Source organism: Mesoplodon bidens (genome assembly GCF_964165515.1).
Source record: "Mesoplodon bidens genome assembly, contig: HAP1_SCAFFOLD_581, whole genome shotgun sequence".
Lineage (NCBI taxonomy): Eukaryota > Metazoa > Chordata > Mammalia > Artiodactyla > Ziphiidae > Mesoplodon > Mesoplodon bidens.
The window spans coordinates 1,370-73,458 of record NW_027672426.1 but is presented as its reverse complement, the minus strand read 5'-3'; positions in this window follow the sequence as shown (position 1 = coordinate 73,458).

The following is a 72,089-nucleotide window of genomic DNA, read 5'->3' as shown; positions in this document are numbered from 1 at the left end:
AGTCCTTTAATGGAGGTTGCTGTTAATCAAGTATAAAATATCATACAACAGAAGACATGATAAATGCAGTAGCTGGCATTGTGGATGCTGGGGAAAGAGTGATCTGGGAAGAATCAAGAGACAGTGGCAATTTAGCAGAAGCTCAAAAGAGGCAGGATGGGTCATGGGTCTGTGTCATTGAAACAGAGCATGCATTATAGTGTTTACCATTTTTTAGATCGACCCTTCCCTTCTGATGAGGCTCCCCTTAGCTAGAAAGCCAAAGCTCTGTTTTCATTTCCTTCCTCTTGTCCTTTGCCTTCCTTCATCCCCCAAAGAGGATGGCCCAACACCAGCTCAGCCCACACTTACTAACCTCCCACATCCATACACACCACCCCATGTCCTCATCGAGAAGAAAGCCCCTGAGTAATTCCTGAGCCGCATCACCAGTGTCCTGACAGTTACTCTGTGTCCCTCCAGCTCTCCCTGAGGTTGCGGTGGATGACCTGCACCGTGATAGGACAGAAGAAAAGCCCCCGTGGATCCCCAAGGCAAGCTGGATTTTTTCTGGTCTGAGATAGAAATATTGCTTTATTTCTCTTTCAATAGAATTAAGTTATGTATATTTGAGGGTATTCCTTCCAGATACATACAATTCCCTTGGTTGGGAGAATGTGGAGTGAGAGTCTATTACCAACTCATGGTGCCTGATTCCACAGGACATTACAATTGGCAGCATCCATTACAGCCTGTAGAGTATGGAGCTCTCTCTCCTGCATCGATTTTTCTTCTAGGAAAAGAATGGCTGTAATTTCCAACCTAAATGGACTTGGAAGTTCCATCCTCCCAGCAAAGTTCTTGCCTTTCAGCCTGAGTAGGTTTGCTCTGATAACCCTTGCTGGGTTCCCTGGACCACTGTTTCTTACCAGGTTTTCTACTGTCAGCAAATGAACAAAAGACCTGAGCATCACTGTGATCTTATCCTCATAGTGTTTTCTCTTCTGTAATTGCAGGTGGCCTTCCCAGAACGTGAAAACGGTATGTATTGTGGAATCAGTCACTTGGGGAGGAAGAACTTTGAAGATGAGAAAGTGGGACATTCTTGCTGGGTTCAGTGTAGAGGGCAAACTGATTCCAAATTTGTGCTGGGAATGAGAGTAGGGGTCCTGGTGATAGAAAGTGATTTACAAGTAATGTGACCAATTACTATAGTCCCAGGAAGAAGCTGTATTACGGTTAGGTGGTGTAGGTTTGTGTGCATGAGACTGGGTGTGTCTGTATGTGAAATGAGTGGGATGATTCTGTGTGTGTATGTGAACTTTTTGTGTTGTGTTTCCCTTGATTTATGTTCCCCTAAACATCACTGTTACTGGTGCCAACTTTCTAGAAAATATTCCCGTCACCACTGCATCATGAATGGGTATGGATATAAAAGTAAATAAACTGTACACTTTCAGTGTGTGCATTGATTTTATACCAGGTGAGCCTCATTTAACCTGGAAAACAAATCCTATCACCACCCAGGCAAATGTTTACTGGATGATGATGATGATTGTTATTTTTTGGCTGTGTTGGCTCTTCGTTGCAGTGCGCGGGCTTCTCATTTCGGTGGCTTCTGTTGTTCCAGAGCATGGGCTCTAGGTGCATGGGCTTCAGTAGTTGTGGCACGTGGGCTCAGTAGTTGTGACTTGCGGGCTCTAGAGCACAGGCTTAGTAGTTGTGGTGCACGGACTTAGTTGCTCCATGGCTGGATTCTTAATGAACAAAGCTGGGTTTCAGCATCCCTACTACTGGGTCAATTACAACTTCATTTAATAAGAAATCTCATCTCTTAGTAGGTCTCATAGCATTCTGAATGGTTATGATACATCTCTCTGCCACTTCCCTCATTCTAACTGTTTCCTATTAGAGCCTCGGGATGAGTCCTCCCCCCTTACCTGAAGCACCTAGTGCTAGGCAGGCCTCCTTCCTTTTGCAGGGAGCCCATGCTTGTACCCACATGCCACACCCAGTTCTGGAGGAGTCCGAGAAAGAAGGAGCCTCCAGGAGTAGATGGAGGAAAGTCACTCCACCTTTCTCCTTTGAGGCTAATATTCACTATCGGATTCTGTGCTAAGGAAACGAAATGTCCTTCTCCTGTGGAAAGTCTGTCTTCCATCACTTGTGCCGGCCCTGTTTCTGTGTGCTGGGCAAGAAACACTGCATACAGTGAAGACAGAACCAAGAGATCTACCCCAGGGATTGAGCTCAGGGTAGGCACTGGCTCTGTCTGTCCTGTCCGTGATCCATCATTCATCATGGTGGTGACTCTTGGACAGTCACTTATCTCTCTAAATTTCCACACCCTCCACCATAACATATGGGTTACAGCCCCCACTTTGCCCTCCCCTTCACCCCCAAGAGGGCTGGGTGTCAGACATGATAATGGATATTCTCCATGAGCTGTAAAGCATTGTTCCCATGAAAAAGCTGAAGAGTAAGCTTGAATCCCCCTTTACTTGGAGCCGTCAAATCCCTTCTCTCCTTTCAACAGCTACGAAATATCCAGCTTCTTCTTGCCATCATTCAGGATTGAACACGTATAGAGCTTTTTGAAGCACCGGTTCTTTATTTTTCAAACATTTTACCTATATTCAATCATTTTTGGCCCCATGACATAATGCTAAAAGTAGGCCATATTAGCATTCCTACATCTCAGAACAGGGAACTGAGGCAAAGAGGGATCTATATATCTTTCCGAAGTACATGCTTCTTCTAAATGGGATTTGAATCCAGTCCATCAGTCATGGTCCCAATGGTTTGCTGAGTTTGTAGACATTCTCAGTTAAATAAAGATATTTGCCCACAAAACCTGTCTGTTGGGTGTTTTCACTGCATACCAAACTGCAAGATCTTCCTAAGTCCAACTTTGATTCAGGAGGCTCTGCTGGGCCGCTGGTGAGGAAAGGGACCAGAGGATTGAACTGTGAATAAATTATTGCTAATTTCCCCATGGTCTTCTGCCAGCAAGATGTCAATAGTTGTCTCTATTGTAATGCATTTCCCAGGATGCTGCTCCCAGAATGCGAGAAGAAGAAACACTCATCAGAGGTCAAGAATATCAACCCCAGGCTGGCTGAAAAAGATCCGCATCCGGCCACATTTTAGGATGCACCCTATAAATGACCCAGCTGAAGGTACTGTGGAAAATGTCTCATTCGGTTCACTCAAGAATAATTATTCTAGTTGATTCCGTGCCTCATATTGAAGAAAAAGCTATGAAATATTAAGCAGTATTCTTCTTTTATTCCATGTGTTCAAATTGAAACTTAACTAAGCCAGCTGGTACTGTTTTAACCATGGAAGTAAACATGCATTTAAAATTCAACATTTGGTTCATGTTTAAGAGGGAAGATGGTCTCTAGTTATGGTTTAGACATTAGCTGATTTTTGAACGTCAGCAACAACACATCCCGCCCTGAAACCATGTTTTGAGATTTCTTTAAATTATTAGACATTATTTAGAACAGGATTATATTGACATAAAAGTTGTACATGCAATACAGAAAATTCCTGTATCCTGTCACTCCAGTTTCAGCTATTAATAATATATAGCATAGGTGAAGTACATTTGTTACAATTAGTGAAACAATGTAAGTATATTTTTACTAATGAAAAGTCCATAGTTCACCTCAGAGTCACACCTTGTGTTGTTATATTCAATGATATTTGAAATATGTACAATATTATTTGTCACCATTATGGTGCCATACAGAAATGTGTACACTAATGTTCATAGTCGCATTATTCTTAGTAGCCCAAAGATAGAAACAATCCAAAGTCCATGAGGTGATGAATGGATAAATAAAATGTGATATATACACAGAATGGAATAATTTTCAACCATAAAAAGGAATTAAAGATTGACTTATGCTACAAAATGAATGATCCAAATAATATAAAAAATATATTATTGTTAGTGAAATAAGGCAGGCGCAGAAAGACAAATATTATATGATTCCACTTGTATGAGGTACCTAGTGTAGGCAAACTCACAGACACCGGAAGTAGAAATGACCAAGGTCAGGAGGCAGGAGTAAGGTGGATTATGATTTAATGGGTACAGAGGTTACGTTGAAATGATGAAAAAGATTAAGATGTAGATTGTGTTGATGGGTACACAGCATTGTGAAAGTAAGAAATGCTAGTGAACTGTATACTTCAAAATTATGAAAATTATGTAAATATACATATATAAATATGTATATTTCATCACAATAAAATAAGTCAACAATCCAACAGAATGGACGATGAATGAAGGAGCAACATATTTGATTAGAAGGAAGCTGAAAGAGTCTTGTAACATTTCAAGAAGAAGGGGGATTTGGAGGGACTTTCAAATGGGCAGAGGGGCCGTGGGACTCTATACTGAAACATAGTGCAATGTTAGTGTTCAAGCTTTTTCAGACTGACACTTTCAAATTGATTAGGTTCCCTACAGCTAGAAAGCTAAAGGTTCTCTTCCTCATTTCTGAAATGTTCCTCCCCTTTGCCTTCCTCCACCCACCAGGGAGGTTTGTCCAACAGCACCTCAGTCCACACTCAGTAACCACCTGCATCCATACACTCCCACCCTGTGTCCACATTAACGAGGCTCTCTGAGTAATTCCTGAGCAGCATCACCAGTGTCCTGACACTTACTCTGTGTCCTCCTAGAGCCCCCTGAGGACCTGTTGGAGAAACTGCCCCATGTGAGGACAATTAAAGTGGCTCCTGCTACCTCCAGGGTAAGCTCCCCTTATTTATCAGAGATTAAAAGTTTGCTTCATTTCTTTCTTTTCCAATTGATTTCAGATATGAAGATCTACAATGTTCAAGACAGCTGATGTATACAATTTTGCTTGGTTGGATGGATGCTGATTGAAGGTCTTTCCCAACAGATAACTCATTCAAAAGGCCATTTAAAAAATGGCAACATCAGTTAGAAACTGTAGAGTCAGACACACTTTCCTCAGCAGAAAATTTCCCTCCTTGAAATAGACTTTTGTATTTGCTCCTGAAAGTGGACCTGAGAGATCTTCCAGGCAAAGCTCCAGCCTTTCCCACAGCTGTCTTCTCTGGTTTCTTTTGGGGCCATTGGCTCAACAACAGTTTCCCATTTGGTTTTCTGAGGACAAAAAAAGAGATGAAATACCTGTGTCCACAGAGCACAGGATGCTGAGATCCTTACACTGTTTTCTCTTCTCTAATCACAGGTGGATTGGACAGCAAACAAAAACGGTATGTATTCAGAGTTCACCCCTGTGCTGAGGAACAATCTAGATGATGAAGAAGGTGGGACTCTCTTGCTGGCTTTGCTTGGAGAGACACCCTGATTCAGGGTCCCTACAGGGATGAGGGCTGGGGGTGTAGAGCTAGAGAGTGATTTCCCAGTAAAGAGCCATGCCCAAGTTCTATGGCCCTGGAAGTAGCTGCATCATTTAGATGATGTGGGTTTGTGTGTATCAGGGTTGGGGTGGGGTCCATGTGTGAGCCTATGTGGTGTGATTGTGAACCTGCATGCGTGAGCGTGTGTGTGTTTCCTCAGGAGATATTTCCCTCTTACACAGCACAATTCACCTGTCAACAAAGCTCGTCACCACTGCACACTGTCTGTACACTACCTTGTTCTTCCCTCAACACAGCTGTTGCCCAGATTTGGTTAATATTCCTTTTCCTCAGAAGGAGATGGTGCAGAGATAAATGTTCTCAGCTCTTGACCTCCTAAGTGGAAAAGCCAAACTGAGAACCCAGGGGTGGGTCCCAATGTGGGTGCTCTGGATCCCTGACCTGCACTTACCACTCAGCCAAGGGATCCTCAGTCATGGAGCAAGGGAGTCCCTGCATCCGTATCCTTGGCTGGAAGTCCTAGCATCTCCAAAGGTCCAGACCTTGCCCATCAGGTGGCCTTAGTGGTCACAGAATCCAGGGCAGCTATGGGTGGACTTATCAGTTGACTTTGGCACAGTCATTAATGTGAAATTCACCTCAGGACCTGCATTCTCCTGGTCAGCTCCCAGATTCTGAGAGGTGTGAGACCCCATGTATACAGTACAGGTCATATCTGTCAGTGCTGGTGTCATTGCTTAAACAAGGCCAAAAGCAGATAAGAATCAGGGAGCTATTTTATTGTATTGGATAACATTACCATAAGCCTTAGAATTGGTCAATTCCTGTAGCCCACACCCAAGGACTCAAAGTGGAACCTGACTGTTAGCCTGTACACTTCTCCTGCGCAGCTGGGTTAGAGACAGGCTGTGCTCAGTCCGGGCTCCCTCTTCATAACGAAGTGTCCCACTTATGGAACAGCTCCCTAGAGTATGGAGAGCCCCTGACTCAGTGGGCATACGTACATTGTATAGAAAACAAAGACTGGGAGAAAAATATGATACGATTGATAGTGGCTGTATCTAAATGGTAGGATTTCAGTTTTGTCAAATCTTGTGTATTTGATTTTCTTTAAGACAAGTGATTAGTGAATAAATATAGCATATTTTGTCTAGGATTGAATTCAGTCCTTTAATGGAGGTTGCTGTTAATCAAGTATAAAATATCATACAACAGAAGACATGATAAATGCAGTAGCTGGCATTGTGGATGCTGGGGAAAGAGTGATCTGGGAAGAATCAAGAGACAGTGGCAATTTAGCAGAAGCTCAAAAGAGGCAGGATGGGTCATGGGTCTGTGTCATTGAAACAGAGCATGCATTATAGTGTTTACCATTTTTTAGATCGACCCTTCCCTTCTGATGAGGCTCCCCTTAGCTAGAAAGCCAAAGCTCTGTTTTCATTTCCTTCCTCTTGTCCTTTGCCTTCCTTCATCCCCCAAAGAGGATGGCCCAACACCAGCTCAGCCCACACTTACTAACCTCCCACATCCATACACACCACCCCATGTCCTCATCGAGAAGAAAGCCCCTGAGTAATTCCTGAGCCGCATCACCAGTGTCCTGACAGTTACTCTGTGTCCCTCCAGCTCTCCCTGAGGTTGCGGTGGATGACCTGCACCGTGATAGGACAGAAGAAAAGCCCCCGTGGATCCCCAAGGCAAGCTGGATTTTTTCTGGTCTGAGATAGAAATATTGCTTTATTTCTCTTTCAATAGAATTAAGTTATGTATATTTGAGGGTATTCCTTCCAGATACATACAATTCCCTTGGTTGGGAGAATGTGGAGTGAGAGTCTATTACCAACTCATGGTGCCTGATTCCACAGGACATTACAATTGGCAGCATCCATTACAGCCTGTAGAGTATGGAGCTCTCTCTCCTGCATCGATTTTTCTTCTAGGAAAAGAATGGCTGTAATTTCCAACCTAAATGGACTTGGAAGTTCCATCCTCCCAGCAAAGTTCTTGCCTTTCAGCCTGAGTAGGTTTGCTCTGATGACCCTTGCTGGGTTCCCTGGACCACTGTTTCTTATGAGGTTTTCTACTGTCAGCAAATGAACAAAAGACCTGAGCATCACTGTGATCTTATCCTCATAGTGTTTTCTCTTCTGTAATTGCAGGTGGCCTTCCCAGAACGTGAAAACGGTATGTATTGTGGAATCAGTCACTTGGGGAGGAAGAACTTTGAAGATGAGAAAGTGGGACATTCTTGCTGGTTTTAGTGTAGAGGGCAAACTGATTCCAAATTTGTGCTGGGAATGAGAGTAGGGGTCCTGGTGATAGAAAGTGATTTACAAGTAATGTGACCAATTACTATAGTCCCAGGAAGAAGCTGTATTACGGTTAGGTGGTGTAGGTTTGTGTGCATGAGACTGGGTGTGTCTGTATGTGAAATGAGTGGGATGATTCTGTGTGTGTATGTGAACTTTTTGTGTTGTGTTTCCCTTGATTTATGTTCCCCTAAACATCACTGTTACTGGTGCCAACTTTCTAGAAAATATTCCCATCACCACTGCATCATGAATGGGTATGGATATAAAAGTAAATAAACTGTACACTTTCAGTGTGTGCATTGATTTTATACCAGGTGAGCCTCATTTAACCTGGAAAACAAATCCTATCACCACCCAGGCAAATGTTTACTGGATGATGATGATGATTGTTATTTTTTGGCTGTGTTGGCTCTTCGTTGCAGTGCGCGGGCTTCTCATTTCGGTGGCTTCTGTTGTTCCAGAGCATGGGCTCTAGGTGCATGGGCTTCAGTAGTTGTGGCACGTGGGCTCAGTAGTTGTGACTTGCGGGCTCTAGAGCACAGGCTTAGTAGTTGTGGTGCACGGACTTAGTTGCTCCATGGCTGGATTCTTAATGAACAAAGCTGGGTTTCAGCATCCCTACTACTGGGTCAATTACAACTTCATTTAATAAGAAATCTCATCTCTTAGTAGGTCTCATAGCATTCTGAATGGTTATGATACATCTCTCTGCCACTTCCCTCATTCTAACTGTTTCCTATTAGAGCCTCGGGATGAGTCCTCCCCCCTTACCTGAAGCACCTAGTGCTAGGCAGGCCTCCTTCCTTTTGCAGGGAGCCCATGCTTGTACCCACATGCCACACCCAGTTCTGGAGGAGTCCGAGAAAGAAGGAGCCTCCAGGAGTAGATGGAGGAAAGTCACTCCACCTTTCTCCTTTGAGGCTAATATTCACTATCGGATTCTGTGCTAAGGAAACGAAATGTCCTTCTCCTGTGGAAAGTCTGTCTTCCATCACTTGTGCCGGCCCTGTTTCTGTGTGCTGGGCAAGAAACACTGCATACAGTGAAGACAGAACCAAGAGATCTACCCCAGGGATTGAGCTCAGGGTAGGCACTGGCTCTGTCTGTCCTGTCCGTGATCCATCATTCATCATGGTGGTGACTCTTGGACAGTCACTTATCTCTCTAAATTTCCACACCCTCCACCATAACATATGGGTTACAGCCCCCACTTTGCCCTCCCCTTCACCCCCAAGAGGGCTGGGTGTCAGACATGATAATGGATATTCTCCATGAGCTGTAAAGCATTGTTCCCATGAAAAAGCTGAAGAGTAAGCTTGAATCCCCCTTTACTTGGAGCCGTCAAATCCCTTCTCTCCTTTCAACAGCTACGAAATATCCAGCTTCTTCTTGCCATCATTCAGGATTGAACACTTATAGAGCTTTTTGAAGCACCGGTCCTTTATTTTTCAAACATTTTACCTATATTCAATCATTTTTGGCCCCATGACATAATGCTAAAAGTAGGCCATATTAACATTCCTACATCTCAGAACAGGGAACTGAGGCAAAGAGGGATCTATATATCTTTCCGAAGTACATGCTTCTTCTAAATGGGATTTGAATCCAGTCCATCAGTCATGGTCCCAATGGTTTGCTGAGTTTCTAGACATTCTCAGTTAAATAAAGATATTTGCCCACAAAACCTGTCTGTTGGGTGTTTTCACTGCATACCAAACTGCAAGATCTTCCTAAGTCCAACTTTGATTCAGGAGGCTCTGCTGGGCCGCTGGTGAGGAAAGGGACCAAAGGATTGAACTGTGAATAAATTATTGCTAATTTCCCCATGGTCTTCTGCCAGCAAGATGTCAATAGTTGTCTCTATTGTAATGCATTTCCCAGGATGCTGCTCCCAGAATGCGAGAAGAAGAAACACTCATCAGAGGTCAAGAATATCAACCCCAGGCTGGCTGAAAAAGATCCGCATCCGGCCACATTTTAGGATGCACCCTATAAATGACCCAGCTGAAGGTACTGTGGAAAATGTCTCATTCGGTTCACTCAAGAATAATTATTCTAGTTGATTCCGTGCCTCATATTGAAGAAAAAGCTATGAAATATTAAGCAGTATTCTTCTTTTATTCCATGTGTTCAAATTGAAACTTAACTAAGCCAGCTGGTACTGTTTTAACCATGGAAGTAAACATGCATTTAAAATTCAACATTTGGTTCATGTTTAAGAGGGAAGATGGTCTCTAGTTATGGTTTAGACATTAGCTGATTTTTGAACGTCAGCAACAACACATCCCACCCTGAAACCATGTTTTGAGATTTCTTTAAATTATTAGACATTATTTAGAACAGGATTATATTGACATAAAAGTTGTACATGCAATACAGAAAATTCCTGTATCCTGTCACTCCAGTTTCAGCTATTAATAATATATAGCATAGGTGAAGTACATTTGTTACAATTAGTGAAACAATGTAAGTATATTTTTACTAATGAAAAGTCCATAGTTCACCTCAGAGTCACACCTTGTGTTGTTATATTCAATGATATTTGAAATATGTACAATATTATTTGTCACCATTATGGTGCCATACAGAAATGTGTACACTAATGTTCATAGTCGCATTATTCTTAGTAGCCCAAAGATAGAAACAATCCAAAGTCCATGAGGTGATGAATGGATAAATAAAATGTGATATATACACAGAATGGAATAATTTTCAACCATAAAAAGGAATTAAAGATTGACTTATGCTACAAAATGAATGATCCAAATAATATAAAAAATATATTATTGTTAGTGAAATAAGGCAGGCGCAGAAAGACAAATATTATATGATTCCACTTGTATGAGGTACCTAGTGTAGGCAAACTCACAGACACCGGAAGTAGAAATGACCAAGGTCAGGAGGCAGGAGTAAGGTGGATTATGATTTAATGGGTACAGAGGTTACGTTGAAATGATGAAAAAGATTAAGATGTAGATTGTGTTGATGGGTACACAGCATTGTGAAAGTAAGAAATGCTAGTGAACTGTATACTTCAAAATTATGAAAATTATGTAAATATACATATATAAATATGTATATTTCATCACAATAAAATAAGTCAACAATCCAACAGAATGGACGATGAATGAAGGAGCAACATATTTGATTAGAAGGAAGCTGAAAGAGTCTTGTAACATTTCAAGAAGAAGGGGGATTTGGAGGGACTTTCAAATGGGCAGAGGGGCCGTGGGACTCTATACTGAAACATAGTGCAATGTTAGTGTTCAAGCTTTTTCAGACTGACACTTTCAAATTGATTAGGTTCCCTACAGCTAGAAAGCTAAAGGTTCTCTTCCTCATTTCTGAAATGTTCCTCCCCTTTGCCTTCCTCCACCCACCAGGGAGGTTTGTCCAACAGCACCTCAGTCCACACTCAGTAACCACCTGCATCCATACACTCCCACCCTGTGTCCACATTAACGAGGCTCTCTGAGTAATTCCTGAGCAGCATCACCAGTGTCCTGACACTTACTCTGTGTCCTCCTAGAGCCCCCTGAGGACCTGTTGGAGAAACTGCCCCATGTGAGGACAATTAAAGTGGCTCCTGCTACCTCCAGGGTAAGCTCCCCTTATTTATCAGAGATTAAAAGTTTGCTTCATTTCTTTCTTTTCCAATTGATTTCAGATCTGAAGATCTACAATGTTCAAGACAGCTGATGTATACAATTTTGCTTGGTTGGATGGATGCTGATTGAAGGTCTTTCCCAACAGATAACTCATTCAAAAGGCCATTTAAAAAATGGCAACATCAGTTAGAAACTGTAGAGTCAGACACACTTTCCTCAGCAGAAAATTTCCCTCCTTGAAATAGACTTTTGTATTTGCTCCTGAAAGTGGACCTGAGAGATCTTCCAGGCAAAGCTCCAGCCTTTCCCACAGCTGTCTTCTCTGGTTTCTTTTGGGGCCATTGGCTCAACAACAGTTTCCCATTTGGTTTTCTGAGGACAAAAAAAGAGATGAAATACCTGTGTCCACAGAGCACAGGATGCTGAGATCCTTACACTGTTTTCTCTTCTCTAATCACAGGTGGATTGGACAGCAAACAAAAACGGTATGTATTCAGAGTTCACCCCTGTGCTGAGGAACAATCTAGATGATGAAGAAGGTGGGACTCTCTTGCTGGCTTTGCTTGGAGAGACACCCTGATTCAGGGTCCCTACAGGGATGAGGGCTGGGGGTGTAGAGCTAGAGAGTGATTTCCCAGTAAAGAGCCATGCCCAAGTTCTATGGCCCTGGAAGTAGCTGCATCATTTAGATGATGTGGGTTTGTGTGTATCAGGGTTGGGGTGGGGTCCATGTGTGAGCCTATGTGGTGTGATTGTGAACCTGCATGCGTGAGCGTGTGTGTGTTTCCTCAGGAGATATTTCCCTCTTACACAGCACAATTCACCTGTCAACAAAGCTCGTCACCACTGCACACTGTCTGTACACTACCTTGTTCTTCCCTCAACACAGCTGTTGCCCAGATTTGGTTAATATTCCTTTTCCTCAGAAGGAGATGGTGCAGAGATAAATGTTCTCAGCTCTTGACCTCCTAAGTGGAAAAGCCAAACTGAGAACCCAGGGGTGGGTCCCAATGTGGGTGCTCTGGATCCCTGACCTGCACTTACCACTCAGCCAAGGGATCCTCAGTCATGGAGCAAGGGAGTCCCTGCATCCGTATCCTTGGCTGGAAGTCCTAGCATCTCCAAAGGTCCAGACCTTGCCCATCAGGTGGCCTTAGTGGTCACAGAATCCAGGGCAGCTATGGGTGGACTTATCAGTTGACTTTGGCACAGTCATTAATGTGAAATTCACCTCAGGACCTGCATTCTCCTGGTCAGCTCCCAGATTCTGAGAGGTGTGAGACCCCATGTATACAGTACAGGTCATATCTGTCAGTGCTGGTGTCATTGCTTAAACAAGGCCAAAAGCAGATAAGAATCAGGGAGCTATTTTATTGTATTGGATAACATTACCATAAGCCTTAGAATTGGTCAATTCCTGTAGCCCACACCCAAGGACTCAAAGTGGAACCTGACTGTTAGCCTGTACACTTCTCCTGCGCAGCTGGGTTAGAGACAGGCTGTGCTCAGTCCGGGCTCCCTCTTCATAACGAAGTGTCCCACTTATGGAACAGCTCCCTAGAGTATGGAGAGCCCCTGACTCAGTGGGCATACGTACATTGTATAGAAAACAAAGACTGGGAGAAAAATATGATACGATTGATAGTGGCTGTATCTAAATGGTAGGATTTCAGTTTTGTCAAATCTTGTGTATTTGATTTTCTTTAAGACAAGTGATTAGTGAATAAATATAGCATATTTTGTCTAGGATTGAATTCAGTCCTTTAATGGAGGTTGCTGTTAATCAAGTATAAAATATCATACAACAGAAGACATGATAAATGCAGTAGCTGGCATTGTGGATGCTGGGGAAAGAGTGATCTGGGAAGAATCAAGAGACAGTGGCAATTTAGCAGAAGCTCAAAAGAGGCAGGATGGGTCATGGGTCTGTGTCATTGAAACAGAGCATGCATTATAGTGTTTACCATTTTTTAGATCGACCCTTCCCTTCTGATGAGGCTCCCCTTAGCTAGAAAGCCAAAGCTCTGTTTTCATTTCCTTCCTCTTGTCCTTTGCCTTCCTTCATCCCCCAAAGAGGATGGCCCAACACCAGCTCAGCCCACACTTACTAACCTCCCACATCCATACACACCACCCCATGTCCTCATCGAGAAGAAAGCCCCTGAGTAATTCCTGAGCCGCATCACCAGTGTCCTGACAGTTACTCTGTGTCCCTCCAGCTCTCCCTGAGGTTGCGGTGGATGACCTGCACCGTGATAGGACAGAAGAAAAGCCCCCGTGGATCCCCAAGGCAAGCTGGATTTTTTCTGGTCTGAGATAGAAATATTGCTTTATTTCTCTTTCAATAGAATTAAGTTATGTATATTTGAGGGTATTCCTTCCAGATACATACAATTCCCTTGGTTGGGAGAATGTGGAGTGAGAGTCTATTACCAACTCATGGTGCCTGATTCCACAGGACATTACAATTGGCAGCATCCATTACAGCCTGTAGAGTATGGAGCTCTCTCTCCTGCATCGATTTTTCTTCTAGGAAAAGAATGGCTGTAATTTCCAACCTAAATGGACTTGGAAGTTCCATCCTCCCAGCAAAGTTCTTGCCTTTCAGCCTGAGTAGGTTTGCTCTGATGACCCTTGCTGGGTTCCCTGGACCACTGTTTCTTATGAGGTTTTCTACTGTCAGCAAATGAACAAAAGACCTGAGCATCACTGTGATCTTATCCTCATAGTGTTTTCTCTTCTGTAATTGCAGGTGGCCTTCCCAGAACGTGAAAACGGTATGTATTGTGGAATCAGTCACTTGGGGAGGAAGAACTTTGAAGATGAGAAAGTGGGACATTCTTGCTGGTTTTAGTGTAGAGGGCAAACTGATTCCAAATTTGTGCTGGGAATGAGAGTAGGGGTCCTGGTGATAGAAAGTGATTTACAAGTAATGTGACCAATTACTATAGTCCCAGGAAGAAGCTGTATTACGGTTAGGTGGTGTAGGTTTGTGTGCATGAGACTGGGTGTGTCTGTATGTGAAATGAGTGGGATGATTCTGTGTGTGTATGTGAACTTTTTGTGTTGTGTTTCCCTTGATTTATGTTCCCCTAAACATCACTGTTACTGGTGCCAACTTTCTAGAAAATATTCCCATCACCACTGCATCATGAATGGGTATGGATATAAAAGTAAATAAACTGTACACTTTCAGTGTGTGCATTGATTTTATACCAGGTGAGCCTCATTTAACCTGGAAAACAAATCCTATCACCACCCAGGCAAATGTTTACTGGATGATGATGATGATTGTTATTTTTTGGCTGTGTTGGCTCTTCGTTGCAGTGCGCGGGCTTCTCATTTCGGTGGCTTCTGTTGTTCCAGAGCATGGGCTCTAGGTGCATGGGCTTCAGTAGTTGTGGCACGTGGGCTCAGTAGTTGTGACTTGCGGGCTCTAGAGCACAGGCTTAGTAGTTGTGGTGCACGGACTTAGTTGCTCCATGGCTGGATTCTTAATGAACAAAGCTGGGTTTCAGCATCCCTACTACTGGGTCAATTACAACTTCATTTAATAAGAAATCTCATCTCTTAGTAGGTCTCATAGCATTCTGAATGGTTATGATACATCTCTCTGCCACTTCCCTCATTCTAACTGTTTCCTATTAGAGCCTCGGGATGAGTCCTCCCCCCTTACCTGAAGCACCTAGTGCTAGGCAGGCCTCCTTCCTTTTGCAGGGAGCCCATGCTTGTACCCACATGCCACACCCAGTTCTGGAGGAGTCCGAGAAAGAAGGAGCCTCCAGGAGTAGATGGAGGAAAGTCACTCCACCTTTCTCCTTTGAGGCTAATATTCACTATCGGATTCTGTGCTAAGGAAACGAAATGTCCTTCTCCTGTGGAAAGTCTGTCTTCCATCACTTGTGCCGGCCCTGTTTCTGTGTGCTGGGCAAGAAACACTGCATACAGTGAAGACAGAACCAAGAGATCTACCCCAGGGATTGAGCTCAGGGTAGGCACTGGCTCTGTCTGTCCTGTCCGTGATCCATCATTCATCATGGTGGTGACTCTTGGACAGTCACTTATCTCTCTAAATTTCCACACCCTCCACCATAACATATGGGTTACAGCCCCCACTTTGCCCTCCCCTTCACCCCCAAGAGGGCTGGGTGTCAGACATGATAATGGATATTCTCCATGAGCTGTAAAGCATTGTTCCCATGAAAAAGCTGAAGAGTAAGCTTGAATCCCCCTTTACTTGGAGCCGTCAAATCCCTTCTCTCCTTTCAACAGCTACGAAATATCCAGCTTCTTCTTGCCATCATTCAGGATTGAACACTTATAGAGCTTTTTGAAGCACCGGTCCTTTATTTTTCAAACATTTTACCTATATTCAATCATTTTTGGCCCCATGACATAATGCTAAAAGTAGGCCATATTAACATTCCTACATCTCAGAACAGGGAACTGAGGCAAAGAGGGATCTATATATCTTTCCGAAGTACATGCTTCTTCTAAATGGGATTTGAATCCAGTCCATCAGTCATGGTCCCAATGGTTTGCTGAGTTTCTAGACATTCTCAGTTAAATAAAGATATTTGCCCACAAAACCTGTCTGTTGGGTGTTTTCACTGCATACCAAACTGCAAGATCTTCCTAAGTCCAACTTTGATTCAGGAGGCTCTGCTGGGCCGCTGGTGAGGAAAGGGACCAAAGGATTGAACTGTGAATAAATTATTGCTAATTTCCCCATGGTCTTCTGCCAGCAAGATGTCAATAGTTGTCTCTATTGTAATGCATTTCCCAGGATGCTGCTCCCAGAATGCGAGAAGAAGAAACACTCATCAGAGGTCAAGAATATCAACCCCAGGCTGGCTGAAAAAGATCCGCATCCGGCCACATTTTAGGATGCACCCTATAAATGACCCAGCTGAAGGTACTGTGGAAAATGTCTCATTCGGTTCACTCAAGAATAATTATTCTAGTTGATTCCGTGCCTCATATTGAAGAAAAAGCTATGAAATATTAAGCAGTATTCTTCTTTTATTCCATGTGTTCAAATTGAAACTTAACTAAGCCAGCTGGTACTGTTTTAACCATGGAAGTAAACATGCATTTAAAATTCAACATTTGGTTCATGTTTAAGAGGGAAGATGGTCTCTAGTTATGGTTTAGACATTAGCTGATTTTTGAACGTCAGCAACAACACATCCCGCCCTGAAACCATGTTTTGAGATTTCTTTAAATTATTAGACATTATTTAGAACAGGATTATATTGACATAAAAGTTGTACATGCAATACAGAAAATTCCTGTATCCTGTCACTCCAGTTTCAGCTATTAATAATATATAGCATAGGTGAAGTACATTTGTTACAATTAGTGAAACAATGTAAGTATATTTTTACTAATGAAAAGTCCATAGTTCACCTCAGAGTCACACCTTGTGTTGTTATATTCAATGATATTTGAAATATGTACAATATTATTTGTCACCATTATGGTGCCATACAGAAATGTGTACACTAATGTTCATAGTCGCATTATTCTTAGTAGCCCAAAGATAGAAACAATCCAAAGTCCATGAGGTGATGAATGGATAAATAAAATGTGATATATACACAGAATGGAATAATTTTCAACCATAAAAAGGAATTAAAGATTGACTTATGCTACAAAATGAATGATCCAAATAATATAAAAAATATATTATTGTTAGTGAAATAAGGCAGGCGCAGAAAGACAAATATTATATGATTCCACTTGTATGAGGTACCTAGTGTAGGCAAACTCACAGACACCGGAAGTAGAAATGACCAAGGTCAGGAGGCAGGAGTAAGGTGGATTATGATTTAATGGGTACAGAGGTTACGTTGAAATGATGAAAAAGATTAAGATGTAGATTGTGTTGATGGGTACACAGCATTGTGAAAGTAAGAAATGCTAGTGAACTGTATACTTCAAAATTATGAAAATTATGTAAATATACATATATAAATATGTATATTTCATCACAATAAAATAAGTCAACAATCCAACAGAATGGACGATGAATGAAGGAGCAACATATTTGATTAGAAGGAAGCTGAAAGAGTCTTGTAACATTTCAAGAAGAAGGGGGATTTGGAGGGACTTTCAAATGGGCAGAGGGGCCGTGGGACTCTATACTGAAACATAGTGCAATGTTAGTGTTCAAGCTTTTTCAGACTGACACTTTCAAATTGATTAGGTTCCCTACAGCTAGAAAGCTAAAGGTTCTCTTCCTCATTTCTGAAATGTTCCTCCCCTTTGCCTTCCTCCACCCACCAGGGAGGTTTGTCCAACAGCACCTCAGTCCACACTCAGTAACCACCTGCATCCATACACTCCCACCCTGTGTCCACATTAACGAGGCTCTCTGAGTAATTCCTGAGCAGCATCACCAGTGTCCTGACACTTACTCTGTGTCCTCCTAGAGCCCCCTGAGGACCTGTTGGAGAAACTGCCCCATGTGAGGACAATTAAAGTGGCTCCTGCTACCTCCAGGGTAAGCTCCCCTTATTTATCAGAGATTAAAAGTTTGCTTCATTTCTTTCTTTTCCAATTGATTTCAGATCTGAAGATCTACAATGTTCAAGACAGCTGATGTATACAATTTTGCTTGGTTGGATGGATGCTGATTGAAGGTCTTTCCCAACAGATAACTCATTCAAAAGGCCATTTAAAAAATGGCAACATCAGTTAGAAACTGTAGAGTCAGACACACTTTCCTCAGCAGAAAATTTCCCTCCTTGAAATAGACTTTTGTATTTGCTCCTGAAAGTGGACCTGAGAGATCTTCCAGGCAAAGCTCCAGCCTTTCCCACAGCTGTCTTCTCTGGTTTCTTTTGGGGCCATTGGCTCAACAACAGTTTCCCATTTGGTTTTCTGAGGACAAAAAAAGAGATGAAATACCTGTGTCCACAGAGCACAGGATGCTGAGATCCTTACACTGTTTTCTCTTCTCTAATCACAGGTGGATTGGACAGCAAACAAAAACGGTATGTATTCAGAGTTCACCCCTGTGCTGAGGAACAATCTAGATGATGAAGAAGGTGGGACTCTCTTGCTGGCTTTGCTTGGAGAGACACCCTGATTCAGGGTCCCTACAGGGATGAGGGCTGGGGGTGTAGAGCTAGAGAGTGATTTCCCAGTAAAGAGCCATGCCCAAGTTCTATGGCCCTGGAAGTAGCTGCATCATTTAGATGATGTGGGTTTGTGTGTATCAGGGTTGGGGTGGGGTCCATGTGTGAGCCTATGTGGTGTGATTGTGAACCTGCATGCGTGAGCGTGTGTGTGTTTCCTCAGGAGATATTTCCCTCTTACACAGCACAATTCACCTGTCAACAAAGCTCGTCACCACTGCACACTGTCTGTACACTACCTTGTTCTTCCCTCAACACAGCTGTTGCCCAGATTTGGTTAATATTCCTTTTCCTCAGAAGGAGATGGTGCAGAGATAAATGTTCTCAGCTCTTGACCTCCTAAGTGGAAAAGCCAAACTGAGAACCCAGGGGTGGGTCCCAATGTGGGTGCTCTGGATCCCTGACCTGCACTTACCACTCAGCCAAGGGATCCTCAGTCATGGAGCAAGGGAGTCCCTGCATCCGTATCCTTGGCTGGAAGTCCTAGCATCTCCAAAGGTCCAGACCTTGCCCATCAGGTGGCCTTAGTGGTCACAGAATCCAGGGCAGCTATGGGTGGACTTATCAGTTGACTTTGGCACAGTCATTAATGTGAAATTCACCTCAGGACCTGCATTCTCCTGGTCAGCTCCCAGATTCTGAGAGGTGTGAGACCCCATGTATACAGTACAGGTCATATCTGTCAGTGCTGGTGTCATTGCTTAAACAAGGCCAAAAGCAGATAAGAATCAGGGAGCTATTTTATTGTATTGGATAACATTACCATAAGCCTTAGAATTGGTCAATTCCTGTAGCCCACACCCAAGGACTCAAAGTGGAACCTGACTGTTAGCCTGTACACTTCTCCTGCGCAGCTGGGTTAGAGACAGGCTGTGCTCAGTCCGGGCTCCCTCTTCATAACGAAGTGTCCCACTTATGGAACAGCTCCCTAGAGTATGGAGAGCCCCTGACTCAGTGGGCATACGTACATTGTATAGAAAACAAAGACTGGGAGAAAAATATGATACGATTGATAGTGGCTGTATCTAAATGGTAGGATTTCAGTTTTGTCAAATCTTGTGTATTTGATTTTCTTTAAGACAAGTGATTAGTGAATAAATATAGCATATTTTGTCTAGGATTGAATTCAGTCCTTTAATGGAGGTTGCTGTTAATCAAGTATAAAATATCATACAACAGAAGACATGATAAATGCAGTAGCTGGCATTGTGGATGCTGGGGAAAGAGTGATCTGGGAAGAATCAAGAGACAGTGGCAATTTAGCAGAAGCTCAAAAGAGGCAGGATGGGTCATGGGTCTGTGTCATTGAAACAGAGCATGCATTATAGTGTTTACCATTTTTTAGATCGACCCTTCCCTTCTGATGAGGCTCCCCTTAGCTAGAAAGCCAAAGCTCTGTTTTCATTTCCTTCCTCTTGTCCTTTGCCTTCCTTCATCCCCCAAAGAGGATGGCCCAACACCAGCTCAGCCCACACTTACTAACCTCCCACATCCATACACACCACCCCATGTCCTCATCGAGAAGAAAGCCCCTGAGTAATTCCTGAGCCGCATCACCAGTGTCCTGACAGTTACTCTGTGTCCCTCCAGCTCTCCCTGAGGTTGCGGTGGATGACCTGCACCGTGATAGGACAGAAGAAAAGCCCCCGTGGATCCCCAAGGCAAGCTGGATTTTTTCTGGTCTGAGATAGAAATATTGCTTTATTTCTCTTTCAATAGAATTAAGTTATGTATATTTGAGGGTATTCCTTCCAGATACATACAATTCCCTTGGTTGGGAGAATGTGGAGTGAGAGTCTATTACCAACTCATGGTGCCTGATTCCACAGGACATTACAATTGGCAGCATCCATTACAGCCTGTAGAGTATGGAGCTCTCTCTCCTGCATCGATTTTTCTTCTAGGAAAAGAATGGCTGTAATTTCCAACCTAAATGGACTTGGAAGTTCCATCCTCCCAGCAAAGTTCTTGCCTTTCAGCCTGAGTAGGTTTGCTCTGATAACCCTTGCTGGGTTCCCTGGACCACTGTTTCTTATGAGGTTTTCTACTGTCAGCAAATGAACAAAAGACCTGAGCATCACTGTGATCTTATCCTCATAGTGTTTTCTCTTCTGTAATTGCAGGTGGCCTTCCCAGAACGTGAAAACGGTATGTATTGTGGAATCAGTCACTTGGGGAGGAAGAACTTTGAAGATGAGAAAGTGGGACATTCTTGCTGGGTTTAGTGTAGAGGGCAAACTGATTCCAAATTTGTGCTGGGAATGAGAGTAGGGGTCCTGGTGATAGAAAGTGATTTACAAGTAATGTGACCAATTACTATAGTCCCAGGAAGAAGCTGTATTACGGTTAGGTGGTGTAGGTTTGTGTGCATGAGACTGGGTGTGTCTGTATGTGAAATGAGTGGGATGATTCTGTGTGTGTATGTGAACTTTTTGTGTTGTGTTTCCCTTGATTTATGTTCCCCTAAACATCACTGTTACTGGTGCCAACTTTCTAGAAAATATTCCCATCACCACTGCATCATGAATGGGTATGGATATAAAAGTAAATAAACTGTACACTTTCAGTGTGTGCATTGATTTTATACCAGGTGAGCCTCATTTAACCTGGAAAACAAATCCTATCACCACCCAGGCAAATGTTTACTGGATGATGATGATGATTGTTATTTTTTGGCTGTGTTGGCTCTTCGTTGCAGTGCGCGGGCTTCTCATTTCGGTGGCTTCTGTTGTTCCAGAGCATGGGCTCTAGGTGCATGGGCTTCAGTAGTTGTGGCACGTGGGCTCAGTAGTTGTGACTTGCGGGCTCTAGAGCACAGGCTTAGTAGTTGTGGTGCACGGACTTAGTTGCTCCATGGCTGGATTCTTAATGAACAAAGCTGGGTTTCAGCATCCCTACTACTGGGTCAATTACAACTTCATTTAATAAGAAATCTCATCTCTTAGTAGGTCTCATAGCATTCTGAATGGTTATGATACATCTCTCTGCCACTTCCCTCATTCTAACTGTTTCCTATTAGAGCCTCGGGATGAGTCCTCCCCCCTTACCTGAAGCACCTAGTGCTAGGCAGGCCTCCTTCCTTTTGCAGGGAGCCCATGCTTGTACCCACATGCCACACCCAGTTCTGGAGGAGTCCGAGAAAGAAGGAGCCTCCAGGAGTAGATGGAGGAAAGTCACTCCACCTTTCTCCTTTGAGGCTAATATTCACTATCGGATTCTGTGCTAAGGAAACGAAATGTCCTTCTCCTGTGGAAAGTCTGTCTTCCATCACTTGTGCCGGCCCTGTTTCTGTGTGCTGGGCAAGAAACACTGCATACAGTGAAGACAGAACCAAGAGATCTACCCCAGGGATTGAGCTCAGGGTAGGCACTGGCTCTGTCTGTCCTGTCCGTGATCCATCATTCATCATGGTGGTGACTCTTGGACAGTCACTTATCTCTCTAAATTTCCACACCCTCCACCATAACATATGGGTTACAGCCCCCACTTTGCCCTCCCCTTCACCCCCAAGAGGGCTGGGTGTCAGACATGATAATGGATATTCTCCATGAGCTGTAAAGCATTGTTCCCATGAAAAAGCTGAAGAGTAAGCTTGAATCCCCCTTTACTTGGAGCCGTCAAATCCCTTCTCTCCTTTCAACAGCTACGAAATATCCAGCTTCTTCTTGCCATCATTCAGGATTGAACACGTATAGAGCTTTTTGAAGCACCGGTTCTTTATTTTTCAAACATTTTACCTATATTCAATCATTTTTGGCCCCATGACATAATGCTAAAAGTAGGCCATATTAGCATTCCTACATCTCAGAACAGGGAACTGAGGCAAAGAGGGATCTATATATCTTTCCGAAGTACATGCTTCTTCTAAATGGGATTTGAATCCAGTCCATCAGTCATGGTCCCAATGGTTTGCTGAGTTTCTAGACATTCTCAGTTAAATAAAGATATTTGCCCACAAAACCTGTCTGTTGGGTGTTTTCACTGCATACCAAACTGCAAGATCTTCCTAAGTCCAACTTTGATTCAGGAGGCTCTGCTGGGCCGCTGGTGAGGAAAGGGACCAGAGGATTGAACTGTGAATAAATTATTGCTAATTTCCCCATGGTCTTCTGCCAGCAAGATGTCAATAGTTGTCTCTATTGTAATGCATTTCCCAGGATGCTGCTCCCAGAATGCGAGAAGAAGAAACACTCATCAGAGGTCAAGAATATCAACCCCAGGCTGGCTGAAAAAGATCCGCATCCGGCCACATTTTAGGATGCACCCTATAAATGACCCAGCTGAAGGTACTGTGGAAAATGTCTCATTCGGTTCACTCAAGAATAATTATTCTAGTTGATTCCGTGCCTCATATTGAAGAAAAAGCTATGAAATATTAAGCAGTATTCTTCTTTTATTCCATGTGTTCAAATTGAAACTTAACTAAGCCAGCTGGTACTGTTTTAACCATGGAAGTAAACATGCATTTAAAATTCAACATTTGGTTCATGTTTAAGAGGGAAGATGGTCTCTAGTTATGGTTTAGACATTAGCTGATTTTTGAACGTCAGCAACAACACATCCCGCCCTGAAACCATGTTTTGAGATTTCTTTAAATTATTAGACATTATTTAGAACAGGATTATATTGACATAAAAGTTGTACATGCAATACAGAAAATTCCTGTATCCTGTCACTCCAGTTTCAGCTATTAATAATATATAGCATAGGTGAAGTACATTTGTTACAATTAGTGAAACAATGTAAGTATATTTTTACTAATGAAAAGTCCATAGTTCACCTCAGAGTCACACCTTGTGTTGTTATATTCAATGATATTTGAAATATGTACAATATTATTTGTCACCATTATGGTGCCATACAGAAATGTGTACACTAATGTTCATAGTCGCATTATTCTTAGTAGCCCAAAGATAGAAACAATCCAAAGTCCATGAGGTGATGAATGGATAAATAAAATGTGATATATACACAGAATGGAATAATTTTCAACCATAAAAAGGAATTAAAGATTGACTTATGCTACAAAATGAATGATCCAAATAATATAAAAAATATATTATTGTTAGTGAAATAAGGCAGGCGCAGAAAGACAAATATTATATGATTCCACTTGTATGAGGTACCTAGTGTAGGCAAACTCACAGACACCGGAAGTAGAAATGACCAAGGTCAGGAGGCAGGAGTAAGGTGGATTATGATTTAATGGGTACAGAGGTTACGTTGAAATGATGAAAAAGATTAAGATGTAGATTGTGTTGATGGGTACACAGCATTGTGAAAGTAAGAAATGCTAGTGAACTGTATACTTCAAAATTATGAAAATTACGTAAATATACATATATAAATATGTATATTTCATCACAATAAAATAAGTCAACAATCCAACAGAATGGACGATGAAGGAGCAACATATTTGATTAGAAGGAAGCTGAAAGAGTCTTGTAACATTTCAAGAAGAAGGGGGATTTGGAGGGACTTTCAAATGGGCAGAGGGGCCGTGGGACTCTATACTGAAACATAGTGCAATGTTAGTGTTCAAGCTTTTTCAGACTGACACTTTCAAATTGATTAGGTTCCCTACAGCTAGAAAGCTAAAGGTTCTCTTCCTCATTTCTGAAATGTTCCTCCCCTTTGCCTTCCTCCACCCACCAGGGAGGTTTGTCCAACAGCACCTCAGTCCACACTCAGTAACCACCTGCATCCATACACTCCCACCCTGTGTCCACATTAACGAGGCTCTCTGAGTAATTCCTGAGCAGCATCACCAGTGTCCTGACACTTACTCTGTGTCCTCCTAGAGCCCCCTGAGGACCTGTTGGAGAAACTGCCCCATGTGAGGACAATTAAAGTGGCTCCTGCTACCTCCAGGGTAAGCTCCCCTTATTTATCAGAGATTAAAAGTTTGCTTCATTTCTTTCTTTTCCAATTGATTTCAGATCTGAAGATCTACAATGTTCAAGACAGCTGATGTATACAATTTTGCTTGGTTGGATGGATGCTGATTGAAGGTCTTTCCCAACAGATAACTCATTCAAAAGGCCATTTAAAAAATGGCAACATCAGTTAGAAACTGTAGAGTCAGACACACTTTCCTCAGCAGAAAATTTCCCTCCTTGAAATAGACTTTTGTATTTGCTCCTGAAAGTGGACCTGAGAGATCTTCCAGGCAAAGCTCCAGCCTTTCCCACAGCTGTCTTCTCTGGTTTCTTTTGGGGCCATTGGCTCAACAACAGTTTCCCATTTGGTTTTCTGAGGACAAAAAAAGAGATGAAATACCTGTGTCCACAGAGCACAGGATGCTGAGATCCTTACACTGTTTTCTCTTCTCTAATCACAGGTGGATTGGACAGCAAACAAAAACGGTATGTATTCAGAGTTCACCCCTGTGCTGAGGAACAATCTAGATGATGAAGAAGGTGGGACTCTCTTGCTGGCTTTGCTTGGAGAGACACCCTGATTCAGGGTCCCTACAGGGATGAGGGCTGGGGGTGTAGAGCTAGAGAGTGATTTCCCAGTAAAGAGCCATGCCCAAGTTCTATGGCCCTGGAAGTAGCTGCATCATTTAGATGATGTGGGTTTGTGTGTATCAGGGTTGGGGTGGGGTCCATGTGTGAGCCTATGTGGTGTGATTGTGAACCTGCATGCGTGAGCGTGTGTGTGTTTCCTCAGGAGATATTTCCCTCTTACACAGCACAATTCACCTGTCAACAAAGCTCGTCACCACTGCACACTGTCTGTACACTACCTTGTTCTTCCCTCAACACAGCTGTTGCCCAGATTTGGTTAATATTCCTTTTCCTCAGAAGGAGATGGTGCAGAGATAAATGTTCTCAGCTCTTGACCTCCTAAGTGGAAAAGCCAAACTGAGAACCCAGGGGTGGGTCCCAATGTGGGTGCTCTGGATCCCTGACCTGCACTTACCACTCAGCCAAGGGATCCTCAGTCATGGAGCAAGGGAGTCCCTGCATCCGTATCCTTGGCTGGAAGTCCTAGCATCTCCAAAGGTCCAGACCTTGCCCATCAGGTGGCCTTAGTGGTCACAGAATCCAGGGCAGCTATGGGTGGACTTATCAGTTGACTTTGGCACAGTCATTAATGTGAAATTCACCTCAGGACCTGCATTCTCCTGGTCAGCTCCCAGATTCTGAGAGGTGTGAGACCCCATGTATACAGTACAGGTCATATCTGTCAGTGCTGGTGTCATTGCTTAAACAAGGCCAAAAGCAGATAAGAATCAGGGAGCTATTTTATTGTATTGGATAACATTATCATAAGCCTTAGAATTGGTCAATTCCTGTAGCCCACACCCAAGGACTCAAAGTGGAACCTGATTGTTAGGCTGTACACTTCTCCTGCACAGCTGGGTTAGAGACAGGCTGTGCTCAGTCTGGGCTCCCTTTTCATAACGAAGCGTCCCACTTATGGAACAGCTCCGTAGAGTATGGACAGCCCCTGACTCAATGGGCATACGTACATTGTATACAAAACAAAGACTGGGAGAAAAATATGATACGATTGATAGTGGCTGTATCTAACTGGTAGGACTTCAGTTTTGTCAAATCTTGTGTATTTGATTTTCTTTAAGACAAGTGATTAGTGAAAAAATGTAGTATTTTTTGTCTCGGATTGAATTCAGTCCTTTAATTGAGGTTGCTATTAATCAAGTATAAAATATCATACAACAGAAGACATGATAAATGCCGTAGCTGGCATTGTGGATGCTGGGGAAAGAGTGATCTGGGAAAAATCAAGCGACAGTGGCAATTTAGCAGAAGCTCAAAACAGGCAGGTTGGGTCATGGGTCTGTGTCATTGAAACAGAGCATGCATTTTAGTGTTTACCATTTTTTAGATCGACCCTTCACTTTTGATTAGGCTCCCCTTAGCTAGAAAGCCAAAGCTCTGTTTTCATTTCCTTCCTCTTGTCCTTTGCCTTCCTTCATCCCCCAAAGAGGATGGCCCAACACCAGCTCAGCCCACACTTACTAACCTCCCACATCCATACACACCACCCCATGTCCTCATCGAGAAGAAAGCCCCTGAGTAATTCCTGAGCCACAGCACCAGTGTCCTGACAGTTACCCTGTGTCCCTCCAGCTCTCCCTGAGGATGTGGCGGATGACTTGCAGCGTCATAGGACAGAAGAAAAGCGTCCGTGGATCATCAGGGTAAGCTGGATTTTTTCTGGTCTGAGATAGAAATATTGCTTTATTTCCCTTTCAATAAAATTAAGTTATGAATATTTGAGGGTATTCCTTCCAGATACATACAATTCCCTTGGTTGGCAGAATGTGGAGTGAGAGTCTATTACCATCTCATGGTGCCTGATTCCACAGGACATTAAAATTGACAGCATCCATTACAGCCTGTAGAGTACGGAGCTCTCTGTCCTGCAGCGATTTTTCCTCTAGGAAAAGAATTCTGTAATTTCCAACCTAAAAGGACTTGGAGGTTCCACCCTCCCAGCAAAGTTCTTGCCTTTCAGCCTGAGTAGCTTTGCTCTGATAACCCTTGCTGGGTTCCCTGGACCACTGTTTCTTATCAGGTTTTCTACTGTCAGCAAATGAACAAAAGACCTGAGCATCACTGTGATTTTATCCTCATAGTGTTTTCTCTTCTGTAATTGCAGGTGGCCTTCCCAGAACGTGAAAACGGTATGTATTGTGGAATCAGTCACTTGGGGAGGAAGAACTTTGAAGATGAGAAAGTGGGACATTCTTGCTGGTTTTAGTGTAGAGGGCAAACTGATTCCAAATTTATGCTGGGAATGAGAGTAGGTGTCCTGGTGACAGAAAGTGATTTACAAGTAATGTGACCAATTACTATAGTCCCAGGAAGAAGCTGTATTACGGTTAGGTGGTGTAGGTTTGTGTGCATGAAACTGGGTGTGTCTGTATGTGAAATGAGTGGTATGATTCTGTGTGTGTATGTGAACTTTTTGTGTTGTGTTTCCCTTGATTTATGTTCCCCTAAAGTTTTGAAATGTCCAGGCAGTCCTGTTGACTACATGCACCTTGTTGTACAGCAAGTGTCTAGAACTTTTCCATTTTGCAAATAACACATTCTAATCTTGAACAGAGACTTCCCATGTCAACCTCCTGCCAGCTCTTGGAACCACCCTTCCACTCTCTGATTCTCAGAGTTTTCTTTCAGTTTTTGACCTTCTGTGACTGGTTTATTTCACTCTTACAAATGTCCTCCAAGTTCTTTCGTGTTGCTGCAAATGGCAGGATTTCCTTCTTTTTCAACGACTGAATGACATTCCACTGTATGTTTACACCACATTTTCTTTATTAATTCATCTTCCCATGGACACTAGGCAGTTTTCCTATGTTGTGTATTGTGTATAATGCTGCAATGGACATGAGATTGTAGATATCTCTTGGACATTCTTGTTTTATCTCCTTTGTATATAAACCTAAATGAGTGACTGGTGGATTTTATGATAGTTCTCTTAATAATTTTTGGGGGACCTCCATTCTGTTTTCCATAATGGCTACACCATTTTACATTACTATAGGGTACAAAACAGGGTACGGAAGATCCACTTCTTCACATCTTTGCCAGCATCCATTAATTTTCTTTCTTTTACTTTTTTTTTTTTGCAGTACACGGGCCTCTGATTGTTGTGGGCTCTCCCGTTGCGGAGCACAGGCTCCAAACACACAGGCTCAGCGGCCATGGCTCATGGGCCCAGCCGCTCAGTGGCATGTGGGATCCTCACAGTCCGGGGCACGAACACGTGTCCCCTGCTTCGGCAGGCGGACTCTCAACCACTGTGCCACCAGGGAAGCCCTAATTGTCTTTTTATAATACACATCCTAACAGTTGTGAGTGATATCTCCTTGTGGCTTGATTTCTATTTCCGTGATGCTTAGCGATGTTGAGCAAATTTTCATATGTAGATTGACCACTTGTATGTCTTTATGGAGAAATGTCTAGTGAAGCTTTTTACCCATTTTTAAACTCAGTTATTTGCCCACTGTTTTTCTGAAATTGACTTGTAGTAGTTTCTTATATATTCTGGATATTGGTCCCTTATTCAGATACAAGGTTTACACATATTTCCTCCCATCCTATAGGTTGCCTTTTCATTCTGTTGATTGTTGAAGAGACTATCCTTTCTTCACTTGGTAATCTTAGAACTTTGGCCAAGATCAGTTGGCCATATATACGTGCATTTATTTGAGGTCTCTCTATTATATTTCATTGGTCTATCTCACTGTCTTGATGCCAGTAGCAGACTGTTTTGACTACTGTGGCATTGTTATGTGTTTTGAGTTCAGGAAGTGTTAATCTCCATCATTGCTCTTTGCTCTCAAGATTGTTTTATCTACTTGGTGCGGTTCCATATGTATTTTAGGATTCTGTCTACTTCTATAATAATGACATGGAATTTTGTAGGTTGTTGCGATATATGTGTACATCACTTTATGTAGTATAGAAATGCCAACAGTATTTAATAATCCAGTCTATGAACATGGTGTGTCATTCCAATTACTTGTCTCTTCTTTAATTTCTTTCCGCAATGTCCTGTAGTTTTCAGTACACAAATTTTTCACCTCCTACGGGGCCTTTTCCACTGCCTTCCTCAGGTCTTCTAGAGTCAGGGTTGAGAAAGATGGACTCATGGAGAGAGTGAAATCCCTCCCTCCCCTCTGCACCTACTCTCTGATTATGTCAAATACAGGTGTACTTGGCCATGCCCTTCACCTCTGTCTACAAGTGGGCCCCTTGCTGGGTATTCCTATTGGATCTGAGTGTTGACTGTACAATTTCAGAGTCCACAAGGACTCTCCCAATGCATGGTGTGTGTCCAAGAGCCCAAGATATACCTACATATGAATGATCAGATCAGGCCATCAAATTTTCTGCAGTAAAGAACAACCAGGGGAAGGGTGGCTGGTTGCCTCTTTCTCATCTTTGGATTTCTTACAGCTGAGCTTTCCAGTGTGGTAGTCACTAACCAAATGTGTCTATTTATAATTAATTTAGTTCAAACAATAATTAACTCATTCTATTAAAAATGCAAAAAACACACAATTGCTTGGTCACACTAGCCATGTTTCAAGTATGTCTGTAACTTCTGGAATTTCAGGTTGGTAACGTTGACCGTGAAAGCTATAAATGGGTTTACAGAAGTGAGGGGTCGAAAGGTGATTTTCTCAGCATCTCTCCCTCATTTGAAATTTTCAACTGTGATCAAGATCTTATTGAAGGACTCTGTCTGCACAGAGCACAGGGGAGGTCTGAGAACCTGGAGGGAAGACCAGGGTGATGCTGTGTGAGCCAGCAAGTCGAGTAGAAGAAATGGGTGGGTCAACTTGTATAATAACTTTATGCTCATGGTTGTGTTTGTACAGAATGTATTTTGGAGAGCATACATAGCAGTGATGCTGATGACGATTCACATAGCGAACCACTCTCAGTTAGGATCTAAAGTGAGACAATTCCTAGAACACTTGGGTTCCTCCCACTTCTTTAGAAACTAAGGAAGGTGAATATGAAATCAGGAAGCAGAAGGAAATATGTGTAGAATTCGGATTTGTTCTTTCCAAATTTTAATGATATAATAGAGTTATTGTATCCATGTGCTTTGACTGTACTGTGCTTATAGTCATCTTTTCTTGCTTTGCCATTCAGAAATTTTCTTTCTCACAAGACTACTGTTTCATTGCTTTTTCACTGCCAAAGATGAAAGCTTCATTTCTGTTTGGTACCTGGAGGGTATTTTGCACCAGGGATTTTGGTTTCCTTTTTACATTCACGTATGATGGCCATATCCTAGTGTGAACAAAACTCTCATAGTCACTTGACACTGGAGAACAAGTTCTTATAGTGAGTGTCAGGTGGTGGATGAGACTTGAACTCTCTCCCTCTACACTTTCAGGACTTGTAGCTTCATGTTACTTTTGTCCTCACTGTTTATTCCTCATGGAAAGCGCGCTCCCAGAGATGGATGAGTCACAGAACACATGCTTTGGGATCACTGCATGTACTCAGTCTCCTCATTTCAGCCTCAGCACCTCCCAAGGCTGATGTGCTGACATGCTTCCATTTGAGAGGGCTCCACGTCCAGCTGCCCCTAAAGACCCTTCATGGCCGGCAGGAATTCTAGAGGGCTGTGTGAAGGGGCAGCTGGGCTCGCTTCACACACTAGCTCTCACAGCCCTGCTAACCTGGTCTCCTGGAATTCACCAGGCCCAGGACAGAGCCTCAGTGCAGCAGGACCCACTGGTCTTCTTACAACCCACTGCTCCATCCGGACAGCCCTGCCCCTGCTCCCCACACTCCAGTCCTGCCTAGCCTCGGACCTTTCCTCAGGCCTGCCTTGGTCTTATCCTTCCCAGTTCTTCCAAGACTGGGGTAAACCCTGGCAGGTGCTGTGTGTTTAGCAGGCTTCCCCTGCTGTAGAACTTTTGTTTTAGTATTCCAGACTAAGGGAATTGGTTCAAGTTACTTTAAACTCTAATATTGCTTTCATCCTCTCTAAGGGGCTAAGAGACTTACGGAGTTGTTTTGAAGTACCTAAGGTTAGCTCAGGCACAGGACACTTACTTGTTTTGTGAAGTTGGTTGCATATCCAGGATATTGTGGAGAAAGCTGCAATGAACCTATGTTCATCTCTTTGTGATACTGATTTAATTTCCTTTGGATATATACCCAGAACTGTGATTGCTGAATCATATGATATTTCTGTTTATAATTTTATAAGGAACCCCCATACTCTTTTTCATAATAGCGGCACCATTTTACATTCCCACCAGCAGTGTACAAACTTTGCAATTCCCCACATCTTGGCCTTAAACTGTTAATTTTTTTCTTTATAATACACAGCCTAACAGGTATGAGGTGTTGATTTGCATTGCCCTGATGATTAGTGAGGTTGAAAACCTTTTCCTATATTTGTTAGCCATTTGTATGTCTTTTTTAGGAAATATCTTATTTAAGCCTTTGCACATTTCTGAACCCAGTTATTTGCCCTTTTTAATTTTTTAACTTAGTTTGCATTTGAGTTGTACTGTTTTTCTTAGATGTTTTGGACATTAGCTCCTTTTCTGATATATGTTTGTAATCTTTCTGTAAGTTATATTTTCATCCTATTGACTGTTGAAAAAACTATACTTTCCCTATTTGTTGTCTTAGAAGCTTGGTGAATTTCATTTGGCCATGTATCTATGAATTTTCTTCGGGATTATTTATTCTGGTCTTTAGGGCTATGTATCTGTTTCTATGCCAGTACCATACAGTTTTGATTCCTGTGGCTTTGTAATGTGTTTTTAAGTCAGGAAGTGAGAAGCCTCCATCTATGTTCTTTGTTCTCAGGATTGTGTTGTCTGTTTGGAGTCCTTAGTGGTTCCATATGTATTTTAGGATCTTTTTTTTTCCTATTTCTTTGAAAATGATATTGGGATTTTGATAGGTATTACAATGAATTTATACTTACCTTTGGGTAGTGTAGAAATGTCAACAATAATAAGTCTCCAGTCTATGAATATGATATGTCATTTCAATGATTTGTTCCTTGTTTAATTCTTTTAGCAGTGGTTTGTAGTTTTCAGTGTACAGGCCATTTACCTTCTATGGGCATTTTGTCCCTTCCTTCCCTGGATGTTTCAGAGGCAGTGGTGAGAAGGATGGCCTCATGAAGTGAGTGAATGTCCCTCCCTCCCTTCTGCACCTGCTCGCTGATTATGTCTAGCACAGGTGCACTGGGCCATGCTCATTACCTCTCCCCTCAAGTGGAACACCTGTCGGGAATTCCTCTAGGATCTGGGTGTTGACATTACTGTTTCAGTGTCCCCAAGGTCTCATGAGTGCCTGGCAAGTGTGCATGAGCCTAGGAAACACCTACAAATGAATCATCAAATCTGGCCAGCAAACTGCCCTGCAGAAGGTGTTGGGCTGCACCTCTCACGCCTGCAAACCCTGTACTTGCTCAGCCTCAGGGCTAAGGAAAGAGCCCGAAGTCAGGGACAGAGACATTCATGGTTTAATAGATGGGAGATCTTTCACGTCAGAAGCAAAGTGGTCCTGGAGAGACACCCCACTGTAGATAGCCGATGGCAGGCAGAACGCAGCAGCAGCAGTAGCAGCATGCTTCTCTCTGGGCGGAATAGGCAGGCTACCAGTTAAAGGTGGAGTTGACAGCAGATGGGCTCATCGGTTACCAGGGAAACCAGCAGAGGGACGCATCCCTCTTACCCCTTGGGCTAAGTACTTCACGGGACAGAGGTTTTCCTTTGGTAAACCATCAGCAAACAGCCATCTTGAATGGGTAGACCATACAGAGGGGAATAACCAGGGGAGCGGTGGTAACATCCTCCATATACTTTATATATATATATATACACATATATATATATATGGAGAGAGAGAGAGAGAGGTTGTTTATTACACTGTGGTAGCCACTGACTAGATGTGCCTCTTATAATTTATTTAATTCAATCAATGATTAAGTAAATGTATTAAAATAAAAGAAAATAAAATATCCCATTACTCAGTTACATTAGTCACATTTTAAATGTATCCATAAGACTTGTAAATTCATGTTCGTGTTTCTACAAAATTGACTTTGAATAGCATTTGTGGCCGTGATAAAGAAAAGAATACAGGTAGGAACAACACTTAGGTAGGATCTAATGGCAGAGGGTTCCTGGAACTTTAGGGTTATATCTCCTGCTTTGGATACTGAGAAAGGTGGATATGAAATCAGAAAGAAGAATGAAATATGTGTAGAGTTCTGACTTGTTTTTTCACATTTTAATGATACAATAGAGAGAAATTGTGTCCTTAGACGTGACTGTGCTCTATAATCACCTTTTCTTGATTTGCTCATCAAAACTGATCTTTTGCACATGAGCTGCTCTGTCTTGTGCTTGTCACTGCCTAATATGGAAGTTTGTTTTCTGGTTAGCACATCTAGGATATTGTGCACAGGAGAGTTTGTTTTCTTTTGCATATTGACCTATGATGGACAGAACCTGTGGGTCAAAACTCTCATGCGCCCTTGAAACTTGAGACCAAGTTCTTCTACAAAGGGTGAGGTGGTGGATGAGAAGTGAACTGTCTCCCTCTGCACTTTCAGGACTTGTAGCTTCACCTCATGTTTTGTGCTCACTCTTTGTTCCTCTTATAAAGGACAGACCCTGAGATGGATGAGTCACAGAACACGTGCTCTGGGATCATTGCATGTGCTCAGTCTCCTTGAGCTCATCTCAGCCTCTGCACTTCCCCAAGGCTGATGTGCTGACATGCTTCCATTTGAGAGGGGTCCACGTTCAGCTGCCCTAGACACCCTCCATGGGCAGCAGAATTTCTAGAGGGCTGTGTGAAGGGGCTGCTGGGCTTCCTCACATACTTGTTTCACAGCCCTTCTGACCTGGTCTCCTGGGCTTGACCAGGCCCAGGACAGAGACTCAGGGCAGCAGGACCCAGGGTCACTGCTCTTCTTACAACCCACTGCTCCGTCCAGACAGCCCTGCCCCTGCTCCCCACTCCCCAGTCCTGCCTAACCTCTGACCTTTCCTCAGGCCTGCCTTGGTCTTATCCTTCCCAGTTCTTCCAAGGCTGGGGTAAACCCAGGCAGGTGCTGTGTGTTTATGAGGCTTCCTCTGCTGTAGCTCTTTGTTTCAGTATTCCAGAATAAGGGAATTGGGACAAGTTACTTTTAACTCTAATACTACTTTCATCTGCTCTAAGGGGCTAAGACACTTACGGAGTAGTTTTGAAGTACCTAAGGTTAGCTCAGGCACAGGACCCTAACTTGTTTTGTGAAGTTGTTTGCATGTTCTTCCCTCAACACAGCTGTTGCCCAGATTTGGTTAATATTCCTTTTCCTCAGAAGGAGATGGTGCAGGGATAAATGTTCTAAGCTCTTGACCTCCTAAGTGGAAAAGACATACTGAGAACCCAGGGGTGGGTCCCAGTATGGAGGCTCTGGATCCCTGACCTGCACTTACCACTCAGCCAAGGGATCCTCAGTCATGGAGCAATGGAGTCCCTGCATCCGTATAATTGGCTGGAAATACTAGCATCTCTAAAGTTCCAGACATTGCCCATCAGGTGGCCTTAGTGGTCACAGAATCCAGGGCAGCTATGGGTGGACTTATCAGTTGACTTTGGCACAGTCATTAATGTGAAATTCACCTCAGGACCTGCATTCTCCTGGTCAGCTCCCAGATTCTGAGAGGTGTGAGACCCCATGTATACAGTACAGGTCATATCTGTCAGTGCTGGTGTCATTGCTTAAACAAGGCCAAAAGCAGATAAGAATCAGGGAGCTATTTTATTGTATTGGATAATGTTACCATAAGCCTTAGCATTGGTCAATTCCTGTAGCCCACACCCAAGGACTCAAAGTGGAACCTGACTGTTAGCCTGTACACTTCTCCTGCACAGCTGGGTTAGAGACAGGCTGTGCTCAGTCCGGGCTCCCTCTTCATAACGAAGTGTCCCACTTATGGAACAGCTCCCTAGAGTATGGACAAACCCTGACTCTGTGGGCATATGTACATTGTATAGAAAACAAAGACTGGGAGAAAAATATGATACGATTGATAGTGGCGGTATCTAAATGGTAGGATTTCAGTTTTGTCAAATCTTGTGTATTTGATTTTCTATAAGACAAGTGATTAGTGAATAAATATAGCATATTTTGTCTAGGATTGAATTCAGTCCTTTAATGGAGGTTGCTGTTAATCAAGTATAAAATATCATGCAATAGAAGACATGATAAATGCAGTAGCTGGCATTGTGGATGCCGGGGAAAGAGTGATCTGGGAAAAATCAAGCGACAGTGGCAATCTAGCAGAAGCTCAAAAGAGGCAGGATGGGTCATGGGTCTGTGTCATTGAAACAGAGCATGCATTTTAGTGTTTACCTTTTTTTAGATCGACCCTTCCCTTCTGATTAGGCTCCCCTTAGCTAGAAAGCCAAAGCTCTGTTTTCATTTCCTTCCTCTTGTCCTTTGCCTTCCTTCATCCCCCAAAGAGGATGGCCCAACACCAGCTCAGCCCACACTTACTAGCCTCCCACATCCATACACACCACCCCATGTCCTCATCGAGAAGAAAGCCCCTGAGTAAACCCTGAGCCGCAGCACCAGTGTACTGACAGTTACTCTGTGTCCCTCCAGCTCTCCCTGAGGATGTGGCGGATGACCTGCACCATGATAGGACAGGAGAAAAGCCTCCGTGGATCCCCAAGGTAAGCTGCATTGTTTCTGGTCTGAGATAGAAATATTGCTTTATTTCCCTTTCAGTAGAATTAAGTTATGAATATTTGAGGGTATTCCTTCCAGATACATACAATTCCCTTGGTTGGGAGAATGTGGAGTGAGAGTCTATTACCAACTCATGGAGCCTGATTCCACAGGACATTACAATTGACAGCATCCATTACAGCCTGTAGAGTACGGAGCTCTCTCTCCTGCAGCGATTTTTCCTCTAGGCAAAGAATTCTGTAATTTCCAACCTAAATGGACTTGGAAGTTCCAACCTCCCAGCAATGTTCTTGCCTTTCAGCCTGAGTAGCTTTGCTCTGATAACCCTTGCTGGGTTCCCTGGACCACTGTTTCTTATGAGGTTTTCTACTGTCAGCAAATGAACAAAAGACCTGAGCATCACTGTGATCTTATCCTCATAGTGTTTTCTCTTCTGTAATTGCAGGTGGCCTTCCCAGAACGTGAAAACGGTATGTATTGTGGAATCAGTCACTTGGGGAGGAAGAACTTTGAAGATAAGAAAGTGGGACATTCTTGCTGGTTTTAGTGTAGAGGGCAGACTGATTCCAAATTTGTGCTGGGAATGAGAGTAGGTGTCCTGGTGATAGAAAGTGATCTACAAGTAATGTGACCAATTACTATAGTCCCAGGAAGAAGCTGTATTACGGTTAGGTGGTGTAGGTTTGTGTGCATGAGACTGGGTGTGTCTGTATGTGAAATGAGTGGGATGATTCTGTGTGTGTAAGTGAACTTTTTGTGTTGTGTTTCCCTTGATTTATGTTCCCCTAAACATCACTGTTACTGGTGCCAACTTTCTAGAAAATATTCCCATCACCACTGCATCATGAATGGGTATGGATATAAAAGTAAATAAACTGTATACTTTCAGTGTGTGCATTGATTTTATACCAAGTGAGCCTCATTTAACCTGGAAAACAAATCCTATCACCACCCAGGCAAATGTTTACTGGATTATTATTATTATTATTTTTTTGGCTGTGTTGTGTCTTTGTTGCAGTGTGCGGGCTTCTCATTTCGGTGGCTTCTGTTGTTCCAGAGCACGGGCTCTAGGTGCATGGGCTTCAATAGTTGTGGCACGTGGGCTCAGTAGTTGTGACTTGCAGGCTCTACGGCACAGGCTTAGTAGTTGTGGTGCACGGACTTAGTTGCTCCATGGCTGGATTCTTAATGAACAAAGCTGGGTTTCAGCATCCCTACTACTGGGTCAATTACAACTTCATTTAATAAGAAATCTCATCTCTTAGTAGGTCTCATAGCATTCTGAATGGTTATGATACATCTCTCTGCCACTTCCCTCATTCTAACTGTTTCCTATTAGAGCCTCGGGATGAGTCCTCCCCCCTTACCTGAAGCACCTAGTGCTAGGCAGGCCTCCTTCCTTTTGCAGGGAGCCCATGCCACACCCAGTTCTGGAGGAGTCCGAGAAAGAAGGAGCCTCCAGGAGTAGATGGAGGAAATTCACTCCACCATTCTCCTTTGAGGCTAATATTCACTATCGGATTCTGTGCTAAGGAAACGAAATGTCCTTCTCCTGTGGAAAGTCTGTCTTCCATCACTTGTGCCGGCCCTGTTTCTGTGTGCTGGGCAAGACACACTGCATACAATGAAGACAGAACCAAGAAATCTACCCCAGGGATTGAGTTCTGAGTGGGCACTGGCTCCCATCACAGGAGGGCAGACAGGAGGTTGTGCTTTGCAAGGTAGGATGGAGAAACCAAGGAGTGTGACAAGAGCATCTCCACTCATGTTGCGGTGCAAACTGCCAGATGAAGTAGGTTCTTGGTATTTTCTGAAGGCTTTTGCAAGCAAACAAGTCTGGGAGTAAAGTCAATTAAAACATGGAAAGTTATAGTTAAAATTTTTTTTCGATAGTGAGTCCTTTGAGAAATACATACTTTAATAGAATATGATTGCCTTATATGTGTCAATATTTTCCCCACCAAAGAAAACACTGAAAATGCTTGATTGTAAAATGTCACTTGTTTACCCAAGAGACTGTGTATGAGTAAAGTTGTTCTAGAAATCCTCAATCCCTAGGTCGTAGTTTGCTGATGGTGCTGAGGGGAACCCTGGTGTGCGATTCAGTGCCTGCTACTCACAGGGAGGCTCTTAAGAACACAGAGACCTGCCCAGTGGACCCCACGAGTGAGGACAGGATTGGCGCCTCGGGCTGCACTTGAAGAGGGAAATGCTTTAGAGAAGTGGAAGGAGATACAGGAAGGGCACCTGAGCCATGGGGAATCAGGGGTGTTTGGTTTAGAGATCAAGGAAAAGTGTACACCTGAGCACAGCCTGGGCCCCACTTAGGATGCTATTGGCTCTTCTGGTTGAATGGGGAAGAGAAGGGACATGCCCCTCTTGCTGGAGTGAACTGTGGAGAGATGTCTTCTTTAAAGCCTGGGGAGAGGAGCTTCTCTCCCATTATCTCCTGATACCTGTGTACATTCGAGACCCTTCCTGCTTTCTTCTTTCCCTCTGTTGGCTCCCGTTCCTTATTTTTCTTCTTTTTTCCCCTTTTTCCACTTTGTATTTCTTTTACATATGTGTATTTTATTGTTGTAAAAGTACACATACGATGAAATCCAACGTCTTAACTAGTTTTGAAATGTCCAGTCAGTCCTGTTGACTACATGCACCTTGTTGTACAGCATGTGTCTAGAACTTTTACATTTTGCAAATAACACATGCTAACCATTGAACACAGACTTCCCATGTCAACCTCTTGCCAGCTCTTGGAACCACCCTACTATTCTCTGCGTCTCGGAGTTTTCTTTCAGTTTTTGACCTTCTGTGACTGGCTTATGTCACTCTTACAAATGTCCTCCAAGTTCTTTCGTGTTGCTGCAAATGGCAGGATTTCCTTCTTTTTCAACGACTGAATGACATTCCACTGTATGTTTACACCACATTTTCTTTATTAATTCATCTTCCCATGGACACTAGGCAGTTTTCCTATGTTGTGTATTGTGTATAATGCTGCAATGGACATGAGATTGTAGATATCTCTTGGACATTCTTGTTTTATCTCCTTTGTTTATAAACCTAAATGAGTGATTGTGGATTTTATGATAGTTCTCTTAATAATTTTTGGGGGACCTCCATTCTGTTTTCCATAATGGCTACACCATTTTACATTACAACAGGTTACAAAACAGGGTACAGGAGTTCCTATTCTTCACATCTTTGCCAGCATCCATTAATTTTCTTTCTTTTTTCTTTTCTTTTTTTTTTTTTTTTTTTTTTTTGCAGTACACGGGCCTCTCATTGTTGTGGGCTCTCCCGTTGTGGAGCACAGGCTCCAAACGCACAGGCTCAGCGGCCATGGCTCATGGGCCCAATCGCTCAGCGGCATGTGGGATCCTCCCAGACCAGTGCATGAACAGTTGTACCCTACATCGGCAGGCAGACTCTCAACCACTGTGCCAACAGGGAAGCCCTAATTGTCTTTTTATAATCCACATCCTAACAGGTGTGAGTGATATCTCCTTGTGGCTTGATTTCCATTTCCCTGATGCTTAGCGATGTTGAGCAAATTTTCATATGTAGATTGACTACTTGTATGTCTTTATGGATAAATGTCTAATGAAGCTTTTTACCCATTTTTAAACTCAGTTATTTGCCCGCTCTTTTTCTGAAATTGACTTGTAGTAGTTTCTTATATATTCTGGATATTGGTCCCTTATTCAGATACAAGGTTTACACATATTTCCTCTCATCCGATAGGTTGCCTTTTCATGCTGTTGATTGTTGAACAGACTATCCTTTCTTCACTTGGTAATCTTAGAACCTTGGCCAAGATCAGTTGGCCATATATATGTGCGTTTATTTGGGGTCTCTCTATTATATTTCATTGATCTATCTCACTGTCTTGATGCCACTAGCAGACTGTGTTGACTACTGTGGCATTGTTATGTGTTTTGAGTTCAGGAAGTGTTAATCTCCATCATTGCTCTTTGCTCTCAGGATTGTTTTATCTACTTGTGGGGGGTTCCATATGTATTTTAGGATTCTGTCCACTTCTATAATAATGACATGGAATGTTGTGGGTTGTTGCGATATATGTGTACATCACTTTATGTAGTATAGAAAATGCCAACAGTATTTAATAATCCAGTCTATGAACATCTTATATCATTCCAATTATTTGTCTCTTCTTTAATTTCTTTCCGCAATGTCCTGTAGTTTTCAGTATACAAATTTTTCACCTCCTACGGGGCCTTTTCCACTGCCTTCCTCAGGTCTTCTAGAGTCAGGGGTGAGAAGGATGGACTCATGGAGAGAGTGAAATCCCTCCCTCCCCTCTGCACCTACACTCTGATTATGTCTAATACAGGTGTACTGGGCCATGCCCTTCACCTCTGTCTACAAGTGGGCCCCTTGCTGGGAATTCCTCTTGAATCTGAGTGTTGACTGTACTATTTCAGTGTCCACAAGGACTCTTGCAATGCCTAGCGTGGGTCCAAGAGCCCAAGATATACCTACATACGAATGATCAGATCAGGCCATCAAATTTTCTGCAGTAAAGAACAACCAGGGGAGGGGTGGCTGTTTGCCTCTTTCTCATCTTTGGATTTCTTAGAGCTGAGCTTTCCAGTGTGGTAGCCACGAACCAAATGTGTCTATTTATAATTAATTTAGTTCAAACAATAATTAACTCATTCTATTAAAAAATGCAAAAACCACACAAGTGCTTGGTCACACTAGCCATGTTTCAAGTACGTCTGTAACATCTGAAATTTCAGGTTGGTAAGGTTGACGGTGAAAGCTATAAATGGGTCAATAGAAGTGAGTGGTTGAAAGGTGATTTTCTCAGCATCTCTCCCTCATTTGCAATTTTCAACTGTGATCAAGATCCTATTGAAGGACTCTGTCTGCACAGAGCACAGGGGAGGTCTGAGAACCTGGAGCGAATACCAGGGTGATGCTGTGTGAGCCAGCAAGTCGAGTAGGAGAAATGGGTGGGTCAACTTGTATAATAACTTTATGCTCATGGTTGTGTTCATACAGAATGGATCTTGGAGAGCATACATAGCAGTGATGCTGAGGACGATTCACATAGGGAACAACTCTCAGGTAGGATCTAAAGCGAGACAATTCCTAGAACACTTGGGTTCCACGCGGTTCTTTAGAAACTAAGGAAGGTGAATAGGAAATCAGGAAGAAGGAAATATGTGTAGAATTCTGATTTGTTCTTTCCAAACTTTAATGATATAATAGAGTGATTGTGTCCATGTCCTTTGACTGTACTGTGCTTCTTTTCATGCTTTGCCATTCAGAAATTTTCTTTCTCAAAGACTACTCTTTCATTGCTTTGTCACTGCCAAAAATGAAAGGTTCGTTTCTGTTCGGTACCTGGAGGGTATTTTGCACCAAGGATTTTGGTTTCCTTTTTACATTCACGTATGATGGCCATGTCCTAGTGGGAACAAAACTCTCATAGTCACTTGACACTGGAGAACAAGTTCTTATACTTTGTGTCAGGTGGTGGATGAGAGTTGAACTCTCTCCTTCTACACTTTCAGGACTTGTAGCTTCATCTTACTTTTGTCCTCACTGTTTATTCCTCATGGAAAGCACGCTCCCAGAGGTGGAAGAGTCACAGAACACTTGATTTGGGATCACTGCATGTGCTCAGTCTCCTCATTTCAGCCTCAGCACCTCCTAAGGCTGATGTGCTGACATGCTTCCATTTGAGAGGGGTCCACGTCCAGCTGATCCTAAAGACCCTTCATGGCCGGCAGGAATTCTAGAGGACTGTGTGAAGGGGCTGCTGGGCTTCTTCACACACTGGCTCTCACAGCCCTGCTAACCTGGTCTCCTGGAATTGAAGAGGCCCAGGACAGAGACTCAGGGCAGCAGGACCCAGGGTCACTGCTCTTCTTACAACCCACTGCTCCGTCCAGACAGCCCTGCCCCTGCTCCCCACTCCCCAGTCCTGCCTACCCTCTGACCTTTCCTCAGGCCTGCCTTGGTCTTATCCTTCCCAGTTCTTTCAAGGCCTGGGTAAACCCTGGCAGGAGTTGTGTGTTTATGAGGCTTCCTCTGCTGTAGCTTTTTGTTTCAGTATTGCAGAATAAGGGAATTGGGACAAGTTACTTTTAACTCTAATATTACTTTCATCTGCTCTAAGGGGCTAAGACACTTACGGTGTAGTTTTGAAGTACCTAAGGTTAGCTCAGGCACAGGACCCTAACTTGCTTTGTGAAGTTGTTTGCATGTTCTTCCCTCAACACAGCTGTTGCCCAGATTTGTTTAATATTCCTTTTCCTCAGAAGGAGATGCTGCAGAGATAAATGTTCTAAGCTCTTGACCTCCTAAGTGGAAAAGCCATACTGAGAACCCAGGGGTGGGTCCCAGTATGGATGCTCTGGATCCCTGAGCTGCACTTACCACTCAGCCAAGGGATCCGCAGTCATGGAGCAAGGGAGTGCCTGCATCCGTATCCTGGCTGGAAGTCCTAGCATCTCTAAAATTCCAGACCTTGCCCATCAGGTGGCCTTAGTGGTCACAGAATCCAGGGCAGCTATGGGTGGACTTATCAGTTGACTTTGGCACAGTCATTAATGTGAAATTCACCTCAGGACCTGCGTTCTCCTGGTCAGCTCCCAGATTCAGAGAGGTGTGAGACCCCATGTATACAGTACAGGTCATATCTGTCAGTGCTGGTGTCATTGCTTAAACAAGGCCAAAAGAAGATAAGAATCAGGGAGCTATTTTATTGTATTGGATAATGTTACCATAAGCCTTAGCATTGGTCAATTCCTGTAGCCCACACCCAAGGACTCAAAGTGGAACCTGACTGTTAGACTGTACACTTCTCCTGCACAGCTCGGTTAGAGACAGGCTGTGCTCAGTCCGGGTTCCCTCTTCATAACGAAGTGTCCCACTTATGGAACAGCTCCCTAGAGTATGGACAACCCCTGACTCAGGGGGCATACATACATTGTATGGAAAACAAAGATTGGGAGAAAAATATGACACGATTGAGAGTGGCTGTATCTAAAGGGTAGGATTTCAGTTTTGTCAAATCTTGTGTATTTGATTTTCCTTAAGACAAGTGATTAGTGAATAAATATAGCATATTTTGTCTAGGATTGAATTCAGTCCTTTAATAGAGGTTGTTGTTAATCAAGTATAAAATATTATACATTAGAAGACATGATAAATGCAGTAGCTGGCATTGTGGATGCTGGGGAAAGAGTGATCTGGGAAAAATCAAGAGACAGTGGCAATTTAGCAGAAGCTCAAAAGAGGCAGGTTGGGTCATGGGTCTGTGTCATTGAAACAGAGCATGCATTTTAGTGTTTACCATTTTTTAGATCGACCCTTCCCTTCTGATGAGGCTCCCCTTAGCTAGAAAGCCAAAGCTCTGTTTTCATTTCCTTCCTCTTGTCCTTTGCCTTCCTTCATCCCCCAAAGAGGATGGCCCAACACCAGCTCAGCCCACACTTACTAACCTCCCACATCCATACACACCACCCCATGTCCTCATCGAGAAGAAAGCCCCTGAGTGATTCCTGAGTCGCAGCACCAGTGTCCTGACAGTTACTCTGTGTCCCTCCAGCTCTCCCTGAGGATGTGGCGGATGACCTGCACCATGATAGGACAGGAGAAAAGCCTCCGTGGATCCCCAAGGTAAGCTGGATTGTTTCTGGTCTGAGATAGAAATATTGCTTTATTTCTCTTTGAATAGAATTAAGTTATGAATATTTGAGGGTATTCCTTCCAGATACATACAATTCCCTTGGTTGGGAGAATGTGGAGTGAGAGTCTATTACCAACTCATGCAGCCTGATTCCACAGGACATTACAATTGACAGCATCCATTACAGACTGTAGAGTATGGAGCTCCCTCTCCTGCAGCAATTTTTCCTCTAGGCAAAGAATTCTGTAATTTCCAACCTAAATAGACTCGGAAGTTCCATCCTCCCAGCAATGTTCCTGCCTTTCAGCCTGAGTAGGTTTTGCTCTGATAACCCTTGCTGGGTTCCCTGGACCACTGTTTCTTATGAGGTTTTCTACTGTCAGCAAATGAACAAAAGACCTGAGCATCACTGTGATCTTATCCTCATAGTGTTTTCTCTTCTGTAATTGCAGGTGGCCTTCCCAGAACGTGAAAACGGTATGTATTGTGGAATCAGTCACTTGGGGAGGAAGAACTTTGAAGATAAGAAAGTGGGACATTCTTGCTGGTTTTAGTGTAGAGGGCAGACTGATTCCAAATTTGTGCTGGGAATGAGAGTAGGTGTCCTGGTGATAGAAAGTGATTTACAAGTAATGTGACCAATTACTATAGTCCCAGGAAGAAGCTGTATTACGGTTAGGTGGTGTAGGTTTGTGTGCATGAGACTGGGTGTGTCTGTATGTGAAATGAGTGGGATGATTCTGTGTGTGTAAGTGAACTTTTTGTGTTGTGTTTGCCTTGATTTATGTTCCCCTAAACATCACTGTTACTGGTGGCAACTTTCTAAAAATTATTCCCATCACCACTGCATCATGAATGGGTATGGATATAAAAGTAAATAAACTGTATACTTTCAGTGTGTGCATTGATTTTATACCAAGTGAGCCTCATTTAACCTGGAAAACAAATCCTATCACCACCCAGGCAAATGTTTACTGGATTATCATTATTATTATTCTTTTGGCTGTGTTGTGTCTTCGTTGCAGTGTGCGGGCTTCTCATTTCAGTGGCTTCTGTTGTTCCAGAGCACGGGCTCTAGGTGCATGGGCTTCAATAGTTGTGGCACGTGGGCTCAGTAGTTGTGACTTGCAGGCTCTACGGCACAGGCTTAGTAGTTGTGGTGCACGGACTTAGTTGCTCCATGGCTGGATTCCTAATGAACAAAGCTGGGTTTCAGCATCCCTACTACTGGGTCAATTACAACTTCATTTAATAAGAAATCTCATCTCTTACTAGGTCTCATAGCATTCTGAATGGTTATGATACATCTCTCTGCCACTTCCCTCATTCTAACTGTTTCCTATTAGAGCCTCGGGATGAGTCCTCCCCCCTTACCTGAAGCACCTAGTGCTAGGCAGGCCTCCTTCCTTTTGCAGGGAGCCCATGCTTGTACCCACATGCCACACCCAGTTCTGGAGGAGTCCGAGAAAGAAGGAGCCTCCAGGAGTAGATGGAGGAAATTCACTCCACCTTTCTCCTTTGAGGCTAATATTCACTATCGGATTCTGTGCTAAGGAAACGAAATGTCCTTCTCCTGTGGAAAGTCTGTCTTCCATCACTTGTGCCGGCCCTGTTTCTGTGTGCTGGGCAAGACACACTGCATACAATGAAGACAGAACCAAGAAATCTACCCCAGGGATTGAGCTCAGGGTGGGCACTGGCTCCCATCCCAGGAGGGCAGATAGGAGGTTGTGCTTTGCAAGGTAGGACAGAGAAACCAAGCAGTGTGACAAGAGCATCTCCACTCATTTTTCTGTGCAAACTGCCAGATGAAGTAGGTTCTTGGTATTTTCTGAAGGCTTTTGCAAGCAAACAAGTCTGGGAGTAAAGTTAATTAAAACATGGAAAGTTATAGTTAAAAATTTATTTTCGATAGTGAGTCCTTTGAGAAATACATACTTTAATAGAATATGATTGCCTTATATGTGTCAATATTTTCCCCACCAAAGAAAACACTGAAAATGCTTGACTGTAAAATGTCACTTGTTTACACAAGAGACTGTGTATGAGTAAAGTTGTTCTAGAAATCCTCAATCCCTAGGTGGTAGTTTGCTGATGGTGCTGAGGGGAACCCTGGTGTGCGATTCAGTGCCTGCTACTCACAGGGAGGCTCTTAAGAACTCAGAGACCCGCCCAGTGGACAACACGTGTGAGGACAGGATTGGCGCCTCGGGCTGCACTTGAAGAGGGAAATGCTTTAGTGAAGTGGAAGGAGATACAGGAAGGGCACCTGAGCCATGGGGAGTCAGGGGTGTTTGGTTTAGAGATCAAGGAAAAGTGTACACCTGAGCACAGCCTGGGCCACACTTAGGATGCTATTGGCACTTCTGCTTGAATGGGGAAGAGAAAGGACATCCCCCTCTTGCTGGAGTGAACTCTGGAGAGATGTCTTCTTTAAAGCCTGGGGAGAGGAGCTTCTCTCCCATTATCTCCTGATACCTGTGTACATTCGAGACCCTTCCTGCTTTCTTCTATCCCTCTGTTGACTCCCGTTCCTTATTTTTCTTCTTTTTTCCCCTTTTTCCACTTTGTATTTATTTTACATATGTGTATTTTATTGTTGTAAAAGTACACATACGATGAAATCCAACATCTTAACAAGTTTTGAAATGTCCAGGCAGTCCTGTTGACTACATGCACCTTGTTGTACAGCATGTGTCTAGAACTTTTCCATTTTGCAAATAACAAATGCTAACCATTGAACACAGACTTCCCATGTCAACCTCTTGCTAGCTCTTGGAAGCACCCTACTACTCTCTGCTTCTCGGAGTTTTCTTTCAGTTTTTCACCTTCTGTGACTGGCTTCTGTCACTCTTACAAATGTCCTCCAAGTTCTTTCGTGTTGCTGCAAATGGCAGGATTTCCTTCTTTTTCAACGACTGAATGCCATTCCACTGTATGTTTACAGCACATTTTCTTTATTAATTCATCTTCCCATGGACACTAGGCAGTTTTCCTATGTTGTGTATTGTGTATAATGCTGCAATGGACATCAGATTGTAGATATCTCTTGGACATTCTTGTTTTATCTCCTTTATATATAAACCTAAATGAGTGATTGTGGATTTTATGATAGTTCTCTTAATAAATTTTGGGGGACCTCCATGCTGTTTTCCATAATGCCTACACCATCTTACATTACAACAGGGTACAAAACAGGGTACAGGAGTTCGTATTCTTCACATCTTTGCCAGCATCCATTAATTTTCTTTCTTTTTCCTTTTTTCGTTTTTTTTTTTTTTTTCAGTACACGGGCCTCTCATTGTTGTGGGCTCTCCCGTTGCAGAGCACAGGCTCCAAACGCACAGGCTCAGCGGCCATGGCTCATGGGCCCAACCGCTCAGTGGCATGTGGGATCCTCCCAGACCAGTGCACGAACACTTGTTCCCTGCAATGGCAGGCAGACTCTCAACCACTGTGCCACCAGGGAAGCCCTAATTGTCTTTTTATAATACACATCCTAACAGGTGTGAGTGATATCTCCTTGTGGCTTGATTTCCATTTCCCTGATGCTTAGCGATGTTGAGCAAATTTTCATATGTAGATTGACCACTTGTATGTCTTTATGGAGAAATGTCTAATGAAGCTTTTTACCCATTTTTAAACTCAGTTATTTGCCCGCTCTTTTTCTGAAATTGACTTGTAGTAGTTTCTTATATATTCTGGATATTGGTCCCTTATTCAGATACAAGGTTTACACATATTTCCTCTCATCCTATAGGTTGCCTTTTCATGCTGTTGATTGTTGAACAGACTATCCTTTCTTCACTTGGTAATCTTAGAACCTTGGCCAAGATCAGTTGGCCATATATATGTGCATTTATTTGGGGTCTGTCTATTATATTTCATTGGTCTATCTCACTGTCTTGATGCCACTAGCAGACTGTTTAGACTACTGTGGCATTGTTATGAGTTTTGAGTTCAGGAAGTGTTAATCTCCATCATTGCTCTTTGCTCTCAAGATTGTTTTATCTGCTTGTGGGGGGTTCCATAAGTATTTTAGAATTCTGTCCACTTCTATAATAATGACATGGAATTTTGTGGGTTGTTGCGATATATGTGTACATCACTTTATGTAGTATAGAAAATGCCAACAGTATTTAATAATCCAGTCTGTGAACATCTTATATCATTCCAATTATTTGTCTCTTCTTTAATTTCTTTCCGCAATGTCCTGTAGTTTTCAGTATACAAAGTTTTCACCTCCTACGGGGCCTTTTCCACTGCCTTCCTCATGTCTTCTAGAGTCAGGGGTGAGAAGGATGGACTCATGGAGAGAGTGAAATCCCTCCCTCCCCTCTGCACCTACTCTCTGATTATGTCTAATACAGGTGTACTGGGCCATGCCCTTCACCTCTGTCTACAAGTGGACCCCTTGCTGGGAATTCCTTTTGAATCTGAGTGTTGACTGTACTACTTCAGTGTCCACAAGGACTCTCCCAATGTGTGGCGTGGGTCCAAGAGCCCAAGATATACCTACATACGAATGATCAGATCAGGCCATGAAATTTTCTGCAGTAAAGAACAACCAGGGGAGGGGTGGCTGGTTGCCTCTTTCTCATCTTTGGATTTCTTACAGCTGAGCTTTCCAGTGTGGTAGCCACGAACCAAATGTGTCTATTTATAATTAATTTAGTTCAAACAATAATTAACTCATTCTATTAAAAAATGCAAAAACCACACAAGTGCTTGGTCACACTAGCCATGTTTCAAGTGTGTCTGTACCATCTGGAATTTCAGGTTGGTAAGGTTGACGGTGAAAGCTATAAATGGGTCTATAGAAGTGAGGGGTCGAAAGGTGATTTTCTCAGCATCTCTCCCTCATTTGCAATTTTCAACTGTGATCAAGATCTTATTGAAGGACTCTGTCTGCACAGAGCACAGGGGAGGTCTGAGAACCTGGAGGGAAGACCAGGGTGATGCTGTGTGAGCCAGCAAGTCGAGTAGGAGAAATGGGTGCGTCAACTTGTATAATAACTTTATGCTCATGGTTGTGTTTGTACAGAATGGATCTTGGAGAGCATACATAGCAGTGATGCTGAGGACGATTCACATAGGGAACAACTCTCAGGTAGGATCTAAAGCGAGACAATTCCTAGAACACTTGGGTTCCACCCGGTTCTTTAGAAACTAAGGAAGGTGAATATGAAATCAGGAAGAAGAAGGAAATATGTGTAGAATTCTGATTTGTTCTTTCCAAACTTTAATGATATAATAGAGTTATTGTGTCCATGTCCTTTGACTGTACTGTGCTTCTTTTCATGCTTTGCCATTCAGAAATTTTCTTTCTCACAAGACTACTCTTTCATTGCTTTGTCACTGCCAAAAATGAAAGGTTCGTTTCTGTTCGGTACCTGGAGGGTATTTTGCACCAAGGATTTTGGTTTCCTTTTTACATTCACGTATGATGGCCATGTCCTAGTGGGAACAAAACTCTCATAGTCACTTGACACTGGAGAACAAGTTCTTATACTTTGTGTCAGGTGGTGGATGAGAGTTGAACTCTCTCCCTCTACACTTTCAGGACTTGTAGCTTCATCTTACTTTTGTCCTCACTGTTTATTCCTCATGGAAAGCACGCTCCCAGGCGTGGAAGAGTCACAGAACACTTGATTTGGGATCACTGCACGTGCTCAGTCTCCTCATTTCAGCCTCAGCACCTCCCAAGGCTGATGTGCTGACATGCTTCCATTTGAGAGGGGTCCACGTCCAGCTGATCCTAAAGACCCTTCATGGCCGGCAGGAATTCTAGAGGACTGTGTGAAGGGGCTGCTGGGCTTCTTCACACACTGGCTCTCACAGCCCTGCTAACCTGGTCTCCTGGAATTGAAGAGGCCCAGGACAGAGACTCAGGGCAGCAGGACCCAGGGTCACTGCTCTTCTTACAACCCACTGCTCCGTCCAGACAGCCCTGCCCCTGCTCCCCACTCCCCAGTCCTGCCTAACCTCTGACCTTTCCTCAGGCCTGCCTTGGTCTTATCCTTCCCAGTTCTTCCAAGGCTGGGGTAAACCATGGCAGGTGCTGTGTGTTTATGAGGCTTCCTCTGCTGTAGCTTTTTGTTTCAGTATTCCAGAATAAGGGAATTGGAACAAGTTTCTTTTAACTCTAATATTACTTTCATCGGCTCTAAGGGGCTAAGACACTTACGGAGTAGTTTTGAAGTACCTAAGGTTAGCTCAGGCACAGGACCCTAACTTGTTTTGTGAAGTTGTTTGCATGTTCTTCCCTCAACACAGCTGTTGCCCAGATTTGTTTAATATTCCTTTTCCTCAGAAGGAGATGCTGCAGAGATAAATGTTCTAAGCTCTTGACCTCCTAAGTGGAAAAGCCATACTGAGAACCCAGGGGTGGGTCCCAGTATGGATGCTCTGGATCCCTGACCTGCACTTACCACTCAGCCAAGGGATCCTCAGTCATGGAGCAATGGAGTCCCTGCATCCGTATAATTGGCTGGAAATACTAGCATCTCTAAAGGTCCAGACCTTGCCCATCAGGTGGCCTTAGTGGTCACAGAATCCAGGGCAGCTATGGGTGGACTTATCAGTTGACTTTGGCACAGTCATTCATGTGAAATTCACCTCAGGACCTGCATTCTCCTGGTCAGCTCCCAGATTCTGAGAGGTGTGAGACCCCATGTATACAGTACAGGTCATATCTGTCAGTGCTGGTGTCATTGCATAAACAAGGCGAAAAGCAGATAAGAATCAGGGAGCTATTTTATTGTATTGGATAATGTTACCATAAGCCTTAGCATTGGTCAATTCCTGTAGCCCACACCCAAGGACTAAAAGTGGAACCTGACTGTTAAGCCTGTACACTTCTCCTGCACAGCTGGGTTAGAGACAGGCTGTGCTCAGTCTGGGCTCCCTCTTCATAACGAAGTGTCCCACTTATGGAACAGCTCCCTAGAGTATGGACAACCCCTGACTCAGTGGGCATACATACATTGTATGGAAAACAAAGATTGGGAGAAAAATATGACACGATTGTAGTGGCTGTATCTAAAGGGTAGGATTTCAGTTTTGTCAAATCTTGTGTATTTGAATTTCCTTAAGACAAGTGATTAGTGAATAAATATAGCATATTTTGTCTAGGATTGAATTCAGTCCTTTAATAGAAGTTGTTGTTAATCAATTATAAAATATTATACATTAGAAGACATGATAAATGCAGTAGCTGGCATTGTGGATGCTGGGGAAAGAGTGATCTGGGAAAAATCAAGAGACAGTGGCAATTTAGCAGAAGCTCAAAAGAGGCAGGGTGGGTCATGGGTCTGTGTCATTGAAACAGAGCATGCATTTTAGTGTTTACCATTTTTTAGATCGACCCTTCCCTTCTGATGAGGCTCCCCTTAGCTAGAAAGCCAAAGCTCTGTTTTCAATTCCTTCCTCTTGTCCTTTGCCTTCCTTCATCCCCCAAAGAGGATAGCCCAACACCAGCTCAGCCCACACTAACTAACCTCCCACATCCATACACACCACCCCATGTCCTCATCGAGAAGAAAGCCCCTGAGTAATTCCTGAGTCGCAGCACCAGTGTCCTGACAGTTACTCTGTGTCCCTCCAGCTCTCCCTCACTATGTGGCGGATGACCTGAACCGTGATAGGAGAGAAGAAAAGCCTCCGTGGAAAATCAAGGTTAGCTGGATTTTTTCTGGTCTGAGATAGAAATATTGCTTTATTTCTCTTGCAATAGAATTCAGTTATGAATATTTGAGGGTACTCCTTCCAGATACATACAGTTCGCTTGGTTGGGAGAATGTGGAGTGAGAGTCTATTACCAACTCATGGTGCCTGATTCCACAGGACATTAAAATTGACAGCATCCATTACAGCCTGTAGAGCATGGAGCTCTCTCTCCTGAGCGATTTTTCCTCTAGGCAAAGAATTCTGTAATTTGCAACGTAAATGGACTTGGAAGTTCCATCCTCCCAGCAAAGTTCTTGCCTTTCAGCCTGAGTAGGTTTGCTCTGATAACCCTTGCTGGGTTCCCTGGACCACTGTTTCTTATGAGGTTTTCTACTGTCAGCAAATGAACAAAAGGCTTGAGCATCACTGTGATCTTATCCTCATAGTGTTTTCTCTTCTGTAATTGCAGGTGGCCTTCACAGAACGTGTAAACAGTATGTATTCCGGAATCAGTCACTTGGGGAGGAAGAACTTTGAAGATGAGAAAGTGGGACATTCTTGCTGGTTTTAGTGTAGAGGGCAAACTGATTCCAAATTTGTGCTGGGAAAGAGAGTAGGGGCCCTGGTGATAGAAAGTGATTTACAAGTAATGTGACCAATTACTATAGTCCCAGGCAGAAGCTGTATTACGGTTAGGTGGTGTAGGTTTGTGTGCATGAGACTGGGTGTGTCTGTATGTGAAATGAGTGGTATGATTCTGTGTGTCTATGTGAACATTTTGTGTCGTGTTTGCCTTGATTTATGTTCCCCTAAATATCACTGTTACTGGTGCCAACTTTCTAAAAATTATTCTCATCACCACTGCATCATGAATGGGTATGGATATAAAAGTAAATAAACCGTACACTTTCAGGGTGTGCATTGGATTTATACCAATTGAGCCTCATTTAACCTGGAAAACAAATCCTATCACCACCCAGGCAAATGTTTACTGGATTCTTTTTTTTTTTTTCTTTTGGCTGTGTTGGGTCTTGGTTGCAGTACGAGGGCTTCTCATTTCGGTTGCTACTGTTGTTCCAGACCACGGGCTCTAGGTGCATGGGCTTCAGTAGTTGTGGCACGTGGGCTCAGCAGTTGTGACTTGCGGGCTCTAGAGCACAGGCTTAGTAGTTGTGGTGCACGGGCTTAGTTGCTCCATGGCTGGATTCTTAGTGAACAAAACTGGGTTTCAGCATCCCTACTACTGGGTCAATTACAACTTCATTTAATAAGAAATCTCATCTCTTAGTACGTGTCATAGCATTCTGAATGGTTATGATACATCTATCTGGACTTCCCTCATTCTAAATGTTTCCTATTAGAGCCTCGGGATGAGTCCTGCCCCTTACCTGAAGCACCTTGTGCTAGGCAGACCTCCTTCTTTTTGCAGGGAGCCCATGCTTGTACCCACATGCCACACCCAGTTCTGGAGGAGCCCGAGAAAGAAGGGGCCTCCAGGAGTAGATGGAGGAAATTCATTCCACCTTTCTCCTTTGAGGCTAATATTCACTATCGGATTCTGTGCTAAGGAAACGAAATGTCCTTCTCCTGTGGAAAGTCTGTCTTCCATCACTTGTGCCGGCCCTGTTTCTGTGTGCTGGGCAAGAAACACTGCATACAGTGAAGACGGAACCAAGAGATCTACCCCAGGGACTGAGCTCAGGGTGGGCACTGGCTCCCTTCCCAGGAGGTTGGAGAGGAGGTTGTGCTTTGCCAGGTGGGATAGAGAAACCAAGCATTGTGACAAGAGCATCTGCACTCATGTTGCTGTGCAAACTGCCAGGTGAAGTAGGTTCTTGGTATTTTCTGAAGGCTTTTGCAAGCAAATAAGACTGGGAGTAAAGTCAATTAAAACATGGAAAGTTATATATAAAAATTTTTTTCGATAGTGAGTCCTTTGAGAAATACATACTTTAATAGAATATGATTGCCATATATGTGTCAATATTTTCCCCACCAAAGAAAACCCTGAAAATGCTTGATTGTAAAATGTCACTTGTTTACCCAAGAGACTGTGTATGAGTAAAGTTGTTCTAGAAATCCTCAATCCCTAGGTGGTAGTTTGCTTATGGTGCTGAGGGGAACCCTGGTGTGCGATTCAGTGCCTGCTACTCACAGGGAGGCTCTTAAGAACTCAGAGACCCACCCTGTGGACCCCACGTGTGAGGAAAGGATTGGAGCCTCGGGCTGGACTTGAAGAGGGAAATGCTTTAGAGAAGTGGAAGGAGATACAGGAAGGGCACCTGAGCCATGGGGTGTCAGGGGTGGGTGGTTTAGAGATCAAGGAAAAGTGTACATCTGAGCACAGCCTGGGCCACACTTAGGATGCTATTGGCCCTTCTGGTTGAATGGGGAAGGGAAAGGACATCCCCCTCCTGCTGGAGTGAACTCTGGAGAGATGTCTTCTTTAAAGCCTGGGGAGAGGAGCTTCTCTCCCATTATCTCCTGATACCTGTGTACATTCTAGACCCTTCCTGCTTTCTTCTTTCCCTCTGTTGACTCCCTTTCCTTATTTTTCTTCTTTTTTCCCCTTTTTCCACTTTGTATTTATTTTACATATGTATATTTTATTGTTGTAAAAGTACGCATACAATGAAATCCAACGTCTTAACAAGTTTTGAAATGTCCAGTCAGTCCTGTTGACTACATGCACCTTGTTGTACAGCATGTGTCTAGAACTGTTCCATTTTGCAAATAACACATGGTATCCATTGAACAGAGACTTCCCATGTCAACCTCCTGCCAGCTCTTGGAACCACCCTTCTACTCTCTGCTTCTCGGAGTTTTCTTTCAGTTTTTGACCTTCTGTGACTGGCTTCTGTCACTCTTACAAATGTCCTCCAAGTTCTTTCGTGTTGCTGCAAATGGCAGGATTTCCTTCTTTTTCAAAGACTGAATGACATTCCATTCTATGTATACACCACATTTTCTTTATTAATTCATCTTCCCATGGACACTAGGCAGTTTTCCTATGTTGTGTATTGTGTATAATGCTGCAATGGACATGAGATTGTAGATATCTCTTGGACATTCTTGTTTTATCTCCTTTGTATATAAACCTAAATGAGTGATTGCTGGATCTTATGATACGTCTCTTAATAATTTTTGGGGGACCTCCATTCTGTCTTCCATAATGGCTACACTATTTTCCATTACTACAGGGTACAAAACAGGGTACAGAAGTTCCACTTCTTCACATCGTTGCCAGCATCCATTAATTTTCTTTCTTTTCTCTCTTTTTTTTTTTTTTTTGCATTACACGGGCCTCTCATTGTTGTGGGCTCTCCCGTTGCAGAGCACAGGCTCCAAACACAGAGGCTCATCAGCCATGGCTCATGGGCCCAGCCGCTCAGTGGCATGTGGGATCCTCCCAGACTGGGGCACGAACACATGTCCCCTGCATCAGCAGGCGGACTCTCAACCACTGTGCCACCAGGGAAGCCCTAATTGTCTTTTTATAATACACATCCTAACAGGTGTGAGTGATATCTCCTTGTGGCTTGATTTCCATTTCCCTGATGCTTAGCGATGTTGTGCAAATATTCATATGTAGATTGACCACTTGTATGTCTTTATGGAGGAATGTCTAGTGAAGCTTTTTACCCATTTTTAAACTCAGTTATTTGCCTGCTGTTTTTCTGAAATTCACTTCTGGTAGTTTCTTATATATTCTGGATATTGGTCCCTTATTCAGATACAAGGTTTACACCTATTTCCTCTCATCCTATAGGTTGCCTTTTCATGCTGTTGATTGTTGAACAGACTATCCTTTCTTCACTTGGTAGTCTTAGAACCTTGGCCAAGATCAGTTGGCCATATATATGTGCGTTTACTTGAGGTCTCTCTATTATATTTCATTGGTCTATCTCACTGTCTTGATGCCACTAGCAGACTGTGTTGACTACTGTGGCATTGTTATGTGTTTTGAGTTCAGGAAGTGTTAATCTCCTTCATTGCTCTTTGCTCTCAAGATTGTTTTGTCTATTTGTGGGGGTTCCATATGTATTTTAGGATTCTGTCCACTTCTATAATAATGACATGGAATTTTGTGGGTTGTTGCGATATATGTGTACATCACTTTATGTAGTATAGAAATGCCAACAGTATTTAATAATCCAGTCTATGAACATCGTATGTCATTCCCTTTACTTGTCTCTTCTTTAATTTCTTTTCGCAATGTCCAGTAGTTTTCAGTATACAAATTTTTCACCTCCTACGGGGCCTTTTCCACTGCCTTCCTCAGGTCTTCTAGATTCAGGGGGGTGACGGATGGAGTCACGGAGAGAGTGAAATCCCTCCCTCCCCTCTGCACCTACTCTCTGATTATGTCTAATACAGGTGTACTTGGCCATGCCCTTCACCGCTGTCTACAAGTCTGCCCCTTGCTGGGAATACCTCTTGGATCTGAGTGTTGACTGTACTATTTCAGTGTCCACAAGGACTCTCCCAATGCGTGGCGTGGGTCCAAGAGCCCAAGATATACCTACATATGAATGATCAGATCAGGCCATGAAATTTTCTGCAGTAAAGAACAACTAGGGGAAGGGTGGCTGGTTGCCTCTTTCTCATCTTTGGATTTCTTACAGCTGAGCTTTCCAGTCTCGTAGTCACGAACCAAATGTGTCTATTTATAATTAATTTAGTTCAAACAATAATTAACTCATTCTATTAAAAAATGCACAAAACACACAATTGCTTGGTCATACTATCCATGTTTCAAGTGTGTCTGTAACATCTGGAATTTCAGGTTGGTAAGGTTGACGGTGAAAGCTATAAATGGGTCTATAGAAGTGAGGGGTCGAAAGGTGATTTTCTCAGCATCTCTCCCTCATTTGAAATTTTCAACTGTGATCAAGATCTTATTGAAGGACTCTGTCTGCACAGAGCACAGGGGAGGTCTGAGAACCTGGAGGGAAGACCAGGGTGATGCTGTGTGAGCCAGCAAGTCGAGTAGGAGAAATGGGTGCGTCAACTTGTATAATAACTTTATGCTCATGGTTGTGTTTGTACAGAATGGATCGTGGAGAGCATACATAGCAGTGATGCTGATGACGATTCACGTAGGGAACAACTCTCAGGTAGGATCTAAAGGGAGACAATTCCTAGAACACTTGGGTTCCACCCGGTTCTTTAGAAACTAAGGGAGGTGAATATGAAATCAGGAAGAAGAAGGAAATATGTGTAGAATTCTGATTTGTTCTTTCCAAATTAATGATATAGTTGAGTTATTGTGTCCATGTCCTTTGACTGTACTGTGCTTATAGTCATCTTTTCTTGCTTTGCCATTCAGAAATTTTCTTTCTCACAAGACTACTCTTTCATTGCTTTTTCACTGCCAAAGATGAATGGTTCGTTTCTGTTTGGTACCTGGAGGGTATTTTGCACCAGGGATTTTGGTTTCCTTTTTACATTCACGTATGATGGCCATATCCTAGTGGGAACAAAAGTCTCATAGTCAGTTGACACTGGAGAACAAGTCCTTATAGTTAGTGTCAGGTGGTGGATGAGAGTTGAACTCTCTCCCTCTACACTTTCAGGACTTGTAGCTTCATCTTACTTTTGTCCTCACTGTTTATTCCTCATGGAAAATGCGCTCCCTGAGGTGGATGAGTCACAGAACACATGCTTTGGGATCACTGCATGTGCTCCGTCTCCTCATTTCAGCCTCAGCACCTCCCAAGGCTGCTGTGCTGACATGCTTCCGTTTGAGAGGGCTCCACGTGCAGCTGCCCCTAAAGACCCTTCATGCCTGGCAGGAATTCTTAGAGGACTGTGTGAAGGGGCTGCTGGGCTTCTTCACACACTGGCTCTCACAGCCCTGCTAACCTGGTCTCCTGGAATTGAAGAGGCCCAGGACAGAGACTCAGGGCAGCAGGACCCAGGGTCACTGCTCTTCTTACAACCCACTGCTCCATCCGGCCAGCCCTGCCCCTGCTCCCCACACTCCAGTCCTGCCTACCCTCTGACTTTCCCTCAGGCCTGCCTTGGTCTTTTCCTTCCCAGTTCTTCCAAGGCTGGGGTAAACCCTGTCAGGTGCTGTGTTTTTATAAGGCTTCCTCTGATGTAGAATTTTGTTTCAGTATTCCAGACTAAGGGAATTGGAACAAGTTACTTTTAACTCTAATATTGCTTTCATCCTCTCTAAGGGCCTAAGAGACTTACGGACTTGTTTTGAAGTACCTAAGGTTAGCTCAGGCACAGGACACTTACTGGTTTCGTGAAGTTGGTTGCATATCTAGGCCATTTTGGAGAATGCTGCAATGAACCTAAGTTCATCTCATTGTGATATTGATTTAATTTCCTTTGGATATATACCCAGAACTGTGATTGCTGAATCATATGATATTTCTGTTTATAATTTTATAAGGAACCCCCATACTCTTTTTCATAATAGCTGATCCATTTTACATTCCCACCAGCAGTGTACAATGTTTCCAATTTCCGACATCTTGGCCTTGACCTGCGGGGTCTAGAGCACAGGCTTAGTAGTTGTTGTGCACGGGCTTAGTTGCTCCATGGGTGGATTCTTAGTGAACAAAACTGGGTTTCAGTATGCCTACTACTGGGCCAATTACAACTTCATTTAATAAGAAATCTCATCTCTTAGTACGTCTCATAGCATTCTGAATGGTTATGATACATCTCTCTGCCACTTCACTCATTCTAACTATTTCCTATTAGAGCCTCGGGATGAGTCCTCCCCTCTTACCTGAAGCAACTAGTGCTAGGCAGGCCTCCTTCATTTTTCAGGGAGCCCATGCTTGTACCCATATGCCACACCCAGTTCTGGAGGATTCCGAGAAAGAAGGAGCCTCCAGGAGTAGAAGGAGGAAATTCACTCCACCTTTCTCCTTTGAGGCTAATATTCACTATCGGATTCTGTGCTAAGGAAACGAAATGTCCTTCTCCTGTGGAAAGTTTGTTTTCCATCAGTTGTGCTGGCCCTGTTTCTGTGTGCTGTGCAAGAAACACTGCATACAGGGAAGACAGAACCAAGAGATCTACCCCAGGGATTGAGCTCAGGGTGGGCACTGGCTCCCTTCCCAGCAGAGCGGACAGGAGGTTGTGCTATACAAGCTGGGACCGAGAGACCAAGCAGTGTGACAAGAGCATCTCCACTCATGTTGCTGTGCAAACTGCTAGGTGAAGTAGGTTCTTGGTATTTTCTGAAGGCTTTTGCAAGCAAACAAGTCTGGGAGTAAAGTCAATTAAAACAAGGAAAGTTATACGTAAAATTTTTTTTTCGATAGGAGTCCTTTGAGAAATACATACTTTAATAGAATATGATTGCCTTATATGTGTCAATATCTTCCGCACCAAAGAAAAAACAGAAAATGCTTGATTGTAAAATGTCACTTGTTTACCCAAGAGACTGTGTATGAGTAAAGTTGTTCTAGAAATCCTCAATCCCTAGGTCATAGATTCCTGATGGTGCTGAGTGAAACCCTGGTGTGTGATTCAGTGCCTGCTACTCACAGGGAGGCTCTTAAGAACTTAGAGACGCGCCCAGTGGACCCCACATGTGAGGACAGGATTAGAGCCTCGGGCTGGACTTGAAGAGGGAAATGCTTTAGAGAAGTGGAAGGAGATACAGGAAGGGCACCTGAGCCATAGGGAGTCAGGGGTGTTTGGTTTAGAGATCAAGGAAAAGTGTACACCTGAGCACAGCCTGGGCCACACTTAGGATGCTATTGGCGCTTCTGGTTGAATGGGGAAGAGAAAGGACATCCCCCTCTTGCTGGAGTGAACTCTGGAGAGATGTCTTCTTTAAAGCCTGGGGAGAGGAGCTTCTCTCCCATTATCTCCTGATACCTGTGTACATTCGAGACCCTTCCTGCTTTCTTCTTTCCCTCTGTTGACTCCCTTTCCTTATTTTTCTTCTTTTTTCCCCTTTTTCCACTTTGTATTTATTTTACATATGTATATTTTATTGTTGTAAAAGTACACATACAGTGAAATCCAACGTCTTAACAAGTTTTGAAATGTCCAGGCAGTCCTGTTGACTACATGCACCTTGTTGTACAACATGTGTCTAGAACTTTTCCATTTTGCAAATAACACAAGCTAACCATTGAACACAGACTTCCCATATCAACCTCTTGCCAGCTCTTGAAACCACCCTTCTACTCTCTGCTTCTCGGAGTTTTCTTTCAGTTTTTGACCTTCTGTGACTGGCTTATGTCACTCTTACAAATGTCCTCCAAGTTCTTTCGTGTTGCTGCAAAAGGCAGGATTTCCTTCTTTTTCAAAGACTGAATGACATTCCACTGTATGTATACACCACATTTTCTTTATTAATTCATCTTCCCATGGACACTAGGCAGTTTTCCTATGTTTTGTATTGTGTATATTGCTGCCATAGGCATGAAATTGTAGATATCTCTTGGACATTCTTGTTTCATCTCCTTTGTATATAAACCTAAATGAGTGATTCCTGGATTTTATAATAGTTCTCTTAATAATTTTGGGGGGACCAACATTGTGTTTTCCATAGTGGCTATACCATTTTACATTACTAAAGTGTACAAAACAGGGTACAGAAGTTTCACTTCTTCACATCTTTGCGAACATCCATGAATTTTATTTCTTTTTTTTTTTTTTGCAGTACATAGGCCTCTCATGGTTGTGGGCTCTACCGTTGTGGATCACAGGATCCAAATGCACAAGCTCAGCGGCCATGGCTCATGGGCCCAGCCGCTCAGCGGCCTGTGGGATCCTCCCAGACTGGGGCACAAACACGTATCCCCTGCCTCGGCAGGCAGAGTCTCAACCACTGTGCCACCACGGAAGCCCTAATAGTCTTTTTATACAGCACATCCTAACAGTTGTGAGTGATATCTCCTTGTGGCTTGACTTCCATTACCCTGATGCTTAGCAATGTTGAGCAAATTTTCATATGTAGATTGACCACTTGTATGTCTTTATGGAGAAATGTCTAGTGAAGCTTTTTACCCATTTTGAAACTCAGTTATTTGCCCGCTGTTTTTCTATAATTGACTTCTTGTAGTTTCTTATATATTCCGGATATTGGACCCTTAGTCAGATTCAAGGTTTACACATATTTCCTCTCATCCTATAGGTTGCCTTTTCATTCTGTTGATTGTTGAACAGACCATCCTTTCTTCACTTGGTAATCTTAGAACCTTGGCAAAGATCAGTTGGCCATATATATGTGCGTTTATTTGAGGTCTCTCTATTATATTTCATTGGTCTATCTCACTGTCTTGATGCCAGTAGCAGACTGTTTTGACTACTGTGGCATTGTTATGAGTTTTGAGTTCAGGAAGTGTTAATCTCCATCATTGCTCTTTGCTCTCAAGATTGCTTTATCTACTTGTGGCGGTTCCATATGTATTTTAGGATTCTGTCCACTTCTATAATAATGTCATGGAATTATACGGGTTGTTGCGATATATGTGTACATCCCTTTATGTAGTATAGAAATGCCAACAGTATTTAATAATCCAGTCTATGAATATGGTATGTCATTCCAATTACTTGTCTCTTCTTTAAATTCTTTCCACAATGTCCTGTACTTTTCAGTATACAAATTTTTCACCTCCGATGGGGCCTTTTCCACGGCCTTCCTCAGGTCTTCTAGAGTCAGGGATGTGAAGGTTGGACTCATGAAGAGAGTGAAATCCCTCCCTCCCCTCTGCACCTACTCTCTGATTATGTCTAATACAGGTGTACTTGGCCATGCCCTTCACCTCTGTCTACAAGTGGGCCCCTTGCTGGGAATTTCTCTTGCATCTGAGTGTTGACTATACTATTTCAGTGTCCACAAGGACTCTCCCAATGTCTGGCATGGGTTCAAGAGCCAAAGGTATACCTACATACGAATGATCAGATCAGGCCATCAAATTTTCTGCAGTAAAGAACAACCAGGGGAGGGTTGGCTGATTGCCTCTTTCTCATCTTTGGATTTCTTAGAGCCGAACTTTCCAGTGTGGTAGCCACTAACCAAATGTGTCTATTTATAATTAATTTAGTTCAAACAATTAACTCATTCTATTAAAAAATGCAAAAAACACACAATTGCTCGGTCACACTAGCCATGTTTCAAGTGTGTCTGTACCATCTGGAATTTCAGGTTGGTAAGGTTGACGGTGAAAGCTATAAATGGGTCTACAGAAGTGAGGGGTCGAAAGGTGATTTTCTCAGCATCTCTCCCTCATTTGAAATTTTCAACTGTGATCAATATCTTATTGAAGGACTCTGTCTGCACAGAGCACAGGGGAGGTCTGAGAACCTGGAGGGAAGACCTGGGTGATGTTGTGTGAGCCAGCAAGTCGAGTAGGAGAAATCGGTGGGTCAACTTGTATAATAACCTTATGCTCATGGTTGTGTTTGTACAGAATGCATGGTGGAGAGCATACATAACAGTGATGCTGATGACGATTCACGTAGCGAACAACTCTCAGGTAGGATCTAAAGGGAGACAATTACTAGAACACTTGGGTTCCACCCGGTTCTTTAGAAACTAAGGAAGGTGAATATGAAATCAGGACGAAGAAGGAAATATGTGTAGAATTCTGATTTGTTCTTTCCAAATTTTAATGATACAATAGAGTTATTGTGTCCATGTCCTTTGACTGTACTGTGCTTATAGTCATCTTTTCTTGCTTTGCCATTCAGAAATTTTCTTTCTCACAAGACTACTGTTTCATTGCTTTTTCACTGCCAAAGATGAATAGTTCATTTCTACTTGGTACCTGGAGGGTATTTTGCACCAGGGATTTTGGTTTCCTTTTTACATTCACGTATGATGACCATATCCTAGTGGGAACAAAGCTCTCATAGTCACTTGACATTGGAGAACAAGTTCTTATAGTGAGTGTCAGGTGGTGGATGAGACTTGAACTATCTCCCTCTACACTTTCAGGACTTGTAGCTTCACCTTACTTTTGTCCTCACTGTTTATTCCTCAAGGAAACTGCACTCCCAGAGGTGGATGAGTCACAGAACACATGCTTTGGGATCACTGCATGTGCTCAGCCTCCTCATTTCAGCCTCAGCACCTCCCAAGGCTGATGTGCTGACATGCTTCCATTTGAGAGGGCTCCACGTCCAGCTGCCCCTACAGACGCTTCATGGCCAGCAGGAATTCTAGAGGACTGTGTGAAGGGGCTGCTGGGCTCGCTTCACACACTGGCTCTCATAGCCCTGCTAACCTGGTCTCCTGGAATTCACCAGGCACAGGACAGAGACTCAGGGCAGCAGGACCCAGGGTCACTGCACTTACTACAACGCACGGCTCTATCCGGACAGCCCTGTTCCTGCTCCCCACACTCCAGTCCTGCCTACCCTCTGACCTTTCCTCAGGCCTGCCTTGGTCTTATCCTTCCCAGTTCTTCCAAGGCTGGGGTAAACCCTGGCAGGTGCTGTGAGTTTATGAGGCTTACCCTGCTGTAGAACTTTTGTTTCAGTATTCCAGACTAAGGGAATTGGTACAAGTTAGTTTTAACTCTAATATTGCTCTCATCCTCTCTAAGGGGCTAAGAGACTTACGGAGTTGTTTTGAAGTACCTAAGGTTAGCTCAGGCACAGGACACTTACTTCTTTTGTGAAGTTGGTTGCATATCTAGGCTATTTTGGAGAATGCTGCAATGAACCTAAGTTCATCTCATTGTGATACTGATTTAATTTCCTTTGGCTATATACCCAGAACTGTGATTGCTGAATCATATGATATTTCTGTTTATAATTTTATAAGGAACCCCCATACTCTTTTTCATAATAGCGGCACCATTTTACATTCCCACCAGCAGTGTACAAAGTTTCCAATTCCCCACATCTTGGCCTTAAACTGTTAATTATTTTCTTTATAATACACAGCCTAACAGGTATGAGGTGTTGATTTGCATTGCCCTGATGATTAGTGAGGTTGAGAACCTTTTCCTATATTTGTTAGCCATTTGTATGTCTTTTTTAGGAAATGTCTTATTTAAGACTTTGCACATTTCTGAACCCAGTTATTTGCCCTTTTTAATTTTTTAACTTAGTTTACATTTGAGTTGTAGTGTTTTTCTTTGATGTTTTGTATATTAGCTCCTTTTCTGATATATGTTTGTAATCTTTCTGTAAGTTATATTTTCATCCTATTGACTGTTGAGAAAACTATACTTTCCCTATTTGTTGTCTTAGAAGCTTGGTGAATTTCATTTGGCAATGTATCTATGAGTTTTCTTGGGGGTTATTTATTCTCATCTTTAGGCCTATGTATCTGTTTCTATGTCAGTACCGTACAGTTTTGATTCCTGTGGCTTTGTAATGTGTTTTGAAGTCAGGAAGTGAGAAGCCTCCATCTATGTTCTTTGTTCTCAGGATTGTGTTGTCTGTTTGGAGTCCTTAGTGGTTCCATATGTATTTTAGGATCCTTTTTTTTTTCTATTTCTTTGAAAATGACATTGGGATTTTGATAGGTATTACAATGAATTTATATTTACCTTTGGGTAGTGTAGAAATGTCAACAATAATAAGTCTCCAGTCTATGAATATGATATGTCGTTTCAATGATTTGTTCCTTGTTTAATTCTTTCAGCAGTGGTTTGTAGTTTTCAGTGTACAGGCCATTTACCTTCTAAGGGCATTTTGTCCCTTCCTTCCCTGGAGTTTTCAGAGGCAGTGGTGAGAAGGATGGCCTCATAAAGTGAGTGAATGTCCCTCCCTCCCTTCTGCACCTGCTCGCCGATTATGTCTAGCACAGGTGCACTGGGCCATGCTCATTACCTCTCCGCTCAAGTGGAACACCTGTCGGGAATTCCTCTAGGATCTGGGTGTTGACATTACTGTTTCAGTGTCCCCAAGGTCTCATGAGTGCCTGGCAAGTGTGCATGAGCCTAGGAAACACCTACAAATGAATCATCAAATCTGGCCAGCAAACTGCCCTGCAGAAGGTGTTGGGCCGCACCTCTCACGCCTGCAAGCCCTGTACTTGCTCAGCCTCAGGGCTAAGGAAAGAGCCCGAAGTCAGGGACAGAGACATTCATGGTTTAATAGATGGGAGATCTTTCACGTCAGAAGCAAAGTGGTCCTGGAGAGACACCCCACTGTAGATAGCCGATGGCAGGCAGAACGCAGCAGCAGCAGTAGCAGCATGCTTCTCTCTGGGCGGAATAGGCAGGCTACCAGTTAAAGGGGGAGTTGACAGCAGATGGGCTCATCGGTTACCAGGGAAACCAGCAGAGGGACGCATCCCTCTTACCCCTTGGGCTAAGTACCTTCACGGGGCAGAGGTTTTCCTTTGGTAAACCATCAGCAAACAGCCATCTTGAATGGGTAGACCATACAGAGGGGAATAACCAGGGGAGCGGTGGTAACATCCTCCATATACTTTATATATATATATACACATATATATGGAGAGAGAGAGAGAGAGGGTTGTTTATTACACTGTGGTAGCCACTAGCTAGATGTGCCTGTTATAATTTATTTAATTCAATCAATGATTCACTAAGTGTATTGAAATAAAAGAAAATAAAATATCCCATTACTCAGTCACATTAGTCACATTTTAAATGTATCCATAAGACTTGTAAATTCATGTTCGTGTTTCTACAGAATTCACTTTGAATAGCATTTGTGGCCGTGATAAAGAAAAGGATACAGGTAGGAACAACACTTAGGTAGGATCTAATGGCAGAAGGTTCCTGGAACTTTAGGGTTATATCTCCTGCTTTGCAGACTGAGGAAGGTGGATATGAAATCAGAAAGAAGAATGAAATATGTGTAGAGTTCTGACTTGTTTTTTTCACATTTTAATGATACAATAGAGAGAAATTGTGTCCTTAGACGTGACTGTGCTCTATAATCACCTTTTCTTGATTTGCTCATCTAAACTGATCTTTTGCACATGAGCTGCTCTTTCTTGTGCTTGTCACTGCCTAATATGGAAGTTTGTGCTCTGGTTAGCACATCTAGGGTATGGTGCACAGTAGAGTTTTTTTCTTTTGCATATTGACCTATGATGGACAGAACCTGTGGGTCAAAACTCTCATGGGCCATTGAAACTTGAGACCAAGTTCTTCTAGAAAGGGTGAGGTGGTGGATGAGAAGTGAACTGTCTCCCTCTGCACTTTCAGGACTTGTGGCTTCACCTCATATTTTGTGCTCACTGTTAGTTCCTCTTGTAAAGGACAGTCCCAGAGATGGATGAGTCACAGAACACGTGCTCTGGGATCACTGCATGTGGTCAGTCTCCTTGAGCTCATCCCAGCCTCTACACTTCCCCAAGGCTGAGGTGCTGACATGCTTCCATTTCAGAGGGGTCCACGTCCAGCTACCCTAGAGACCCTCCATGGGCGGCAGAAATTCTAGAGGGCTGTGTGAAGGGGCTGCTGGGCTTCTTTACACACTTGCTTTCACAGCCCTGCTGACCTGGTCTCCTGGGGTTGACTAGCCCCAGGACAGAGACTCAGGGCAGCAGGACCCAGGTTCAGTGCTCTTCTTACAACCCACTGCTCCGTCCAGACAGCCCTGCCCCTGCTCCCCACTCCCCAGTCCTGCCTACCCTCTGACCTTTCCTCAGGCCTGCCTTGGTCTTATCCTTCCCAGTTCTTCCAAGGCTGGGGTAAACCCTGGCAGGTGCTGTGTGTTTATGAGACTTCCTCTTCTGTAGAATTTTGTTTCCGTGTTCCAGACTAAGGGAATTGGGACAAGTTACTTTTAACTCTAATATTGCTTTCATCCGCTCTAAGGGGCTAAGAGACTTACGGAGTTGATTTGAAGTACCTAAGGTTACCTCAGGCACAGGACCCTTATTTGTTTGTGAAGTTGTTTGCATGTTCTTCCCTCAACACAGCTGTGGCCCAGATTTGGTTAATATTCCTTTTCCTCAGAAGGAGATGGTGCAGAGATAAATGTTCTAAGCTCTTGACCTCCTAAGTGGAAAAGCCATACTGAGGACCCAGGGGTGGGTCCCAATGTGGATGCACTTGATCACTGACCTGCACTTACCACTCAGCCAAGGGGTCCTCAGTCATGGAGCAAGGGAGTCCCTGCATCCGTATCCTTGGCTGGAAGTCCTAGAATCTCCAAAGGTCCAGACCTTGCCCATCAGGTGGCCTTAGTGGTCACAGAATCCAGGGCAGCTATGGGTGGACTTATCAGTTGACTTTGGCACAGTCATTAAGGTGAAATTCACCTCAGGACCTGCATTCTCCTGGTCAGCTCCCAGATTCTGAGAGGTGTGAGACCCCATGTATACAGTAGAGGTCATATCTGTCAGTGCTGGTGTCACTGCTTAAACAACGCCAAAAGCAGATGAGAATCAGGGAGCTATTTTATTGTATTGGATAACATTACCATAAGCCTTAGCATTGGTCAATTCCTGTAGCCCACACCCAAGGACTCAAAGTGGAACCTGACTGTTAGCCTGTACACTTCTCCTGCGCAGCTGGGTTAGAGACAGGCTGTGCTCAGTCCGGGCTCCCTCTTCATAACGAAGTGTCCCACTTATGGAACAGCTCCCTAGAGTATGGACAACCCCTGACTCAGTGGGCATACGTACAATGTATAGAAAACAAAGACTGGGAGAAAAATATGATACGATTGATAGTGGCTGTATCTAAATGGTAGGATTTCAATTTTGTCAAATCTTGTGTATTTGATTTTCTTTAAGACAAGTGATTAGTGAATAAATATAGCATATTTTGTCTAGGATTGAATTCAGTCCTTTAATGGAGGTTGCTGTTAATCAAGTATAAAATATCATACAACAGAAGACATGATAAATGCCGTAGCTGGCATTGTGGATGCTGGGGAAAGAGTGATCTGGGAAAAATCAAGCGACAGTGGCAATTTAGCAGAAGCTCAAAAGAGGCAGGATGGGTCATGGGTCTGTGTCATTGAAACAGAGCATGCATTTTAGTGTTTACCATTTTTTAGATCGACCCTTCCCTTCTGATTAGGCTCCCCTTAGCTAGAAAGCCAAAGCTCTGTTTTCATTTCCTTCCTCTTGTCCTTTGCCTTCCTTCATCCCCCAAAGAGGATGGCCCAACACCAGCTCAGCCCACACTTACTAACCTCCCACATCCATACACACCACCCCATGTCCTCATCGAGAAGAAAGCCCCTGAGTAATTCCTGAGCCGCAGCACCAGTGTCCTGACAGTTACTCTGTGTCCCTCCAGCTCTCCCTGAGTATGTGGCGGATGACCTGCACCATGATAGGACAGGAGAAAAGCCTCCGTGGATCCCCAAGGTAAGCTGGATTGTTTCTGGTCTGAGATAGAAATATTGCTTTATTTCTCTTTGAATAGAATTAAGTTATGAATATTTGAGGGTATTCCTTCCAGATACATACAATTCCCTTGGTTGGGAGAATGTGGAGTGAGAGTCTATTACCAGCTCATGGAGCCTGATTCCACAGGACATTACAATTGACAGCATCCATTATAGCCTGTAGAGTACGGAGCTCTCTCTCCTGCAGCGATTTTTCCTCTAGACAAAGAATTCTGTAATTTCCAACCTAAATGGACTTGGAAGTTCCATCCTCCCAGCAAAGTTCTTGCCTTTCAGCCTGAGTAGGTTTTGCTCTGATAACCCTTGCTGGGTTCCCTGGACCACTGTTTCTTATGAGGTTTTCTACTGTCAGCAAATGAACAAAAGACCTGAGCATCACTGTGATCTTATCCTCATAGTGTTTTCTCTTCTGTAATTGCAGGTGGCCTTCCCAGAACGTGAAAACGGTATGTATTGTGGAATCAGTCACTTGGGGAGGAAGAACTTTGAAGATAAGAAAGTGGGACATTCTTGCTGGTTTTAGTATAGTGGGCAGACTGATTCCAAATTTGTGCTGGGAATGAGAGTAGGTGTCCTGGTGATAGAAAGTGATCTACAAGTAATGTGACCAATTACTATAGTCCCAGGAAGAAGCTGTATTACGGTTAGGTGGTGTAGGTTTGTGTGCATGAGACTGGGTGTGTCTGTATGTGAAATGAGTGGGATGGTTCTGTGTGTGTAAGTGAACTTTTTGTGTTGTGTTTCCCTTGATTTATGTTCCCCTAAACATCACTGTTACTGGTGGCAACTTTCTAAAAATTATTCCCATCACCACTGCATCATGAATGGGTATGGATATAAAAGTAAATAAACTGTATACTTTCAGTGTGTGTATTGATTTTATACCAAGTGAGCCTCATTTAACCTGGAAAACAAATCCTATCACCACCCAGGCAAATGTTTACTGGATTATCATTATTATTATTTTTTGGCTGTGTTGTGTCTTCGTTGCAGTGTGCGGGCTTCTCATTTCAGTGGCTTCTGTTGTTCCAGAGCACGGGCTCTAGGTGCATGGGCTTCAATAGTTGTGGCACGTGGGCTCAGTAGTTGTGACTTGCAGGCTCTACGGCACAGGCTTAGTAGTTGTGGTGCACGGACTTAGTTGCCCCATGGCTGGTATCTTAATGAACCAAACTGGGTTTCAGCATCCCTACTACTGGGTCAATTACAACTTCATTTAATAAGAAATCTCATCTCTTAGTAGGTCTCATAGCATTCTGAATGGTTATGATACATCTCTCTGCCACTTCCCTCATTCTAACTGTTTCCTATTAGAGCCTCGGGATGAGTCCTCCCCCCTTACCTGAAGCACCTAGTGCTAGGCAGGCCTCCTTCCTTTTGCAGGGAGCCCATGCTTGTACCCACATGCCACACCCAGTTCTGGAGGAGTCCGAGAAAGAAGGAGCCTCCAGGAGTAGATGGAGGAAATTCACTCCACCTTTCTCCTTTGAGGCTAATATTCACTATCGGATTCTGTGCTAAGGAAACGAAATGTCCTTCTCCTGTGGAAAGTCTGTCTTCCATCACTTGTGCCGGCCCTGTTTCTCTGTGCTGGGCAAGACACACTGCATACAGTGAAGACAGAACCAAGAAATCTACCCAAGGGATTGAGCTCAGGGTGGGCACTGTCTCCCATCCCAGGAGGGCAGATAGGAGGTTGTGCTTTGCAAGGTAGGACAGAGAAACCAAGCAATGTGACAAGAGCATCTCCACTCATGTTGCTGTGCAAACTGCCAGATGAAGTAGGTTCTTGGTATTTTCTGAAGGCTTTTGCAAGCAAACAAGTCTGGGAGTAAAGTCAATTAAAAGATGGAAAGTTATAGTTAAAAATTTATTTTCGATAGTGAGTCCTTTGAGAAATACATACTTTAATAGAATATGATTGCCTTATATGTGTCAATATTTTCCCCACCAAAGAAAACACTGAAAATGCTTGATTGTAAAATGTCACTTGTTTACCCAAGAGACTGTGTATGAGTAAAGTTGTTCTAGAAATCCTCAATTCCTAGGTGGTAGTTTGCTGATGGTGCTGAGGGGAACCCTGGTGTGTGATTCAGTGCCTGCTACTCACAGGGAGGCTCTTAAGAACTCAGAGACCCGCCCAGTGGACCCCACGTGTGAGGACAGGTTTGGCGCCTCGGGCTGGACTTGAAGAGGGAAATGCTTTAGTGAAGTGGAAGGAGATACAGGAAGGGCACCTGAGCCATGGGGAGTCAGGGGTGTTAGGTTTAGAGATCAAGGAAAAGTGTACACCTGAGCACAGCCTGGGCCACACTTAGGATGCTATTGGCACTTCTGGTTGAATGGGGAAGAGAAAGGACATCCCTCTCTTGCTGGAGTGAACTCTGGAGAGATGTCTTCTTTAAAGCCTGGGGAGAGGAGCTTCTCTCCCATTATCTCCTGATACCTGTGTACATTCGAGACCCTTCCTGCTTTCTTCTTTCCCTCTGTTGACTCCCTTTCCTTATTTTTCTTCTTTTTTCCCCTTTTTCCACTTTGTATTTATTTTACATATGTGTATTTTATTGTTGTAAAAGTACACATACGATGAAATCCAACATCTTAACAAGTTTTGAAATGTCCAGGCAGTCCTGTTGACTACATGCACCTTGTTGTACAGCATGTGTCTAGAACTTTTGCATTTTGCAAATAACACATGCTAAACATTGAACACAGACTTCCCATGTCAACCTCTTGCCAGCTCTTGGAACCACCCTACTACTCTCTGCTTCTCGGAGTTTTCTTTCAGTTTTTGACCTTCTGTGACTGGCTTATGTCACTCTTACAAATGTCCTCCAAGTTCTTTCGTGTTGCTGCAAATGGCAGGATTTCCTTCTTTTTCAACGACTGAATGACATTCCACTGTATGTTACTCCACATTTTCTTTATTAATTCATCTTCCCATGGACACCAGGCAGTTTTCCTATGTTGTGTATTGTGTATAATGCTGCCATGGACATGAGATTGTAGATATATCTTGGACATTCTTGTTTTATCTCCTTTATATATAAACCTAAATGTGTGATTGTGGATTTTATGATAGTTCTCTTAATAATTTTGGGGGGACCTCCATTCTGTTTTCCATAATGGCTACACCATTTTACATTACGACAGGGTACAAAACAGGGTACAGGAGTTCCAATTCTTCACATCTTTGCCAGCATCCATTAATTTTCTTTCTTTTTTCTTTTTTCTTTTCTTTTCTTTTTTTTTTTTTTTTTTTCAGTACACGGGCCTCTCATTGTTGTGGGCTCTCCCGTTGCAGAGCACAGGCTCCAAACGCACAGGCTCATGGCTCATGGGCCCAACCGCACAGCGGCATGTGGGATCCTCCCAGACCAGTGCACGAACACTTGTCCCCTGCATTGGCAGGCAGACTCTCAACCACTGTGCCACCAGGGAATCCCTAATTGTCTTTTTATAATACACATCCTAACAGGTGTGAGTGATATCTCCTTGTGGCTTGATTTCCATTTCCCTGATGCTTAGCGATGTTGAGCAAATTTTCATATGTAGATTGACCACTTGTATGTCTTTATGGAGAAATGTCTAATGAAGCTTTTTACCCATTTTTAAACTCAGTTATTTGCCCGCTCTTTTTCTGAAATTGACTTGTAGTAGTTTCTTATATATTCTGGATATTGGTCCCTTATTCAGATACAAGTTTTACACATATTTCCTCTCATCCTATAGGTTGCCTTTTCATGCTGTTGATTGTTGAACAGACTATCCTTTCTTCACTTGGTAATCTTAGAACCTTGGCCAAGATCAGTTGGCCATATATATGTGCATTTATTTGGGGTCTGTCTATTATATTTCATTGGTCTATCTCACTGTCTTGATGCCACTAGCAGACTGTGTTGACTACTGTGGCATTGTTATGTGTTTTGAGTTCAGGAAGTGTTAATCTCCATCATTGCTCTTTGCTCTCAAGATTGTTTTCTCTACTTGTGGGGGTTCCATATGTATTTTAGGATTCTGTCCACTTCTATAATAATGACATGGAATTTTGTGGGTTGTTGCGATATATGTGTACATCACTTTATGTAGTATAGAAATGCCAACAGTATTTAATAATCCAGTCTAAGAACATGGTATGTCATTCCCTTTACTTGTCTCTTCTTTAATTTCTTTCTGCAATGTCCTGTAGTTTTTAGTATACAAATTTGTCACCTCCTACGGGGCCTTTTCCACTGCCTTCCTCACGTCTTCTAGATTCAGGGGTGTGAAGGATGGACTCACGGAGAGAGTGAAATCCCTCCCTCCCCTCTGCACCTACTCTCTGATTATGTCTAATACAGGTGTACTGGGCCATGCCCTTCACCTCTGTCTACAAGTGGGCCCCTTGCTGGGAATTCCTTTTGAATCTGAGTGTTGACTGTACTACTTCAGTGTCCACAAGGAGTCTCCCAATGTGTGGCGTGGGTCCAAGAGCCCAAGATATACCTACATACAAATGATCAGATCAGGCCATCAAATTTTCTGCAGTAAAGAACAACCAGGAGAGGGGTGGCTGGTTGCCTCTTTCTCATCTTTGGATTTCTTACAGCTGAGCTTCCCAGTGTGGTAGCCACGAACCAAATGTGTCTATTTATAATTAATTTAGTTCAAACAATAATTAACTCATTCTATTAAAAAATGCAAAAACCACACAAGTGCTTGGTCACACTAGCCATGTTTCAAGTGTGTCTGTACCATCTGGAATTTCAGGTTGGTAAGGTTGACGGTGAAAGCTATAAATGGGTCTATAGAAGTGAGGGGTCGAAAGGTGATTTTCTCAGCATCTCTCCCTCAT